Consider the following 70787-nt stretch of genomic DNA (forward strand, 5'->3'; position numbering starts at 1 on the left):
TCCAGTTTCATAACCTCGCCCCTCCATATTTGCCTGATCTCCTCCGTACGTGCTCGCACTCTCGTACGCTCTTCTTCAGCCTCCCGTCTGTCTGCTCCACCTGCTCGCCTGACAGGACTCAGAGCCTTTGGTTGTTCTGCCCCGAGACTTTGGATGCTCTGACACCAGATCTCCGGGCTACAAACTCTGTCTCTACTTTTAAATCTTCAAACCCATCTTTTCAGGATTGCGTACCCTTCATCGTGACTCCATCTTTATCTTTTTTTTTTTTTACCTTGTTTAGCTTTTATACTTGTTCTTTATTTTTCAATTACCTTTATGTTTTTATTTTGTTGTACTAATGTAAGGTGACCTTGATGATCTTTAATGGTGCCTAAAAATAAAATGTCCATCCATCCATCCATCCATCTTCTCCCACTTATCCGGGCTGGGTCGCGGGGGCAGCAGCCGAAGCAGAGAAGCCCAGACCTCCCTCTTCTCAGCCACCTCCTCCAGCTTGTCGAGGGAACACCAAGGCGTTCCCGTAGCAATGGGCCAAACACCCCATACTCCTGGAGCACCGTACTATAATAAAATGTATTATTATTATTACTTCCTGTGTGTCATCCTTTAGATTCCTTTCAGCCACGTTCCCCGGGTGTGTCCTCTCTGCCCTGATTCCCTCCTGCGTCCTTATTGTCTGAGTCTCCCTCTGGTCTTTGTCACATCCTCATCACACCTTTCCCATGTGTGTGCACTGTTTGTTTGTTTAGCAACCACTAGGTTCTCGACTCTAGTTTAGTCCGAGTTTTCTGTTACTTTTGCATTTTGTTCTCTAAGCTCCAACAATAAACCTGTCTGAGTGAAGTTCCTCTCTCCGTGGCCTCTGAAAGCTGCCAACCACACAATGACACATGACAAATAATGTGGTTTATTTTATGCTTTGAATCACAGTTTGTACGCAGACAGGAGAAAACTTATTTTAAAAAGAGAAATTTTTGATGTTTACAGAATTTATAAAACATAAAGTACAGGTTTTATTATACAAGCAGAACGTCACATGACTGTGTTAACACTCTGCCATCTGTTAGACCATCCCCACACATACTTCATATGTTCAACACTCAAAATCAAAACCTTTCTGCCAGCAACCGCACGTGGAAGACTCGTCCTGCTACAGTGAGCAGAGGGACACTGAAGAACCATGTGACACTAACCAGAACCCAGGGTACAGGGGTTTGCTGAAGGTGGTGTGGAAGGTGTAGAGATGGATCGGTGAGCCGGAAGAAATTCTGTAGAAGGTCAGAGTACCAGCGGGCCAATCCACATACACCGCTACTCTGTGAGAGGCGGAGGAGGAGGAGGGGATGGCTGTTTCTCTGTTATTGTGCCAAACCGAGAAACTTTCATCTTCAGCACACCTCAGACTCCAGGAGTGATCGTTCCCTCCAAACCTGCAGTCATAACTGTTTCCTCTCCTTCTGACGCTCCTGTAACTCACTGCTATAAAAACAAATCCTTTCCACTCGACCTCCCAGTAACAGCGACCAGTCAGCCCAGTGGTACATAGCAGCTGAAGCCAGACGTCAAACCTCTCTGGATGAACAGAAAAAGGCTGCTTCTCTGTCACTGCCGTCACCTGCCTGTTGTTGTCTGACAGTTTGAGTTTCCTGTTTGCTGTGTTTGCATCCAGTGCAAGTTCACAGAAATCTGAGAGTGGAAGAAAAACGAAGCATCATTAACACCAGACTGACAGTGATGTTTAAATAAATACAATCTAAAAAGTTACTATTGGGATATAAAGGGACCAACACTGGTGTGGTCATTTAATCATTTTCTTTTTATTTCTGTTGTTGAAGTTAGAAAAGCATCACTGGTTGTGAGAAATAAAATAAAAACCCCCAGAAAGAATGAAAACTGTGGAGGTTTAATTGAAAGTTAGCTACAAACAATAGTTAAGTACTGTGGTTGTACGTGAAGTCAGATCTAGACTTGTAGTCTAAACCAGGACCAAGACAGACCGAGTCAAGATAAGACCGAGACGGTTCATCCCAAAGCAGCATCTGGCTGCAGTATTTAAACTGCAGCCAGATGCTGCTTCGTTTACGGGTCTCGGGCATATTTATGTGTTTTTGCGATGCACAGCCCTCCTCACACTTGTCTACTCACTCACTGAGAGGACAGACATACAGGGAGTGCAGAATTATTAGACAAGTATTTTTGAGGAATAATTTTATTATTGAACAACAACCATGTTCTCAATGAACCCAAAAAACTCATTAATATCAAAGCTGAATGTTTGTGGAAGTAGTTTTTAGTTTGTTTTTAGTTTGAGCTATTTTAGGGGGATATCTGTGTGTGCAGGTGACTATTACTGTGCATAATTATTAGGCAACTTAACAAAAAACAAATATATACCCATTTCAATTATTTATTTTTACCAGTGAAACCAATATAACATCTCCACATTCACAAATATACATTTCTGACATTCAAAAACAAACAAAAACAAATCAGCGACCAATATAGCCACCTTTCTTTGCAAGGACACTCAAAAGCCTGCCATCCATGGATTCTGTCAGTGTTTTGATCTGTTCACCATCAACATTGCGTGCAGCAGCAACCACAGCCTCCCAGACACTGTTCAGAGAGGTGTACTGTTTTCCCTCCTTGTAAATCTCACATTTGATGATGGACCACAGGTTCTCAATGGGGTTCAGATCAGGTGAACAAGGAGGCCATGTCATTAGTTTTTCTTCTTTTATACCCTTTCTTGCAGCCACGCTGTGGAGTACTTGGACGCGTGTGATGGAGCATTGTCCTGCATGAAAATCATGTTTTTCTTGAAGGATGCAGACTTCTTCCTGTACCACTGCTTGAAGAAGGTGTCTTCCAGAAACTGGCAGTAGGACTGGGAGTTGAGCTTGACTCCATCCTCAACCCGAAAAGGCCCCACAAGCTCATCTTTGATGATACCAGCCCAAACCAGTACTCCACCTCCACCTTGCTGGCGTCTGAGTCGGACTGGAGCTCTCTGCCCTTTACCAATCCAGCCACGGGCCCATCCATCTGGCCCATCAAGACTCACTCTCATTTCATCAGTCCATAAAACCTTAGAAAAACCAGTCTTGAGATATTTCTTGGCCCAGTCTTGACGTTTCAGCTTGTGTGTCTTGTTCAGTGGTGGTCGTCTTTCAGCCTTTCTTACCTTGGCCATGTCTCTGAGTATTGCACACCTTGTGCTTTTGGGCACTCCAGTGATGTTGCAGCTCTGAAATATGGCCAAACTGGTGGCAAGTGGCATCTTGGCAGCTGCACGCTTGACTTTTCTCAGTTCATGGGCAGTTATTTTGCGCCTTGGTTTTTCCACACGCTTCTTGCGACCCTGTTGACTATTTTGAATGAAACGCTTGATTGTTCGATGATCACGCTTCAGAAGCTTTCGAAACATATCGTTATCGTTCTATCACCCAGCTCTAGCTCGAAGTGAGCCTTTAATCAGGGCTGATACAAAATAACAAACCATAAACTATGGGAATGACAAAACTAAGAACCTAACTGAGAGAAACTAAGGGCTATGAACGAAGACCATGAACGAAGACCAGGACTGAACTATGACGAAGTACTGTGGACAGACTATGAACACGACATGAAAAACTGAACAAGATCTTGGTGCTGGCACATGAAGGTGCAGGGAAACATGACTGGAGAAAGTGACTATGAACATGTCCGATACAGACTCTTGCAGGCTAGAATCATGACGTGCAGCTAGAGTAACAGGGTGCATGAACAGACGGCGCGACACAGACTGAACGAAACACAGAGACTAAATACCCACAAGGATGATTAGGGGAAGAGGCCACACATGGGAGCACAGCTGACACACATAAACCTAATGACAGGACAGGGGAAGTGAAACTAAATACAATAAACAAAGAACGCTGGACTCTTTCAAAATAAAACAGGAAACATGGAGATTAAACATGACATGAACTTAACATAACCACACAGACATGAAACATGACAGGTAGACACACGAACCAGGGAGACTGAGTACAGGGGGAGATGACAGAAAACAACTAAGTAATAAAGGAATAAACAGCAACCTAGAAATTAACTAGATCAAAAATGAATACAAAAATACATAAAACTCAAACACTGGGTCACACGACCCAGTACCGTGACACTGGCAATGATGGCACCGTTTGTGTTCCTATTTTCCTATTTTAGTTAGAAGACTGAAATGCCATGTTGCAATACGGTACTGCTACGGTAGCCAACGTTTCAAATGCAGGTTTGACAGGCTTGTGAGTGTACACTTTATCCAAAACCTAGTGAGGGTTTACTTATGCTTGCCAGTGGGTGGCTGTAGCTCAGGAGGTAGAGCAGGTCACCTACTGATTCAGACGGTTAGTGGTTCGATCCCTGGCTCCTCCAGGCCGCATGTCAGCAGTATGTCTGCAGCTGGCCTTGTGCTGGCCCATGTGTGGGCCACCTCTGGCAAACCAGATCTGGGCCACCAAAGGGCCATCATTCTTTGCCGTATGTGGGCCATGTGTAAGCACATTGTGTGGGCCAGATCCGGGCCATTACTATTTTGCTATGTGGGTAGTGTTTTATACCTGACCCTGGCTCTCTTCCCACAGATGTCTCTAAAGTAGTCTGTCCAATTCTAGAAATTGTTTGAGTGATCTTGGGAGGCACTGAAAATAATAAAGCATGTGTGGGAGAATGTTCATTCTGACAGACTCTATCCGAGAACTCAAAGTCAAAAAGGGGATGCCACCATTGAACATCTGACTTTATGTTGAACCGCAAACATTTTAGAACCCCGCAGGGTAACCCCCAAACATTTAATAGACTCATTATCCCACTTCCAATTATAGTTCATTCTTAGTTCTTTTGATGGGTTAAAGTAAACTTTAGTTTATGTAAAATATTAATTTTATACCGAGAATATTAGTCATATTCTTCTAACATGGTCATCAACTTTGGGAGTATTTGGGTAGGTTGTGCTAAAGCTAACAGAAGATCATCTGCAAATGAGGCCATTTTCTGCTCTCCTTTAGTAGATGTTACTCCTTTATATCCATTGGTGAGGAGTGGTGGAGCGCAGCATCCTTGTAGTGTTCCTCTGTGTAGGTAGAATGAGTCTGTCAGATCCACACTGATCTTGGTTTGTCATATAGTGCTGCCAGTGTGCTGATACTGGATGAGTTCATGCAGAAAAGACTTACAGAATCGAATGCTTTCTCTGCAGCTACACTTATTAGCAGAGTCATTTCACAATGTGTGGTGTTCTCCTAATACTATCCTGAGTTTGTTTGATAAAACCTGTGTAGTTGTTGTGTAATAGGTCGGTTCAATGGTAACTTTATTGTCCCCAATAAGAAACTGATTTGCAGTCTGTCCATACACACAAAAAACAAAAACAAACAAACAAAAAAGAAGCCCAGAAACAACAGCCCAAATTTTATCGTCAACAAAGTGCAATGGCAACAACACCATTATGTCTGGTAATACTGATTCCAATCTCAATTTGTAGCCAGTATTTAACATACTTGCAGGTCAGTAATTTCCACAGTCCAATTGATCTTTTCCCTCTTTGGGGATAGTAGAAGTGATCGCCTCTCTTTACCGAGTCTCTGTGGGCTCAAAACACGCTGCGCCAAAAATTTATCCAAGGAGTCCAAGGATCATGTCCCCCGACACAAACAGAGTAACATAGTGTACGCTGTTAAGTGCAGGAGGATTGCCAGGATTTATACATCGGGGAAACCAAACAACCTCTGGCTGAGAGGATGGCACAACACAGAAGAGCCACCTCGTCAGGCCAGGACTCTGCAGTATATTCACACCTACAGGCCAGTGGACACTCTTTCAGTGATGAGGATGTAACATCCTGGACAGGGAGGAACGCTGGTTTGAGGGCGGAGTCAAGGAGGCCATTTACGTGAAAAGGGAAAGACCATCTCTGAATCCATTCCCCAACTCTCTATGAATGGTACTCATGGTTATTGATCAGTGGTTGTTGATCAATGCTCATAATAATTTGCATATTAACAGTGTTGGGGAGTAACGTAATACATGCACCAGCGTTACGTATTTAAAATACAAAATATGAGTAACTGTATTCCGTTACAGTTACCGTTTAAAAAGGTGATATTCAGAATACAGTTACTTTGCTGAAATTAAGGGATTACACAGCGTTATTTTCCTGTTTCATATGTTCGGCTATATGCTCTCTATTTTTGGTTTCCACGCCCCAAACAAAACACACATTAAGAGGCTCTAATGTCTGTGTCTCAATCTCGCGGCCCATGTCACCTCTACTTGCGGCCGCATAATGACGTGAAGAAATATTTTAAAAAATTATTTAATATGAAGGCAATAGGCAGAGAGAGGCATAGCCCTAAAGCATGGAGCCTGATGGGCAGTGTAGTTCGTGCTGCAGGGAGAATGGACTGTCATACCCGTGATGTGTCTGTGAGTGAGGGAGGGAGAAAAAGGAAAAGTATGAGCTGTCACGGGGCAGAAACGGGAGCTGGAAGCATGTAAATATAATAATAACCACTGCAGCCAAACAGAGAGCCTGACGAGCCCAGCTGTGAGTAAGCTATTAAGACTCGACTGTACGCTGTGTTCCTGTTTTCCTCTGAAACAATAAGTCCCGTTGCAGCAGTCTTTCAACGCCTCTCTCTGTCTCTCGCTAGCAAAGTTGACCCAGACAACAAAGTAAAGCTAGTTTTCAGCTACGTACCCGACGTATCAGTCAGAGGTCCCTTTACTACAGTTCGGAGCCGCGGACCTGTTTTATATACGCGTCGAATAGTTTTCTATATGAGCTCGCTGCAAAAAGTGCAGCTTTACCTAATGTCCACCTACTGTTACTCATTTATATTAAGATTTAAACATCTGGTTGGTGTTGGTGTGGAGAGTAACCTTCAGTAATAGTAATAAATCACACAGCAATCGTTCATTCATGTAGTTGTAAAAAGCATGATAATATAATAGGTAATCCAAAGTATTCAGAATACATATGTAATTTGTAATCTGTAGTGGAATACATTTTAAAGGTAACCTTCCCAACACTGCATATTAATGATCATAAACTGACTCCCAGCCCATTGTTCCTTCAGTGGGCTGGTTTCAGTCATTATGCAAATGTACTGTATATAAGGTTGGTTAAACCTGCAGTCAGCTGAGACTGAAGAAGTCATTTGGATGATTGACGCAGCGTTTCTCCCACTGAAAACGTCCAGATGAACAGAATCAACCTTTGGGATTTACTTAGCTGGATGACTTAGCACGCATCCTTGTGCTACCACTGTGTTGTCACAAGTGACAGATACTATGACATGAGCAGCTGATGTCACATGTTCACATGTTTACCGCTGAGTTTTTCACCAATGTATTGAGAGACATTTAGCAGAAATGTGACTAGTTTGTAATGATGCAGAATAAAAACATGCTTACACTTTTTCAGACCAGGTTTCAGCCTTTGCGCTCCACTATGCTCCAGGCTGAAGGAAGAAATAAAGCCAGAATGAGCCTTCAGAAGCTTCCTCATTATCGAGGATCTTGTTGCGAGAGAGCATGTGAGTTCAACAGTAGAGTCCATACCTGAGACTGTCCAGTCTCCACTGTGGATCCTTTAGTCCAGCAGTCAGTAGCTTTACCCCTAGGTCTCCTGGATGGTTGTAGCTCAGGTCCAGCTCTCTCAAGCGTGAGGGGTTGGATTTCAGAGCTGAGGCCAAACAGATACAGCCTTCCTCTGAGATCTGACAGCCTGACAGCCTTGACACAACCGCAAATAAAGAATGACATATTATTGAAGTTATATATATTGCTCTTCTCGCAATCGTTCGTCTACTGCGCGTCGTAGCCGATTCAAAAGAACAAGGCAAAACACTTTCCCGGGTACCGACAGCAACGTGATACCCTGCCAGTTGTTACAGTCACCCAAATCACCTTTCTTTGAAAGTTTGATGATGACGCCTTTTGTCCAATCATCGGGTACATATGATGTTGACCAGCAGGCGTTTAGGAGTCTTGTAAGGGCGGCTTCCAACTGGGGTCCGCCATGCTTTGGATGAGTGACAGACCATAAAAATTATTTTCAAATTACTCTGTATGTGGTCTGACCAAAACAGAAATCAGTTTAATAATCATCAAACTTCCAAAGAAAGGTGATTTGGGTGACTGTAACAACTGGCAGGGCATCGCGTTGCTGTCGGTACCCGGGAAAGTGTTTTGCCTCGTTCTTTTGAATCAGCTACGATGCGCAGTAAACGAACGATTGCGAGAAGAGCAGGCTGGCTGTCGGAGTGGCTGATCATGCGTCGAGCAAATCTTCACCCTCCGCATGATCATTGAACAAACATTGGAATACCAAAGGAAGATTTCTATTAATTTCATTGACTTCGAGAAGGCTTTTGACAGCGTCCACCGGCCGACTCTATGGTAAATGGCCTGTATTTATATAGCGCTTTTCTAGTCCCTAAGGAAAAAGTGCTTTACACAACCAGTCATCCACCCATTCACACACACATTCACACACTGGTGATGGCAGCTACATTGTAGCCACAGCCACCCTGGGGCGCACTGACAGAGGCGAGGCTGCTGGACACTGGCGCCACCGGGCCCTCTGACCACCACCAGTAGGCAACGGGTGAAGTGTCTTGCCCAAGGACACAACAGCCGAGACTGTCCAAGCCAGGGCTCAAACCGGCAACCTTCCGATTACAAGGCGAACTCCCAACTCTTGATCCACGATCGCTATGGGCTATCCTACACCAGTATGGAGTCCCTCAGCAGTTTGTAGATGCCTTTCATTGTCTTTACTCCAACTCCCGTTGGTGCATCCGGATTTTAAACTATCATTCATACGCATTCATACTCCGATAGATGCATCTGAGAGCAAGTTGGGGTTAGTATCTTGCCCAAGGATACTTGGCATACAAACTAGGGGAGCCAGGGATCAAACCACCAACCTTCCAATGAGCAGCTGACCTGCTCTACCTCCTGAGCTACACCCACCCCCTGTCTTGTGTGCTCTTGTGTGCAGCAACATCTGCTTTCTGTGCGAGATGGTCATCACAATGGAGGGGGGCGGGAATGTTTGAATTTGGTACCTCCTTTTCCAACTGTCCACAATCACTCGCTGCCACGGGCAGACTGAGAGCCGCTGCCTGGGCTACGCCAGACAGCAATAGAAGCAGCCTCAGCGCTGATCTCTCCATCCAAACAATGCAGAGAGTCAACTGCTTTTATCATACATTCGATATATAATAGTTTGGACAGAAATCGTGATGTGAAGAAACAGTCTTTGCCGAAACAAAATTAAACTTCGACAGACGTTAAAACTTTACCTGAGAATTTTCAGTGCACAGCGTGGACTTTCCAATCCAGACGATAGCAGCATCACTCCTAAATCCTTCAGGTCATTGTTACTCAGGTCCAGCTCTGTCAGACTGGAGACCTGTGAGCTTAGTACCGAAGACAGAGCTTCACAGGTTCTTTCTGACAAATTGCAGCTGCTCAGCCTTGAAATGAGTTAACAAAACATTTGTAACATTTTGGGGTATAAAAAAAGACCTCCAAAGAGGTTTTACTTTTTCAGATACAAGAATGGTTGATTGCAGGATCAAACAGTTTAATAACACCACTTTAAATTTCCATAGGAATTTTAGATTCCATTATCTAAAGTTAATAATCTGACCAAAATATTTAAAACTGTCTATAAACAAAGTTGCAAACCAGTAGTTAATTTTGCTGGTGGTTTAATGTGTTGATTTGTTTTCACAATTATCAAATCACTGGTTTTGTTTAGTTTAGTGTTTAGTGAACAATCATGGTGTTTTAAGACATTTTCTAATTCTTGTTATCTATGTACTTACAGAGCTGTTTTTGAGGCTTTGACCACTAGCAAAAGCCTCAGAAGAGCCTCCTCTGAAGCAGAGTACTTCTTCAGGTCAAAAACATGCAGATCTTCTTCTGATGACAGTAAGATGAAGACCAAAGCTGACCACTGAGCTGGAGAAAGTTCATATGTGGAGAGGCTTCCTGAACTTAAATACTGTTGGATCTCCTCTATTAAAGAACGATCATTTAGTTCATTCAGACAGTGGAGAAGATTAATGTTTCTCTCTGGAGACAGATTCTCACTGAGCTTCTCCTTGATGTATTGGATTGTTTTCTGGTTGGTTTTTGACCGACAGTCTGTTTTTTTCAGTAGGCTCTGTAGTTTATCCTGATTGGTCTGCAGTGAAAGACCCAAGAGGAAGCGAAGGAACAAGTCCAGGTGTCCGTTTGAACTCTGTAAGGCCCTGTCAATCGAAATTTTGTTGATCTTCTTTGAAGATATTTTACTGAAAAGCAGTCGAAGAATTTTCAGAGACAGTGGTGGTGAAAGCATCACATTTTTGTTGCTATTTATAAGCGACATCCTCACATAAAGAGCAGCCAGAAACTCCTGAACGCTCAAATGGACGAAGCTGAACATCTTGTCTTTCCCTTTCCTTCCTCGATCTTCTTTGAAGATCTCTGTGAACACTCCTGAGCACACCGAGGCTTCGCTGAAATCAATGCCACTCTCTCTCAGATCCTTCTCATAGAAGATCAGGTTGCCCTTTTCCAGCTGCTCAAAGGCCAGTTTTGCTAATGACTTAATGTATTGAATGCTCTTCTCTGGGCCATACTTTTCTTTTGTCCGATCAATCTGAAACATCAGGAACTCTGCGTACATCTCAGTCAGAGTCTTGGGCAGCTCTCCTCCCTCTCTGGTTTTCAACACATCCTCCAGAACTGTTGCAGTGATCCAGCAGAAGACTGGGATGTGGCACATGATGTGGAGGCTTCGTGATGTCACAATATGGGAGATGAGTTTGTCAGCCTCCTCCTTACCTTTGAATCTCTTCCTGAAGTACTCCTCTTTCTGTTGGTCGGTGAACCCCCTGACCTCTGTTGTACTGCTGATAAACTCTCGAGGGATCTGATTGGCCGCTGCAGGCCGTGTGGTTACCCAGATGCGAGCAGAGCGTAGCAGTTTCCCATTGATGAGTTTCCTCAGCAGGACATCTGTTTTAGCTGCCTTTGTTACATCGACAGAGCGAATGTCTTCAGAATGAAGGTCGAGATGAAGGCGGCTCTCATCCAGCCCATCAAACACAAACAGAAGTTTGAATTTACTCTTGTCATAGTTGGTGATTCCTGATGACTGAACATCTGTAAAGATGTAATTAAGAGCCTCCTGTGGGATGCCTACAGTTTCTGGGATGCATTCATGAATGAGCTCTGCCAAACTGAACTTTTCTCCCTTCAGAGGATTCAGCTGACGGAAGGTGAAGGGGAAAATCAGATGCACATCTTGATTGGACCTTTGTTCAGCCCAGTCCAAAACAAACTTGTGAACAAGGAAAGTTTTTCCAATTCCTGCGATTCCATTGGTCATCACTGTTTTGATGGGTCTGTAGTCTCCTGAAGGATGTTTGAACATGTCTGTGGGTCTAATAGGTTTCTCTGGCTCTGCTGGCTTCCATACTTTCTCAATCTGCCGGACCTCATGCTGTGTGTTGATATGTACATCATATCCAGCTGTGATGTACAGCTCTGTGTAGATATCAGTTAGATGCAATTTATCTTCTGTCCACCCTTCTTGTGCGCACATGAACTTGTCCTGGAAGTTTGATTGAAGCATCTGCTTGTAAAACATGATGGGGCGAGGCTCTGGTACTGGAACCACCACATCTGTATCAAACAAGTAACAAATTATAAACCTGTGTCTACAAATACCCATGTTAATGTTAGAAACACATGGATTTCAGGGTGAAATATTGTCTCAAGATAATGCTTCATGCATTTCTTCAGGAAACATTATAACTTTCATAATTGGAAGTTAATGTTTGACTGAAGACACTCACAGAAATACATTTATAACTGCCTTAGAAGCTCTACTTTAGCCATAATGACTCAATAAAAATAAATTCCACTCTGAATATATAGATAAAAAGTTATTCAAGCAGGTTCATGGTTTATTTTTAAAAGTGTGAGCAGGCTAGACAGTCCCCTAGTCTTCAGAACCAGCTTGAAAGGATGACTGCGAAAAGCTGCTGACAGTGTTGTGTCCCTGATAATGCATTGCGTCAAATGGAGACCAACGACCATTGATCAGTGGTTTTTGATCAGTGGTTGTTGATCAGTGGTTGTTGATAAATGGTCATGAGAATTTGCATAATCATGTTGAAGGAACTGACCTCACCGCCCATTGTTCCTTCAGTGGGCTGGTTTCCGTCATTATGCAAATGTGGTGTATATAAGAAACCTGCAGTCAGCTGAGACTGAAGAAGTCACTTGGATGAGTGACGAAACATTTCTCCCACTGAAAACGCTACGTCCAGATTAACAGAATCCACCTTTGGAGATGTGGTTTTGGTGGTTTCATTGAGCAATAACCTTCAGCTTGTACTGGGGTGGTTTCTGAGTGTGAAACATCTCAAATGAGAATCATCACCCTCAGGTCAGAGGCCATGGTTCTCAACCAGGAAGGTGGTATCTGTAAGGCCAGATATCACTGAGTGATCCGCCATGTGTTAGCATCTAGCACCATTGCTGTTATGTGCTGGATTGTCTCAGGGGCACCTTTACACAGCCTGCACCTGGGGTCTTGCCTGGTGTGATAGACCCCAGCCTCTATGGCTCTTGTGCTCAGAGCTTGTTCAGTCCAGCTTTGTCCAGCTGCTGGTAGGATTTCTGGATGTCAGCCACCTCTTTTATCTGCCGGTGGTACATACCATTCAGGGGCCTGTCCTTCCATGATGGTTCCTCCTCTTTTTTGGGTTTCTGCTGCCTGAGGTATTAACTGATCGCATGGTCGGTTGGGGCCATCTTCCTGATGTAATCATGGATGTTTGTTGTCTCATCCTGGACTGTGTTACTGACACTTACAAGTCCCCGGCCTCCTTCCTTCCACTTAGCGTACAGCCTCAGGGTGCTGGACTTGGGGTGAAACCCCCCATGCATGGTCCGGAGCTTCATCGTCTGTATGTAAGTGGCTTCTATCTCCTCCTGTGGTCAACTTTTTATCCCAGCAGGGGGGAGGGCGTAGGTGTTGATAGCCCGGATCTTGTTGTTACCGTTCAGCTGAGTCCTCAGGAGTTGCCTGACCCTCTGCAGGTACTTGGTGGTTGCAGCTTTCCGAGCAGCATACGCCACACCCATACGCCATGGAGTTTCTGTTGACAGCTATTAGGGTCATAGGCCTTCTTGTAACCAGTCCAGGCAGTGCTACTAGTAGCTGGTGTTTGGCACCTCTGGTATTCTTGCCAATCCCCTTCTGTGCCCCACTCATGTATTGAGCTATATGTCTGTTCACCTTAGCCGCTATGATGCCTGACAGGATCTTCCATGTGGTACTGACAGTGTTGGGGAGTAATGGAATACATGTACCGGCGTTACGTATTTAAAACACAAAATATAAGTAACTGTATTCTGTTACAGTTACCATTTAAAAAGGTGGTGTCACGGTAGCCGCTGACCGTGTGGAGAGTGTTTGGAGGACCGAGGTGCGGACACAGACACAGGAGGCAAAACTTTTGCTAAACTCAAAGTGAGCCTTTATTAGGGGCTGATACAGAAGGCAAAATAACAAACAATAAACTACGGCAATGACAAAACTAAGAACCTAAACTGGGAGAAACGAAAGGCTATGAACGAGGGCCATGAACGAAGACTAGGACTGAGGACTGAACTATAACGAAGTACTATGAACTGACTATGAACACAACATGAAAAACTATGAACAAGATCTCAGTGCTGGCACATGAAGGTGCAGGAAAACATGACTGGAGTAAGTGACTATGAACATGTCCGATACCGAATCTTGCAGGCTAGAATCATGACGTGCAGCTAGAATAACAGGGTGGGTGAATCAGACGGCACGACGACGAACACAGGAAGACTGAGGACTTAAATACACACATGAGGTGATCAGGGGAAGTGGAGACACATGAGGCCACAGCTGACTAGAATGAAACATGATGACAACACAGGGGAGAGTAAAACTAAATGCAATGAACAAAGAACACCAGACTCTTTCAAAATAAAACGGGAAACACGGAGACATAGATAAGACACAAACTTGACAAGAGCCACACAGACATGACAGGTAGGTGCATGAACCAGTGAGACTGAGTACAGGGGGAGATGGCAAAAGAAATTTAAGAAACAAAGGACTAAACCGCAAGCTTCCTGTCTGACAGACACCAGGTGGTCAGACTGGGCAGCATCACCTCATCCCCCATCACACTGAACACTGGTGCTTCACAGGGGTGTGTACTGAGCCCTCTCCTCTACACCTACGACTGCACAGCCACTAACGGCTCCAACATCATTGTGAAGTTTGCGGACGACACTACAGTGGTGGGTCTTATCACCAACGGTGATGAGACGGCTTACAGGGAGGAGGTCAGCGCCCTGACCCACTGGTGTCAAGACAACCATCTCACCCTCAACGTCGCAAAGACAAAGGAGTTGATAGTGGACTTCCGGAGGTGCAGAGAAGTACACACCCCCATCACCATCAACGGCGCTGCTGTGGAGAGAGTGAGCAGCTTCCGGTTCCTTGGAGTACATCTGGCTGAGGATCTTACGTGGTCAGTACACACAAACAAAACAGTGAAGAAGGCGCAGCAGCGCCTCTTCTTTCTCAGGAGACTGAAAAGATTCGGCATGAGCCCCCGCATCCTCAGGACCTTCTATCACTGTGCCATTGAGAGCATCCTCACTGGATGCATCACCACCTGGTATGGCAACAGCACCGCCTACAACTGCAAAGCTCTCCAGCGAGTAGTGCGGTGCTCTGAACGGATAATTGGAGGTGAGCTTCCCTCCCTCCAAGACATCTACAGGAAGCGGTGCCTGAGGAAAGCGGGGAGGATCATCAAGGACTCCAGTCACCCCAGCCATAAACTGTTCAGACTGCTTCCATCAGGAAGGAGGTTCTGCAGCATCCGGTCCCGTACCAGCAGACTGAGAGACAGCTTCTTCCACCAGGCCATCAGACTGCTGAACACGTCATAGACACCTCCGCTTCACTACTGGAACTTCAACATTATGCACTCCATACTGTACAGTAATGCCACTGTTTTGCACATGTCTCACTCTGTATATTTTTATATATTTTATTATTATTATTATTATTATTTTATTTTATTTTTTTACTATTTAATTTGTAAAAATGTGTATACACACACACACACACACACACACACGTAGGAAAATATTTAGTATACACATCCAGAAATGCATACACTATTATATATTGTACATATATTTATTAGTTTTAGGTCGGCCATTCTTGTATTTTGCTCGTTTGTGTTGTTGTGTTTGCACATCTCTGTTGCTTGTGTGTCTCGCACACAAGAATTTCACTCGCATGTGCTGTGCCAGTGTGCCTGCACATGTGATGTGACAATAAAAGTGATTTGATTTGATTTGATTTGACCTGGAAATTAACTAGATGAGCCAAACTGAAACCTCTGTCCAGTGAATACAAAATGATACATTAAAAACCCACAAACTGGGTCACACAACCCAGTACCGTGACAGGTGGTATTCAGAATACAGTTACTTTGTTGAAATAGAGGAATTACACGACGGTCATTTCCTGTTTCATATGTTCGGCTATGCCCTCTGTATTTCTGGTAATTCCACGCTGGTGGAAACCTACCCCAAAAAAAACGCATTAAGAGGCACTAATGCCGGGGTCTCAATCCCGCGGCCCTTGTCACCTCTACTTGCAGCCCGCATAATGACGTGAAGAAATATTTTCTAAAATTATTATTCAAAAAATTATAGTGTTACAGGCATCGCCCTAAAGGGGCTATATGCTCGGAATAGTTTTCTATACAAGATCACTGCAAAAAGTGCAGCCTTACCTAATGTCCACCTACTGTTACTCATTTATATTAAGATTCAAACATCTGGTTGGTGTTGGTGTGGAGAGTAACCTTCAGTAATAGTAATAAATCACAGCAATGGGACATTCATGTAGTTGTAGAAAGCATGATAATATATTAAGTAATCCAAAGTATTCAGAATACTCATTGAGTAACGTAACAAAATACGTTACAAAACGCTACATTTTGGGGCATGTAATCTGTAATCTGTAGTGGAATACATTTTAAAAGTAACCTTCCCAACACTGCTAAGAAGTATGTGGCAGGGAGGTGGTCTCTGGCCTGCTGCAGTGGATGGGTGGTGCAGTGAGCTCTCGGGCACATAGGGGACAGGTGTGTGTGCTGAGACTAATGACTCTCTCATTATATATAGTGACGGCAGAGACTGATGGAAAAGTGTGTGCAGCGGAGGAACTCCTGGCTCGAGTTGTGCCTTAACCTGAACGAACTGGTGAACAAAAATAAAGAAACCCAAAACACGTCAGTACACTGTGTGGGTCCGATCATTGCTACAAAGTACAACAAGCTGCCCATGCCTCAAGCCTTAGAAACTGCCAAGCAAAGACTCACGGTCTTGCCCAACACCTTGAAGAGGTATGCAAGAGAGACAGAAGCTAGGAGGAAAAAACAACTGAACCATCCAAGGTGTACGCTCAGTGGTAAGGCAGCAATATGAGAAGAGTACCACCAAGGCTGTAGCCATACTGGAAGAGCATACAGAAGAAGCATGCAACACATGACAACAATGTTCAGTGGCTAGGGAATCTAAGACCACAGCAGCCTCCCAGGATCCAGTCACCAGCTCTTCTTTCTAGGATGTCTCGCACTGTGATGGACAGCACCTTTTAAAATCCTTGGTCTGTCACTGAGTTTCAGTTCCTGCTTTAATTTTTCTTGTGTTTAGTTCCCTCAGCATTCACCTGTCTCACCTTTCACAGTTCTGTCTCTGAATTCAGGTTTAAGTTCATTTGAATGGAAAACTGCATGTGCTGCTGTATCCTGAGAGCTGGTTTCCACCTGTGTTTTACTTCATTCCTCACCTGTATCCACTCCTCTGAGCAGTTATCTGTGTATAAATGCTCTGCTCCATAAATCAACTCACATTCTGCATACATACGTTCAGCATAATCTAACAGTTTAGTGAAAACCTGATATGATGACAGCGCTAACTCACAGAAAGAGCTGAGACAGCAGAGCACAAAAAGGTCTACAGCAGATGTTCGACTCTCTTCTGTCTGCTGGTTAGGAAGAACAGCAAAGGTGAAAACTTTGAGGTGAAATGTGAACCAGCTGAGATGATAGCAGACAAACACACCTTTGTAAGCAGCAGCAGCTGCCTCCCCAAAGCCTTCGCTGATCCTGCTGCAGACAGAGAGATTTCAATCCGTCCACTCTTCAGGAAAGAGCTGAAAAAAGAGGAAAGATCATCACATCTTTTTCACAACCAAACAGGAAGTGCATCATTTCCTTGTGTGAACACAGCTGATTCACGACACGTAGCACATGCTGTCTGAGCAGCTTTCACACAAAAAATAGGTGAACTGACCCTTTAAACCTCCAAGAGTTAACCAGCTGTAGTTAAAAGATGGACGCAGCCTGTCCCCTGCTGTCACTTGATGCGAGGTACCTTGGACAGGCTGCAGACCACACAGAGTGGACAGGTGAAGGTGGGGGCGAACATAGAAGATACTGAGATGAAGTGAAAAACCTGTGGTTTGGCTCAAAAAGTTTCCAGCAGCTTCACAAGAAACAGGAAATTATAAAAACATTAACATCCTTTCACAGTGCCGCACAAAATGCTGTTTTACTGCTCGGTCCTTAACTCCGACGACGGGGTTCCTGCTACATCGTATCGACTCTGATCTGATCTAATCAAACTAGATAGACATCAGCTAAAACGCTGAGTTGCAGTACAGACATTTTCACCAGTCATCCAGCATTTATTACCATACTAGGGCTCTAGAGTGCGACCAAATTTTTCAGTGGTGCGACTAAAAAAAATATTTGGTTGCACCTGTGCGACCAAATGTTCGGGTAGCAAAAAAAATAAAAAATCGGCAACCTTCCTTGTGGTCAGCAACAGACACACATTATGCCCCTATCGTGGACTAAACCAATCAGAGATAGTAAGGGGCGGGACCTCTCTGATTGGCCGTGGTCCAGTTGAAAGTGCAGGTGGAAGTGGGAGGTGAGTAGCTTGAATAAAGCGATATCGATTCATTAAATCCTGACTTTTAAATATTACTGTGTTTTGCCAGAAACGCCAGATTCTCAGATTAAAGCTCACAAAACCATTTCAACAACAACCAAACAGCAGATGAGAGCAGGTACACGGACTCCACACAAAGACGTAAACACAGACCGACGCATCAGAATCAGCTTCGTCTTTCTCGGCTTTCTCACCCGCCGGCCCGCAGACGGACACGCTGTCGGAGCTCAGCGATCCTGATGCGTCCGGTCCGCGCTGTGATTACGTCTTTTTGCGCTGATTCTGAGCTGCAGGTTTTGTCTCTCCAACCAAAAGCAAACTGCGCTTCACATTTGATCAATGTCGTCATGGATTTTGCTGTTTTGCTTCCACGACTATTAAAATCACACTCCATGCACAGCTAGCTCTCTCTCTCTCTCTCTGTACTTCAAGAACAGTTTCCGTCTCCAATCTCTGTTTTCTGTATTATTCATTGGCTTATTACCCACCAGTCTACCGTTGTTCACAGCGCTGTGGCTGCTGTCTTTTTCTTTTTCACTTAAATGACCTCAGACAAGAAAGCCTGTTTTTTCTGTTGTTCAATACTGAAGAAATTTAAACTTGATATGCAGAACATTGTAGAATATTTTTAAGGTTATCTGCTATAAAAAGCCAGACCAGGAAAATCTCCTTCATGTTTTTCTGTTTTATTCTCAGTTACTTTCACACAAAGGCATCTGCTGTGATGTTCACAATTCTGATGAAGTCAGTGCTGATAAATGATCAGAATTATAATATTTCTGACTGTCTAAGGCTAAGTTGAATCGAATCGGGACTTTGAAAACCGGAATCGAATGGATGATAGAAATCGGGGTTCAAGGTTCAAGGGTTCAAGGTTCAAGGTTCTTTATTTGTCACATGCATAGTTATACAAGTATAACACACAGTGAAATGTAGCCTGACACGCTCCTCGACATGTGCAAAAATTGGGGGGGGGGGGGGGGGGGGTGTACATATATATATGTATATATATATTAGGGGTGCAACGATACACAAAATTCACGGTTCGGTTCGGTTCGATACTTTGGTGTCACGGTTCGATATTTTTTCGATACAGAAAAAATGTTCATGCATTTTTAATTTGTCATTTATTAAAATTATAAATATATATTTTAACTCAAAAGTACAGTTTTTAAATTTAACCCTAACCCTTGTGCGTGTTTTTTATTTTGACAGCGAATGCGCACCTGCGGACCACTTATGTGCAGCCCTGGTTATTTAGCTCGTCACATTGCAGCCACAGAAATTCTTTTGTCCATGAAACCATAAAGCTGCACTTTCTTTTTGCCTTATAGTCTGATTTGTCATAACTTCTCCTGCTGCTTTTACACGCTCACTCACATAAGCTCAGCGATTCTCTGTGCGATCAACCTCTCACATGTTTAAGCTGCGGGAGATTTCACTTGTCATGTTTGCATAGTAAGCTAACGATTAATAAGACGATGTCAGAGGAATTGGTGCAGAAATTATCATCACTCACAGATCAGTGCTGTCGCTCTCTATACACAGTTCGCACGATTGCAAAGTGAAAGCAAAAAAACAAGCGCAAATTCAAACGCGACTTCAATATGTCACATATTGACAGTGGCTCACCGATGCCAATGACATAATTACCCAGCTACATTTCTGAAAGAATGCAAAAGCATTGACATATTTTTCCTACAATAGCCCGACGGGCAGGGAAGAGATAGATTTTGGTAGCCCGACTGAAAAAATCGCTAGCTCCAGGACGTCGGGCTAGCGATATTGCGAGCCCTGTATCTGATTGAGGAATCACTCATCTTTGGAAAAGAGAGTTTATTACAGAGAAATGTCTCTTTCCAAAATAAAAGCTATACTATCCGCTTCTTCTGGGCTATATTCTCAGCAGCATAAGGAGAATCATGTGCTAACAGCTGTCTAAATGACTTGGCTAACGTTAGTAGCATGCTTGTTGTTTTTGTCTTTGCACTAGGATGATGTCGGCGTAAATGTGCAGTCATATTCGTTGTGTTCCCACTAGTGCTTTCAGGTTAATCTCGTTGAAATGACCTTAACCACAACACGGCAAATCTCCGTTAACGAGCTACCGCCGATCGCCCCGTGCATGGGGCTAGACGGCCAACACGTTAACGAGCTAACTGCGCTAACACACTAGCTCCCACCCATGTAATTGAGCATTGCATGGCAAACATACTGTTTTACTTTAGTCCATGACTCGCTTACCTTCAGGGTCATACGTCACATGAAAACCAAAATAATTCCAAACGCCAGATCTGAATGAGGGTGGGCGAGGTCCATGTTGCAAGGAGAGCTTAACTTCTGTCTCGCTAGCTTGCCCTGCGCTCTTCCTTCTGACGATGCTGTCTGTGTTGAGCGCTCAGTGAATCTGCGTTCGACTACTCCGCCTAGGCTCGACAGTGCAGCCTAGGTGGAGTAGTCGAACGCAGATTCACTGAGCGCTCAACACAGACAGCATCGTCAGAAGGAAAGTTGATAAAATAAATTACAAATTTTGTATTGTTCGATACATATGCGTACCGAACCGAAAGCACTGTATCGAACGGTTCAATATCGATACGAATATCGTTGCACCCCTAATATATATATATATATATATATATACATACACATACATATAGTATATACACTGGGTGAATGTGCAGTAGTAGCAGCAAGCAGGTGAATTCTGTACATTAATATGAATAGACATCTGACTATTTTACAGGATAGACAATATAAACATATTTAAAATTAAAGGAATTGAAATGTACATTGTGCCTTGGTTTAGTGTCTGGAAGAGTCCTGACTCAGTCAATTATAGATGATGTGAGAGGGCGGGTGTGTGTGTTTAGGGCACGGATGGCTTGGGGATAGAAGCTCCTCTTGAGTCTCTCTGTCCTTGCCCGGAAGATGCGGAACCTTCTACCAGATTGCAGAAGTTGGAACAGTTTGTTGCCAGGATGGGACGGGTCCTTCAGTATCTGCTCTAGTCCGGCATCTCCTGGTGTAGGTGTCCTGAAGCGGGGGGAGAGCAATCCTGCAGCAGCGTTCTGCTGTACGGATCACTCTCTGGAGAGCTTTTTGGTCCTTCACACAGCTGTTCCCGAACCACGATGTCATGTTCTGTGTGAGGATGCTCTCCACAGCGCCTGTATAGAAAATCCTGAGGATCTTTGGCGAGACCCTGAACTTCCTCAGTTGTCGTAGGTGATACAGGCGCTGCCTAGCCTTTTTGGTCTGGACCTGAATGTGGGCAGCCCATGTCAGGTCTGAGGAGATGTGGACACCGAGATACTTGAAGGACTGCACCCTCTCCACTGGAGCTCCATTGATGATGATGGGCTTGTAGTCTCTGTGCTGACCCCTTCTGAAGTCCACCACCAGCTCCTTGGTCTTGCTGACGTTCAGCTGGAGGTGGTTGTCCTGGCACCACGATGCCAGATTCTTCACTTCATCCATGTAGGCCGCCTCATCGTTGTTGGAGATGGCACCCAACACCACTGTGTCGTCAGCAAACTTCACAATGGTGTTGGAGCCATGGGTGGCCACACAGTCTGAAGTGTAGAGGGAGTAGAGCAGTGGTGAGAGGACACATCCCTGAGGTGCTCCTGTGTTGATGGTGATGCTGTTGGAGAAGCACCTGCCCACCCTCACCACCTGAGTTCTGCCAGTGAGGAAGTCCAACACCCATGCACACAGACGGCTGTTAAGTCCCAGATCCCTCAGCTTTGTGAACAGTCTGCAGGGCACTATTGTGTTAAACGCTGAACTGTAATCAACAAACAGCATTCGCACATAGTTACCCTGTTTCTTGTCCACGTGGCTGAGAGTGGTGTGTAGGACGTGGGCGATGGCATCCTCTGTGGATCTGTTGGATCTGTAGGCGAACTGCAGCGGATCTGTGGTGTCTGGGATGGAGGGGGAGATGATGTTCTTCAGCGGCCTCTCAAACACCTTCATTACTACCGAGGTCAGTGCAACTGGCCGGTAATCGTTCAGGGATGAGGGTTTGCTGTTCTTGGGCACAGGGATGATGGTGGATCTTTTGAAGCATGTGGGGACCACAGACTTCGCCACGGACTCGCTGAAGATGTAAGTGAACACACCTGCTAGCTGGTCAGCACAGCAGCGCAGCAGACGGCCGGTGATGCCGTCTGGCCCCGCCGCTTTCCTTGTGTTCACTCTCCTCAGTGCCGCTCGGACGTCACGCTCCGCGATGCTGGTCACCGGTCTCTCGCTGATGACGTCACTGTCCTCGGTAGTCAGGCGGTAGATAGCATTAGCCGCCTGGCTAACCTCGAAACGGGCGTAGAACCGATTCAGCTCGTTGGTGAATGCAGAGTCGGCGTTGATCGGCGCAGTGTCCCTGGCTTTGTAGTCCGTAATGGTGCGTAGTCCGTGCCACATACTCCGTGTGTCGCCCTGGTGGAAGCGGGACTCCACACGTTCCCGGTACCGGCGTTTGGCATCTCTCACCGCGCGCCGCACGCCGTATGAGGCCGCTTTGTAGGCGCTCATATCGCCAGTGGCGAGACCCGCGTTGTAGGAGGCGGTCCTGGCGTTTACTGCAGTGCGGATCGATCTGTCCATCCACGGTTTCTGGTTTGGGAATGTGGTGACTCTCGCAGTGGGGATAATCTCCTCCGCTAGCATATTGACGAAGCACACTGCTACTTCCGTAAACTCGTTGATGTCGACTGCGCATGCTCTGAACATGTCCCAGTCTACGTCGTTGAGTGCGTCCTGTAGCGTAGCTTCTGATTGGGCAGTCCACCGTTTTACCTCCCTCTTGGTCACGTCTTCCCTCCGTATGCTTTGTTTATACTGGGGGATGAGGAATCAGTGATGATACCCAGCCCTAGTGAGCAGCCTAGGCACGACAGAAGTGGATGTAGCTGTAATAGGAAAAGAACTATTGCTAACTTTTCTGTTAAGGCCTGATCCTTCTGAAATTCATAGCCAGTGCTCTGACACGGTGTCATCAATCTTTGAATGCTGAAAAAGCACAGTGTATCCAGAAAAACACATTATATTATATCAATTATTATAAAATTTGTGTGCGCCTAACTTTTGTGCCGGTACGCCTAACTTTTTAAAGTTAGGCGTACCAGTACGCCCATGGCAAAAAGTTAGTCTAGAGCCCTGCATACAAGAGATATTTATTTTTAGAGTCATAAATATCTGTAGAGTCCGACTTCAGTGAGCGCTCGCCTGGATTTTCCTGTTGGATTATTCCAGCACCCTGTTAACACTAATGAGACCTGCTGTGGGCAGACTGGTTTCCACAGCACTGTCAGCATCAGTGATCTCAGACCACAACCAGCAGCTTAACGTGCTGCAGACACAGTTTTGATCCAAGTATGAAAGACAGTCGTGTTTAAATGATGTGAGTTTGTCCTGTTATTTCAGAGCCTCTGAAAATTGAGACCGTGCACTAAAAACGTCTGTGATTACTAAACAGTTAAAGTCTGCACTTCGGTCACACCTGCATTTCAGGTCCATCCATGTTCATCATGTTCACTGCTAAAAACAAATGATGGAGCTCAGTGTTGAGGAAGCGAAGGGAGTCACATCACAACGTAGAAACTCGTCCTGGCTGAACACGGTACAGCAGGAGGTCGGGCGTAGTCTCATTTTAATGATCTGAGTCCAAAACTCAGCCTTTCCTCGTGTATCCTCCACCAGTATCTCCCTCAGTGTGTCTGTGTTATGAACACCTTGAGCGCTCAAGAGTTGGGAGTTCGCCTTGTAATCATAAGGTTGCGGGTTCGAGCCCCGGCTTGAACAGTCTCGGTCGTTGTGTCCTTGGGCAAGACACTTCACCTGTTGCCTACTGGTGGTGGTCAGAGGGCCCGGTGGCGCCAGTGTCCGGCAGCCTCGCCTCTGTCAGTGCGCCCCAAGGTGGCTGTGGCTACAATGTAGCTGCCATCACCAGTGTGTGAATGTGTGGATGACTGGATATGTAAAGCGCTATACAAATGCAGGCCATTTACCATTTTCTCTTTAGCTTTTTTATCCTGCTTGAAACGCTTTGTGTCTTTTTTGGCTTCATTTGGAGTTTCTTGGATTTTGTTAATTTGCCAGTCCTTCCTCTCTGCACCACACACCTATAACAAAGCTCAAAATTTGCTCACAAATATGTTACATTTGGAACATCTTGTAACATTCTTTACAAATCAAATCGCTCTTTTATGAAAACTGGTTTAATGATGGTATTCTTCTTGTAAGTCAACTATTCAATAACACAGGCTCATTGTATAATTACTCAGCGTTCCTTACAGGTGTAACATCCCAGTATCCCCACACCTGTCCATGCCCCGCCCTGTCCTGACAGAGTCTCCTTAAAGCTTCCTTCAAAAACAGAAGAGCGATACAGAAACATTTGCCTTTACTCGGGTTTTATGGAAACATATCGTTAGTTTCATCTCTGACAGCATCTGATCAGAATCTGTACTTTTGTACCAAAACGTGTTATTTGGTTTTACTGACTTTAGTGAGAAAGACTCTCGTGCTTTTCCCTCATCGATCAAACTCCACATCTGTAAATGTAAGCTGTCCACTCTCAGGACAGAAACAGAAAGTTTGTTCCTGTCTCAACAAGAAAGCTGTGAAAACATGAATATTTGTGATATTTTAATGTCTTTGAGTTTGATTCCATAAAAAGTGACAAAAACATTAGTGTTTGCTGTGCGTGGGAAGAAAACTTCTTTTTACAGCGAAAAAACCCCTAAACTTCCAACAAGCACCGAGTAGCTACGTAATGTGACATTCACAGAGAAACTCGCGGATTCTTCCACTGACTGCTGCGGCACACCTGCACCAGGGTAAACCTCCGCCTGCCCCACTCCTGCTTTACAGGTGAAAATAGAGCAACAGGACCGCTGAGTCTTTGACTTTATTTATTTTCTGCTGTGTTTTACTTGCATCTATTTGAAAGACTGAGTGTAAACACAAAAAATATTTTATTTTATGTGCTGGAATGTGCAGAAAATAGGTTTAAATGTTAAACTAATTTCTTCCAGTCAGAGAATGTTGCATATAATTAAATGTTTGCTTGATGCATAAAGTTAAAAGATTAAAACTAATAAAACAAGTTTTAAAAAGAGACTTTTCCATCTGATTACATTTTGTATGATGATTATGCAGAAAAAGTAGAATTGGGCTGAAAGATCTATCGCTTTATCACCTGTTCAGGCTGTAAATCGTGTTTTTAAAAAGTAACTAAGTAATTAATTACTTTTGAAAAGAAGTAATCAGTAATTAGTTACTGATTACTTTTTTCAAGTAACTTGAACAACACATCCTGGAGTTAAGGGAAACGAAGCAGCAGATAGGGGAGCAAAGGAAGCAAAAAGAGACTTTCAGTGGATTGTCAGTGTTAGCAGGACGGAGAGTAGAAGACGGCACAAAGTGAAAGAAAGGCGGCAAAGGCAGTGCGCCGTGGTTTTACAACATCCAGAGGAAAGGAGGAGAAATGAGAAGCACAGGAAGAGCAGAGAGCAGACCGTTATATCGGAAAACACCGAACAGGAAAGCGTGACTGCAACAGAGAAAAGAAACGACCAGAAATCTGATGCTGGAAGCTGGTCAGATATGAAAGTGAACTGGAGCAAGTGATCAGAGCATGCTTTTAACACAGACGCGTTTGTTTGGTTTGAATTTATTTGATTTTGTTGTTGACACACTCCGGTAACGCACCACTTTGCTCTTTGACAACCGCCAATAAACTATACTGTGACGTAGCGGCAGGTCACGTGCTGTGCGGGTCAGCTGACTGCCTTCTTCCGGGTCTTCTGATCGGTGTTTGCTGTGGTGTCTCCGCTGTGATCCAGGTAAACTCGCTTTTTCTGGCTGTTATCGATCACCGATCGCTCCGATGGCTTCCGTGTGCGGACAGAGCCGCCCGTTAAAGCGCAGTCACAGCGGAAAAGGCGCACTTTGTGCCGCAGTCAGTCGCACCGAAGCCGGTCTGGTTTGAAGCGGACAGATCCGGTAATGCCGTGAATTCATCAGCGGAGGAGAAAAAACGAACTCACGTTTAATGTGAGGGGCTCTCGGAAGTACAGGTGACAGGTGGGGTGGACATGTGCGAGGACAGAGACAGGTGGTGGTTAGAATCCCGGGCTCCACCATCCACGGGTGGAGACGAGCGGTACCGAAGGTTTGAAGAAGGTTGGAGACGGTGTAGTCGAGCTGAGGACGCTCCGATGGACACGAGTCCATAGAGGGACAGACGGCTACAGCCACCTGTCATCAAACACACGCCACGCCCCCAGTAATGCAAACTTTAAGCTTGCGATTTAAACAGCTTCGTCAGGTGCAGGTGCCCCACAGGAAATCACCTACAGAGACCAAAGTCTGTGGGGATGACAGTGCTGCCCCTGCTGGACGCCAGAGGAACTGCAGGTCTCAGCTGCTGGTTATAAAAGTTTTTTTAAAAAGCGTAGGCGGGTTTGTCAGAAAGGGACCAGATGCAGGCGTGGACCGTCATCGTGGACCGTCATCGTGGACCGTCATCGTGGACCGTCATCGCGTTCCTGCGTCGGTTTTTCGCCCTGTCAGATGATTTGTGCTGTTTCCTGTTGTTGCAGAGTCAGAACGCCATGAACGCCTCCGACAGCGATGAAGACATCTACAACGAAAGGTCGGCCTTGGTCCGGTCCGAGTCTCCCGCGCTCCCCTCCTACATACCGGACTCAGACCTCACGCCCCCCAATGGCACTCCAACCAAAAGGTTAAAGGTCAGTTTCCGTTCACTGAGTCTCTCCAGTGTTTCATTCCCACGTGTCCCGCTGCGCTGACGCCATGTGTTGCCCTCTGTTGGTGCAGGCGGGGATAAGCAGGAGGCCGGGGGCGGCCGCTGCAGACGGCGGCGGGTCAGATCCGGAGGTGGAAGCTGAGGAAGAAGAGCCGCTTAAGTATGGCGCCAAGCACGTCATCATGCTCTTCATCCCCGTCACCCTATGCATGGTCGTCGTGGTTGCCACCATCAAGTCTGTGAGCTTCTACATGGAGAAGACGGACCAGCAGCTGTAGGTCCTCGCTCCTGCCGCCACACGCCGCCACCTCCTCCCCTGTCAGCTAACTGTGATGTTTTTCTCCGCAGGATCTACACGCCGTTCACGGAGAACACCTCCTCCGTTGGCCGCCGCCTCCTCAACTCCGTCCTGAACACCATCATCATGATCAGCGTCATCGTGGTCATGACCATCTTCCTGGTCGTCCTGTACAAGTATCGCTGCTACAAGGTGAGCTCCTCCTCCTCCTCATATTCACCCGCCTCTCCTGTTGCTCACGTAGATGAAGGAGACGTCCGAGGTTTCTGCTGAGTGCAGGCGTGCTGTGATGTCACATGTGATGTCATGCAGCCTGTTTTTAGTGGGAACGGAAAGCCGACCCCCCCCAGAAAACTCCTCCTCCCCCCACTGCTGGTGAAACGTTTGTAACGCACTTTGAAAGAACGTTCATCCCGCTGACGTCCATATCAGGAAATGATGCGCGCCGTAAAACACTTGATGATGTAGTGAGCTCGCCGAGCGTTGCTGCTTGTCGTGTTACTGATTGACCCACCATCGCTTACTCCGTCTGCATGCTAGACTAGCGTTGCATTCGAGTACAGGAAGTGACACTTTGATGTGTTTGTTCAGTTCATCCACGGCTGGCTCATCCTGTCCTCCCTCATGCTGCTCTTCTGGTTCAGCTTCATGTACCTGGGGTGAGTCCTGTGATTGGATACTGCCGCCACAGCGTGATGCAGAACGTTTGTCACGGAGCGTCTCAACGCTCGTGTTGCTTTTTCCGATTTCCAGGGAGGTGTTTAGGACGTACAACCTGGCGATGGACTACCCGACGGTGGGCGTGATCATCTGGAACTTCGGGGCGGTGGGGATGATCTGCATCCACTGGAAGGGCCCGCTCCAGCTGCAGCAGGCCTACCTGATCCTCATCAGCGCCCTCATGGCCCTCGTCTTCATCAAATACCTGCCCGAGTGGTCGGCCTGGGTCATCCTGGGTGCCATCTCCGTCTACGGTGAGTGGAGGCTTCAGACCTGGGGGCGGGGGTCGTGGAGAGCTCCCTGGCGGCTCCAAGCGGCGGTGCTGCTCTGTTTTCCCATCATGCTTTGCTCAGGTTGTTTGTGCTGTTGCAGACCTGGTGGCCGTCCTCAGTCCTAAAGGTCCTCTCAGGATGTTGGTGGAAACGGCTCAGGAGCGTAACGAGCCCATCTTCCCCGCCCTCATCTACTCCTGTGAGTGCTTCCAGCAGCTGTTCTCGATCAATAACAGCTCTGCAGTTTATCTAATGTTTGTGATTGTTTCCTCCTCCGATCGTTATAAGAGGAATCTGAAGGTTTCAGGAACATGCGACTAAAGGTCAAACTTTCGAGGTCTTCTTCTGCTGACCTCCCGTCTGCAGCTCTGAGGTCTCGGAGCGCCCAGAGGAAGCGCCTCAGAGACGAGCTCGAAGGGAAACTCAGAAACAGAAAGTTGGTTTTTGGGAAGCACTTCCTGGAACCTTTCGATCTTTGCTAATAAGAAACTCGTAAATCAGCTGTTTAGACGTTCCCGTCGTGAAGCGCAAGTTCATGAGGGCTTCCTGGCCGTGACGCTGCCGTCACACGATAACTTCCGCTATAATGAAACCAGATTCAGACTCTGACGTTGAGCCGCTGCAGCGCTCTTACGTCCTGAGGCGATCACGATCCTCGGGTCGAATCTAAAACCGCAGCCCGATGACATCACCTTTCATTTTGTTCTGTGTTCAGCCGCCATGGTGTGGACGGTGGGGATGGCGAGCCCCAATGAGACTCAGCGCTCTGAACCAGGTCAGGTATCGCGCCCATAACATCTCCACATTTGTGTGTTCGTCCACAAAGCTAATACTGCTGCTCGGACGCCATTTTGTTTTTCAGATGAGGAGGTGGAGCAAAGCGACGGAAGGGCGGAGCCTCCCAGCAGACACTCCAGGTTGCTTCCAGAGGACGAGATGGAGGAGGACAGTGAGTCCGCCGTCGCTCAGGTGTCCGAGGTTAATGGCGTCTGCAATTCTCTGACGCGTCTCTGTTGTGTGTGCAGGAGGCGTGAAGCTAGGCCTCGGCGATTTCATCTTCTACAGCGTTCTGGTTGGAAAAGCCGCGGCGACCGGGGGCGACTGGAACACGACGCTCGCCTGCTTCGTTGCCATTCTTATCGTAAGTTTTACGTTTGACTCCCTGATATCTACGCCACAACAAACTCAGCGTCTACAGTCACACCAACCCGGATCAGGTGTACCAAGAATCTGACGTCGCCCGTCCACGATGCCAGGCGTGGGCTCGGGCTGGCGCAGGAATTACAGCTTCGTGGCCACAAAGAGGACACGTTAAAATATCCTTTGTGCGCAGACGTTAGATTCAACTTCAGAGTCTTAACTTTGATTTAGTAAGAGAAACGTCACAAGTGACGCAACAAAACTTTGGCATGTTCTGTGTTTTGGACAGACTTGCATTTAAACGCATTTACAGTAGGAAGCCGAGGTCGGGGGAGGCGGGGCTGTGAGGAGGGTCAGGTGACAGGATACACCTGAGTTGGGTCAGAGTAACAGCACACACCGACCGTAACCATATTTACTGAGACAGTTTTTTAGATGAAACCACGCCGACCACAGCCGCAGACAGGACAGAAAACAGGTAACCAGGGCGATGGGCGGGCGAGGGGCGCACACAACCCAGGACCTGAATGCACTGGTTCTCACTTACAACCAGTTCAATCAGTCGAGACTGATCCTTCGAGATCACAGCATTGAAGGATCTCGATGTCTCTAAAAAAGATCAATCCCGCGCTGACACAACGGCGCTCAGCCACCACGGTGGCGTGTCCCGGCCCCGCCTCACAGCTCTGAGTTACAGCCTGTCTGCCCTCTGTCATCACACCATCCTCGATCACACGTAGGTGAGTTTAATGAAACATGAAAAGTAAAACGTTTCCACCTGAGATCAACAGGAGCCGACGTCAAACATGTAAAACTAATCGTATGAGCTGCGCAGGCCCTCGTCAGGCACGCAGGACTCCCTCACTTAAACCTGCACCTGTGCTCACCTGTGTCTCTGTCTTACCTGTGCCTCTGTCTCACCTGTGCCTCTGTCTCACCTGTGTCTCAGGGTCTGTGCCTCACTCTGCTGCTGCTGGCCATCTTTAAGAAGGCTCTGCCGGCGCTGCCCATCTCCATCACCTTCGGCCTCATCTTCTACTTCTCCACGGACTTCCTGGTTCAGCCCTTCATGGACAACCTGGCCGCTCACCAGTTTTACATCTGAGACAAAGCTCCGCCCACCTCACCCCCCTCTTCGTTATCTCGCTGGACTGCTGCCTTTTGTTGATGCAACGCACAAAGATTGTTTCCTGCGCTCGTCCTCAGACCACAGGAACTGATGTAAGAGTGTGTGGAAGGTGGGCGTGGCTGTTACCTGGTTGTTTCTGCTCAGGTTGTTTCTACGTCACCTGCTGACTGATATTTAAACCCTGTCTGTAGTCTCTGTCGTGTTGCTGAAGCCGTGATGGTGATGTCACCACCACTTTCTGTGATTGGCTGACGTTCCCGTCATTCTTCACTTAATTTAAGCTCATCGCTCTAACTTCAGGAAACAGGTGGGATGTCTGATTGGTTCATGTGACCTAATGAAACTTACCTGAGGGACGAGCTCACTTTGAGTGAAGCGCTTCAGGGCCATGACCTGAAACCCTGAGAGGCCGAATCTAAAAAGTGAAGTGGGAGGAGTCTGAAGCAGCTGCTGAGCGCTGTGATTGGGTATTTCCTGCTGACACGCTTTTATCCAGAAGGATGTTTGTTATTCTTATTATTTTGTTATTTCATCTTTAATTAAGCAGGTAAACCTAAAGGAGACACGAGGTCTCGTTTTCAAGAGCGACAAAACTGGGAATGAAACAAAAGACGGGATTTAAATTTTGATCGAGAAGGGAAAAAAGGTTAAAAAATAAAAGTGCAAACTGGGTTTCCTGTCTTTGTATTTGAGTCGTTGGGGCTGCGTACGTCAGCAATGCTGCCTCACTGAAACATTTATAAACATTATAAACCTGAACATAGAACGAATTCATCATTAACAGCTGCAGCAGCGCTCGCAGCGTCACAGATGCCTGCAGCTTCAGTGTCAGAGGTCACACGTGGGTCTATTCTGACCTTTCATACAGGCAGGGATAGCTCAGTAGGTAGAGTGGTGGCCCCATGATCGGAAGGTCGGGGGTTCGACTCCACTGAACGGCTACCCTGAGGTACCCCTGAGCAAGGTACCGTCCCTACACGCAGCTGGAAACAGTAACGCTGACATAATTAGGCTGCTGTTAATGAAGCTGGAACTCTTCTGCTCGTTTCTAGCTCCGTGTTTTGATTCTCCCACAGCAGCTTTGCATGATTCCCAGTTCGTAATCATCCTTCTTTACCTGACACCGCACCTCAGTGCAGCCAGCCTGTCTGAAACGAGCCGTTTCAGGTGTTTACGCTGGCTCTTTTCTGATTGGCTGCTCTCGTAAACAAGTGCGTTGGGTTTCTCCCCTCTCAGTGACATCATCCAGATCCAGAGTGTAAAAAAACAGAGACACTGGGTGTTCAGAGCAGCCTGAGCTGAACAAGCTCATGGTTACTGTGAACGTCTTGTTAGGAGCCGATGGCGTGCACAAAGTGTTCTCACAGTTTCCCACTTGCTGTGCAGACAGGAAGCATACAGCTGGATGATTGTGCGTTTGTGGCAGCACTGCTCAGATTTTCAAACTGAAAACAAAATTTTCTCTTTTTTAACTGACTAATTATAACTTTAACATATTTATTTTAGCCGTTTTCTTTTTAATGTGTTTTCTGAACGCAAACAGAAACACTGAATTTTGGGCCTGGCGGGACGCCGTACAGAGACAGAGCAGGTGCTTTCTGGATGATTCCATGTTTAATAATCTGCTGTAGCTTCAACACTACCTGGGCGGGTCTTAAATGTTCCAGTTCTTTGTTTTTGTGCAATAAAGTTTATTATAATCTGGTTTGTTAGCCTTGTTTGGCTCCTGATTTTGGTTTCCTGTCGTGTATTCAGTGTTATCATTCTTACAATAAAAATTATTTTTCTTGTCAAACTGATTTCGTCTTTTAAAGCTTCCATTTAGTTCCAGATTATTTGTCTGGAAACTGCATTAAACAAATGTTCGCACCCATTTCCCCCTCAAACATCCAGAACATTCATATTTAAATCTCAGAACAGTTAAATCTCATATTTGAAAATAATTCTGTTTTTAAACGTACAAATTAAAGTTACAAATTCTTGAAAGCATTTTCCTCAAACTGCTGTGATCTTACGTCCCCTCCTCGCTCTTCATGAGGTTTTTATTCATCTTTTTTACCCCATTTAACAAATTTTTCTCTAAGTTTGAAAGAACTTTTCACTAGTAGCACAGAGCAAAATCAGCCTTTCAGAATAAAAGCCCAGAGGACAGTATGTTTTTCACATCCTTTATTTTTAATTAAAAAAAGAAAACAAACAGAAACGGGCTTCGACCAATGAGGCTCTTCAATTTCTCTCCTCAAACTGGGATTTGTTCTTCAGCAGGAACGCAGCCAGGTACTCGATGGGGTTCGGCGGTCTGAAAGAGGAAACAAACCTTCAGCGGAGGCATTTTAGGCAGAGTGAGACCAGAAAGTTCAACACATGAATTTTAACGAGTAAATATTTCCTGAATGAGACGACAGGACGAGCTCGCGCAGACTGCAGGTCACAGCGGCGCACGGAAGCACTTCTGGGAGTCTGAGTGGAAAACACATGGACGAGGTTCAACACGGCAAACACGTCGACCACGCTGCCGCCGCCGATCAGAGCGCCATTAAACAAGAAGCACCGAAGCTGTCGCCCAGCACGGAATTACAAACTATCCCTACTGCTGAGGATCTGCTTCCGTAGTTATGCTGCAATAGGTGTAGGCTGCTGGGGATTCCCATGATGCACTGGGTGTTTCTTCTTCACTCACAATGTGTTAATAAACCTCTCCTGCTCTTGTTTGGGAGGACATGGTTTGAAATTTCAGAATCCAGCGAGGCGTTTGTTTCTTCTACACCGGAGCGCTGATCCAGGAAGCAACTCCAAACTTTGCTCCGCACTTCCTGAGCTCTTGAAACACTTATAGCCCCGCCCATCTGTACTCGTGCAGCAGGCTAATAGTACGTCAGTCTGTATGAATAAATGTTATTAACACAGCAGCTCACTCCGGTTCTGCTGCAGGTAGACATGTCCATGTTTCTGATTGGTCGCAAGCTGCCAACTCTGTTTGTGTGTGTGTGTACCTGTCCTTGGCGAGCACCGACAGCCCCTGCAGCAGGATCGGGACCACCGTCTGGTCCAGGTACGCCCGGGTCGGCAGCGCCTGCAGGTCCACTTTCTGCTTCGACATCTTCTCTGCGCTCGCCTTCTCGTTCTCCACCGTCCTCTGAGGAGCAGCAGAAAAGCATGCTGGGAGTTTGCGGCAGGCTTCACATCAAGCACAGGGCTGTGTGTGTCTGTGTGTGTTTTACCTGGATGTTGTCTGTCAGGCCATACTCTGCGTGTGGGTTTTCAGAAACCTGTAGGAGGATTTTAAACACTTTGATCAGAGAAACAGGTCACACGTGTGTGTTTGTGTGTGTGTGTGTTACTCACAGGTGTGTGTCCCTCCATGGACTGCTCCACCTCTGTGTGATCTGAAACACAAAGAAGAGCTGCTGAAAACTGTGCGTGCAGCTGCTGCACAGAGACACCATGAGCACCCCAACGATTCATTTATCAGTCCTGCTTGTATTTGATTCATAGGTGGTCAAATTCAATTAACACGTGACTGGTTTAACCATTTCAGCTCCACACAAATGGTTTCCCCTCTGTGCTGCCAGATAGACGAGCCTAAAGTGGCTGATTTTTCCATTAAGTTTGGCACAAACTAACTCACATCTATAACTGTATCGATGCTGACCCCGGCGGATTGATAAAAAAGCTCAGGAATAACAAACAGGTGCAAAAATACACCCGTTTAAATACAGAGAAGTGAAGAGTCGCAGAAATGGACATTTTCTGAATGGAGTTTGGCGTAGATGAACTTTAAACGGAACATCTTCAAGTCTGTTTGCGGAATTAACGCCGTCGAAGGAAAATCTCTGAACGTCTTTGTTTCCAGGAGGAAGCCAGTGGAGCAAAGAGCGGCTCAGCTCGTTTCTCCCGGGCTGTCTCCGTTATCGGCACCGAGCCTGCGCCGCGCTGCAGGCGGGCTAGCTTAGCCCCGCATTAACGCTTCTTTTCTGCCAAATTAACTTCTCCTGAAGCGGAAACCGACCTGCTGAGATTCAAAGCGACCATTAAACAACGAAATCAACCGGAATCACGGAGCAAAGAACCCGAATTACAACGAAAAACGCCATCAATGGCTAACAATCAACCTACCGTCCGCCATGTTTGTTGTGGATCCGGCGTACCAATGCTTCCGGTCTCCTCAGCGGCACTTCAAAATAAAATACCCTTTATTTATTCATAATTTGACACAATAAATTATACTGTTGGTTTTCTGTATCATTTATATAATTTCGTATATACAAAGAGCATAGAAGTAACTCAGGAAGAACGGTTGTCATAAAAAGAGAGCACAGACAAAATAAAACAAGGTTAATTTAATCATCTGAAGTAATTTGTAAAGCAGACACCGCTTCTGCTGTAACGAATATTATTTTCATCATGTCAAGAATATTTTCCCATAAAATATCTAAACACAGCAAACTCAGCAAACTGCGGCTACGTTCACTCTGCAGGTCTTGATGCTCAATTCCGATTTTTTGATCAAATCCGATTTTTTTGTCTGCTCGTTCACACTACAAATAAAATGCGACAGCAAACGCGCTGTAGTGTGAACGCTCAAAGCGGCCGCGTGCGCAAAAGAAGACGTCACACACAACGCGCTCTGTTTAGACCCAGAGCCAGTAGAGGTTTTAGATACGGGCGACACGGGCGGTTGCCCGGTGCGGCATCACGGGCCTCGCCAAAAAATAAATAAATGCTCGTACTCATGCTGCCCCGACATCAGCCAGCGCATTTTGGGGATGTCACAGGCACCGATCGGTTTTCTGTCGCCCCTTTGCTGGGAGTAAGGGCGCCCTCCGTTTGCGAGCTGCGCCTGCTGCTGGCGGCGCAGAGAGGAGAGGGCGGGGCGGCGGGGAGTCTCTGACCGGCTGGAGCAGCGTCTAATAACCAACTCACAAAATAAAACAACATAAAAACAAACCAACAAACACGAAAACACCAGACATCATGATACAGAGCCCTCGGTGCGCCTGCGCGCTGCTGAAGTCAAAGTAAACTTTATTGTCATCTCCGCTACAGACAGTCCAGCATATAGAGAGACGAGACGACGAGGCTGCAGTTACAGCAGTGCAAGTAAACAAACAGTATGTATAAGAAGAGTAAGAAAATAAATCTACACTTTAGGACTCGGGGGTAAAGGATCAATAACAATTTATAATTTACAGTTTGATGATTTAAAGTCTCACACAACCCGTCGAAAGGGGCGGGGCCTGCTGCTTCCAAATAGAGCACATTTCATTCATAATGTTGTAAATCCAAGCCCATCATGTATTCATGATTTGAATCCTGGGTTGTGTGAAATCCCAGAAATCAACCTTAGACAAAGTGAATCTGTGAACTGTGTGTTAGGTTATGTTGTGGTGATCCTCGGGTTGCGGGACTTGTGTTCATACTGGAGGGCAAAATGAAAACCAAGATGGACAAAAACAGTTCAAAGCCATCAGGAGGAGAAACGAGCAAAAGATGCAGGTAAGCAGATGTGTCACTGAATAATGGCAGGTCATGCTGAAACAATCAGAGTCAGAATACTTTATTAATCCCTGAGGAAATAATGTGGGTTACAGTTGCTCCAAGAAGAAATGGTAAAAATAGCAACAGTAACAGACTAATCTTTGAAAAATATAACATTTCTTATCACCTCTATGCCGATGATATACAGATTTATTTTCAATTAGATGATGACGACATTGCTCCTTCGTTGCACTGCTTCCTCGAGTGCATGAGAGAAGTCAGAGAATGGCTTTCAGACAACTCCCTTATCCTGAACGAAAAGAAAATGGAGATTGTGGTGTTTGGCAACCATATCCCTAGGGGCCTACCAGCTGATACCTTTGGTTCCTTTGCCACTTCTTTCTCTGACTCAGTTAGTGACCTAGGGGTTCTGCTGGACAGCTCTTTCAAATTTAACAAACAAGTGTCTTCAGTAATCAAATCTAGCTTCTACCAACTGCGCCTTATTGCCAAGGCTAAGCACTATGTCCCTCATAAAGATCTTGAAAAGCTCATTCATGCTTTTGTGACTTCTCGATTGGATTACTGTAACTCCCTCTACTTTGGTCTTCACTCCGCTCTCCTTCACAGACTTCAGCTTGTCCAGGATGCTGCGGCTCGCCTCCTGACTGGCACTAGAAAGCATGCCTCTATCACCTCAGTTCTTATTGAGTTGCATTGGCTACCCATAAAATATCGCATTGAATTTAAAATATTGTTGCTCACCTTTAAAATTATAAATAATTCAGCCCCTCGTTATCTTGTCAATCTTCTTAGTCTATATGTCCCTGGGCGAGCCCTCAGGTCTTCAGCCCAATCACTCCTGGCTCAGCCTAGATCTAGACTTAAATCGAGGGGTGACCGTGCTTTTGCCCTGGTTGCACCGAATCTGTGGAACAACCTTCCCATCGCTATCCGTGCGTCAGACTCCGTTTTATCTTTTAAATCCTGTTTAAAAACTCATTTATTCTACATAGCTTTTCCATCTAGTTAGCGTCCCTGTTTTATATTTGGTTCCATTTCTTATTTATGTACTTTATCTTTTAGCTATATCTGTTCTTAGTAACTTTGTTCTTATATTCCCTTTTATTGTTGTATAATTAGTGCTCTTAACCTGATGACACATGTGGTACTTTGTTAATAGTCTTTTATTTATTGTCTTAATTTTCCTTTTTATCGTAAAGCACTTTGGTGTACCACTGGTCTTTTAAATGTGCTATACAAATAAAGTTGTATTGTAAACTCTGAACAATACATTATGTTACAGATGTTAATATTAATTAGTCAGTGTCAATTGTTGATTCGTCCTGTTCTCATTGTATGAAGAATTATGATGGCTGTTTGCATACAATGCACTCTCTCTCTCTTCATATGTGTGTGTGTTTCTCTGGTGAATTCTGACAACAGCTTTATGTTAATGTACAATCCTTAATATGTTTTATGTGTGTGTGTGTGTGTGTGTGTGTGTGTGTGTGTGTGTGTGTGTGTGTGTGTGTTGGGGGGGGGGGGGGGGGGGGTTTCAGTCTTCCAGAGGGAGTGTTCGCCCGGGGCGCCAAACAGGCTAGGACCACCACTGCCCAGAGCAAACAATATTGTTTGACTGATGGCCGTTAATATAAAGACTTCGGACTTTACGTTTCCCAATTTTTGCTTTAAGTTATTTTGTTATTTACATAATAATGTAAATAACCTGTGGGCTCAAAATGTGGTCATAAATATTTTGTACTTGTAAATCAGTTTTGTGTGTGTAAAAAGAATTTGTGTGTGGACTTAGCAAAAAAAACCCTGCAAGTTACAAGTACGAATTTTGACCCTATTTTTCTTCCTATCATCTGATTGGTCAATGTCATGTCAATCACAAATGTAACAATCCAATCAGAGAACAGATGGGTTTGGCTGTCGAGGGGCGCTTTTTTGAACTGCAGGTCCTTGAAGGGAATAAATGCCCTTTTACATGCCAGCCCAGCGTTTTCCTTCATCACCACGAAGGAAAACAGTCTGTGGTCGTCCGAGTTTGGTGATTTTTATGTCACAGGTCTACGTGTTTAATACAGGGACTTCCACAGCCTTTTCAACAGCGCTGCGGACCGCGGGGGGCGGGCAGTGTTTTGGAAATGATAGTCTTCATTACAAAGCTTTCTGGTTATGAATTAGCATACATGTTTTTATTCAACATTTGAAGAAACAGCAAAAAAAACAGAACAGAACACACAAATTCTTTTTGCACATACAAAACTGATTTACAAGTACAAAATATTTATGACCACATTTTGAGCGCATAGGAGTAGTCGAACGCAGATCCACTGAGCGCTCCACACAGACAGCATCGTCAGAAGGAAAGTTGATCAAATAAATTACAAGGGTTCAAGGTTCAAGGTTCTTTATTTGTCACATGCATAGTTATACAAGTATAACACACAGTGAAATGTAGCCTGACAAATGTTGTATTGTTCGATACATATGCGTATCGAAAGCACTGTATCGAACGGTTCAATATCGATACGAATATCGTTGCACCCCTACTAAATATGAAATTAATTTTTTTGTGTTTTTAATAATACAAAATCATAATGTCCTGTTAGTACGGCATGCTGGCCTCAGAGCAAACCAGGCTGACCCACGCACACTCGGACCTCCATCATAACACAAATGACGATATCCAGAACACCGCCTTCCAGCCTGCACGCGCTGCTACATCAGAACTAAAAAACAGGCCGTGTGGAGCCAGCAGGTGAAAGAATCCGAACAGCGTCAAATTTAAATCTTCATTCACGTCTTTGGGTCGAGGCTCGTCTCTGTGCATGATGCACGCGCCAGCACAGGAGGACGCGCTCTGAAGTCAAACGCTCATTAGAGGAAGCTACGTCATCAAGGGGAACACTAGGACAACGTCAGGAGTAAAAACCATGCAGGTGATGATTAAACAAATGCATAAACTTTGGATGAAGAGTGAAGCTGGTAAAGAACTTCATCAGAGGATCAGAGGAGCAGATTTCAATCTCCGGAGTCGGCCGAGCTCGGTGCTCCTCACAGGATGAAGGGAATGATGGCTTTCCTGGAGCGAGGGTAGTCCTCGAACCTCTGCTGGTAGTTTCTGCAGAAAGCACAGTTTCATTTCAGAGGAGAGAACTTCTCATGATGGTGTTTGGGTTTAACAGCCAGAAACACAAAGTGAAGCCTTTAAATGGAAACTGTGCAGCATTTTTATCAGCGTTGTGTGAAACATGCTGACGCTGTGCTCTACAGCACACGCCTCAGTACCTTTACGAAGCCCCCCGTGCAGGACTGACCTGGCACTCAAGTATTTCTGGACCCCAAAGACTTTTTAACGAGAGCCAAAGAAACTCAGGGACTTTGTTTCTGAGCACTTCGCTTAGCCGGACACTCGGAATGGTCAGAAATGTGTTTCCTGTTGGAGGACCAGCTGTCTTAATGATCACACTCTCCCAGTCGCATCAGCAGCGGCAAAGCCTCGTCAGAGGCTCGTTACCTGTGGTGCATGCAGGCTCGGGGCCCGATGGAGCAGATGGTGAAGAAGGTGAAGGCGAAGGCTGGCAAAGACCAGACAGCTACAGCGTATCCACACCACTCCACGATCTCCCCGAAGAAGTTTGCCCCAGACACAAACTCGAACATGCCCCCTGAAACACAGAGACAGCAGCGGCTTAACGAGAGGCAGCAGCCTCTAACGGCGAGGAGGTCTGCTCACGAGGAGGACGCGACGTACCATGGGGGACTCTGTAGATAACCTCTCCAGGTTTCCTCAGCCCACGCAGGATGTAGTCACTGTGGATGTTGATGATCATACCGAGTGCAAACACAACAATACCTTCAGACACAGACAGAGTTCATCAGGTGCGCCTGTACAGCTTCACAAAACAGGTAAAATCACCTGGTCTAAAGCCCCACCCACACATCACTTTGTAGCTGACAGCTTGGCACTTTGGGCTTGGTTTCCTGGGTGACCAGGGCCCTATTTCAGGAAGCCGGTTTAGAAAACTCAGAGTGAAAAACGATACTCAGGGTTGAGTAACCCCGAACTGTCCAACTCGGAATATTCGGTTTCAGAAAGGCTGATAACAATTAATTCAGTCAACGCGGAGTTGCTTTAACCCCAAGTGAAGCGCGCGCACGAGGATACATAAAGCCCTGATTAGTGGAGCACAGATTAAGCGAGTCACCATGGAGACGGAGGGAAAGAAGGCGCGGTCAATGTATTTTACAGCGCTTGAGGCTGAAATTCTGATGGCAGCATATGCCGATAACACGCAAATTTTGCAGAAAAAAAGTAACACAGCCTCAGCTGCAAAAGAAAGGGAGCATGCATGGCAAAACATAGCCGACAGAGTCAATGCGTGAGTGTTAATATAAACATTGATCGAGGGATTTCCACCCATTTAACACGTTATTTTATCATATGTTATTTTATTATATTTTATTTCATACATTTTATTTTGTGATGTGATGTGAGCGCAGGTGCAACCCAACAGGCCCCAAACGTTCCTGGCAGCAAGTAAAAATGAAATATAAAAATATAGTCCAAACAGGTAAGGTGTAATTGTATTATGAGCCACAGTGCTTGGTCTGTTTGTCCGATGTAAATCAATTGCAGTTAGAGGCTACATTAATTTTCTTTCTGTAAGCACTTATTGAAATTATCTGAGCACATTACAAGTACATATTTGCTTACTCTGTATGCTCAAATGTGACCCGTTATAGCCAACAGAAAAAAAGCGGAGGCCCGAAAAACAGGTGGGGGTCCTCCACCACCACCACTCACAGAGGCTGAGCAGTTGGCTTCCACATTTGTGATAATGTTGGCAGCATCACATATGATCTTCACAGTGCAGAGAACACAAATTAGCATCCATTACTATAATGAAATAATTTGTTAGTTTGAAATGCTACAGGGAGCTATGTACCTGCACATTAATGCTGTGGAAAGACTTCCTGTTCACATAGTCTCCTTCATTTACTGAAGGAGCAATGATTGGAATGTGAGTGCCATCTATACAGCCAATCACGCCTGGGAACCCTGAAAATAAATGTAAAATTTAAGTAGTAGTCCAAGTATCACCACATCATGAATTAAGTTTTGGTCATCCTGATACCTGCAATTTTGTGGCATCCCTCTTTGATGAATCTTGTGGGTCTGTGACCGGGGAACACCACACACGAGTACAGGAGACGTTTCAGTGCAACTGTAACATTCCTGACTGCCCGACAGACGGTAGCCTTGGAAACGTGCTCAGCGTCACCAATATTATACAGAAAGCTCCCGTTTGCAAGAAACCGAAGTGCAATACAAATAATATGTACAGAACTGAGAGGATGTCCGCGATGTGTCACATGAGCAATATTAGGCCTGAGGATGTTATTCAAATAAATTATAGATTGTGCTGAGAAACGGTAACGTTCACACAGGAAATCATCAGGAAATGATAAAATGTCCAAACGCGCTCTGATCACTCTCTCCCGGCGGAGAGCTCTGCGGAGAATTTGGGCTTCAACATCTACTGGCTCTTCAAGGAAGGAGCACGCCATGTCTGACACTTCCTACAGTCAGGTTTCCGACAAAGAGGCGGAGACAGTCAGGGTTAGTTGAAGTAAACCTGCTAGGGGGCAGGTTAGCTTCACGGAGTGTGTCGTCATAGTAACTCACTCAGAATTAATCTAAACTCGCTTTGTGAAACTGAAAACCCAGAGTTTTCGTTAACTCGGGGTATACTTACTCAGAGCTTGCACTAAACCGGCTTCCTGAAACAGGGCCCTGGTAGCCTTTCGCTGAGGTTTACCTGCATAAACTTACATGTTCATACGAGCTGCTGTCTTCTTTGAGGCCTGGTGTACGTCACCCGATTCCTTTTTTCTTACGTTGAATCGTGTTGATGGCCCAACAACCAATAAGATTATTATTAGTGTCAGAGTTCTGTTCCCATGTGTAAGATTAGCCGAACTAAACTTATAAAGACGTGATTATGAGTGGGCTAAATTTAGCTTGTCTGCCAACGGTCCAGGACCCTGAATCCAGACTGCAGACTGTAATGCAGGTTCTGTGTGTGGTCTCCATGAAGCCGCAGAGCATCATGGAGACCACACACAGAACCAGAACACAGAACCAGAACACAGAACCAACCAGCCAGATGCTGAAGCCGAGTTGGCTTTCCTGTCGTAGTTTTATCCCAGTGTGGAAAACAGAAGACTTTTAAAGGTAAAAGTCAGCAGATGTTTGAATCAGCAATCATATACGTGGTGACCCTGACATGACCTCTCTGTGTGGAGGCGTGGTGGTGGAGGACTTCACTGCATCTTCCTCCTACGACTGCTGCCTTCTTGATGTAATGATAACGGATGATGGTGATTGGTCAGTGTGGTCTGGATTAAAGACCAAAGTCACTACGGGACGTCCAGCTACGACTCCCATCATGCCCTTCACTGACCCACACCAATCAAAGCCTCGCTGTTAAACATTCCTCTTTAAGGAAAAACCCACCAAGGACTGTGGGTAATGTAGTTTTTACAGCCTCGAAACGAAATCTTCAGGACAATGGTGGCGAGGCCTCATGGTGACTGGTGGGTGTAGCTGTGACTCACCTGCAGTGAGGCGGGCGCGGGTCAGCCAGGTGTCCTCAAAGCGAGCGCAGTGTAGCAGGAAGTGGCCCTGCAGGAAACCGTTGAGCGAGCAGAAGATTACGGCGTAGACTATGATGATCAGCGGGATGGGTCGTCCTCTGGTCAGGAAGGCGTAGATTATGCTCCTGAGGGACAAACTCATGTTACCTTCTGTTTGAACTTCACCCCCCTTCAAAGTAAAAGTCTCCAGTGATCTGCAACGACCCCCCTTCCAGTTTGACATGGAGCTCCCACACACAACAACCTTAAGTGTCAGTGGGTTAGAAAACCCTCCTTCAGCATCTGTTTGTGTCCCAGATAGAGGAAACTCCGCCCACGGACAGGTCTGTGTGCTTACCTCAGGACTGTCTCCCTGATGTTTTTAAATAAACTCTAAAAAATGAAACAGATGCATTTTCCAAGAAGTGTTCAAACATCCACCCAGAATTCCCGGTTTCTCCACTCGTCATGCCATGATGACATAATTCAATGGCATTTTGTCAGAATCACTGAGGTGCACGCCTCAGTTATTAGTTATCAGCGAATGATTATCACTTTCAGAGTTACTGTTGTGATGTCACTACAGCTGTTAGCAGAGCTGCTCTGTGCAGCGTTATGGCATAATAATTTTAAGGGAGAATAAAAAGTCGACACACATATCTCATTCCTGACGGAGGACTCTACCACTACACTTCTCCAGTCCATTCACAGAGTCGTTGCATGGCAAGACATGGATAGGAAGTGGGCGGAGCCTTTTACCGTCATTTTATTACGACGCAAAGTACAAACACCTGTGGACACACAATCCAACACCCCCACTTGTACACAGGTTGGGGAAAAACAATCCTCCGAAAAAAACATCTTATATTCCAAACACAAATACAGAGAATTTGTCTAACTTAGACTTTGAAACTGGTTTCGTCATCATATCTGCTACCATTGACTCAGTTGGACAGTAATCAATGAGCACTTTCCTTTCATGTACAGCTGACCTTATAAAATGATATTTCACATCAATGTGTTTACATCTTTGTCTGTTCACTGGATTTTTTGACAAAGCGATTGTTCCCTGATTGTCCTCCAATATCATAGGTGTTTCATACTCAAACTCATCAAGATCTTGAATCAAATAAGTCAAATACATACATTCCTGAATTGTTCCTGCTAATGCCATGTATTCGGCTTCACAAGTTGATAGTGCTGTAGTTGTCTGCTTTTTGGTTTTCCATGATATCAAAGGACCATTTTCATTTAGGCTTACACAATAACCTGTCATACTGCGTCTATCAGAAACATCGGATGCCCAATCTGCATCACTGTATGCTTGTAGACCTAGTTTTCCACTTGAACGTTTCCTAAAACACAGTTCTTTTCCTCGACTACCTTTTAGATACCTCAGAACATGTTTCACTGCTGTCCAATCATCAACAGTTGGCGCATTGAAATGTTGTGACAGTTTGCTGACAACATAGCTTAAATCAGGTCGCGTACAATAGCTCAGATAAATAAGACATCCTACCGCTTCACGATATCTCCTCACATCTGGTAATGTCTCGAATTTATAGAATAGAATAGAATAGAATTCAACTTTATTGTCATTGCACATGTCACAGGTACAGGGCAACGAAATGCAGTTTGCATCCATCCAGAAGTGCTTTAGTGATATAGATATATTACAATATATATTAGCAATAATATAGATATGTGAGTATATTACAGAAATGGGTCTATTATGGTATGTTATAATGTACACGGTATGAAGTATGTTGTGAATATTCTATAACTATAAGTATGTACAGGCTGTAGTGAGTACAAGCTATGTACAGGATATGAACAGGATATAAATATGAAAAACTATACAGAATATGAAATAAATAACTTTACAGAATCTGGGATATACAGCTATACAGAAATGGGAACTATGCAGGTTGTAAACAGTTGTAGGATTAAAGATTATCGAATGTACAGAATGATTATTTACACAGAGCTATACAGTAGTGCAATTAAGATAAGTGAGGGTGTAGATAGTTTCTACAGAGGCTATATAAAGTGCTAGTGGTTGTGAGTGGTGGTTCAGAATGAGTCCATTTCTGTTCACAGGGTGTTAACCTTGGCTTACAGTTTTGCATGTTAAATCTCTTTAAAATGTTCTCAATATATATTTTCTGTGACATTTTGACACATTCTTTTTCTTGAATAAAATCTATTCCTAGAAAATGGTTAAGTTTCCCCAGATCTTTCATTTGGAATTTAGAAGAGAGCATTTCTTTCACGCCTGAAAGCACATTTTCATTGTTAGCTGCAATGAGTAAATCATCCACCCACACTATGATGATTACTTTTTCACTTTCAGTTTCTTTTGAATACACACAATGATCAGCAATATTTTGTCTAAATCCACAACTGCTTAAATAGTCATGTAAGGTTTGGTTCCAGTTACGACCCGATTGCTTCAGCCCATAAAGTGATTTCTTTAGTCTGTACACCAGTTTATTAGTCTCACTTGATTCTGTCTCAAAACCTTCTGGTTGTTGTATATATATTTCTTCATTTATTGGTGCGTGTAGATAGGCGGTTTTTACATCCATCTGGTGAACCAACATATCATCCTGAACCACTTTCTGCATCAAAACTCTCACACTCGATAAGTTAGCAGTCGGTGAAAAAGTCTCCTCATAATCAACTCCTTTTGTTTGACTAAAACCTTTAGCCACAAATCGAGCTTTATATCTGTCTGATCCGTCTGAGTTCTTTTTAACGGCATAAACCCATTTACCCCCCACTGCTTTCTTACCCTCTGGTAAAGTGGTTAAAGTAAATGTGTCATTCTCCTTAAGGGATTGGATTTCTTCATTCATCGCTTTTTCCCATTCTTTTGACTCACTTGACACAATAGCTTCGCTAAATGATGTGGGTATTTCACACAACAATCTGTAGCAATAATCAACACTGGTTTGCATCTGTTCATTTTCACACTCTTTCACATCCGTGATATAATCACTCAAATAATCAGGTCTCTTTCTGATTCTGGATGGATAACGTGTAGCTCCAGCATCTACTTTATCATCAGTTTTAACCTCGGACTCAGTTTGACTGCTTTCACTACCATCTGGAATATCCTCATCCTTAGTCTGTTTGGGTTCACCATCTTTTCTGGATTCATAAACCTCATCTTCATACATCTGATCACTCTGTGTTTGTTGATCCATTGTCGCGGGATTTAGTATTTTTATCAATCTGTGCTTTTCAACTTTCCCGGTTTTTGGGAAATAGATCAAATATGCTGGACTATTTTTGTCATATCCCAAGAAAACACCTTTGTCGCATCTTGGATCCAGCTTTCCCCTATTTTGTTTATAAGCATAGCACAATGATCCGAATTTTTTCATTCTAGAAAGATCAGGTCTTTTTCCAGTTAACATCTTATACGCTGTCTGACCTGTGCGTTTGTTAAAACATCGGTTCCGAATCACTCCCGCGGTTTGTACTGCATATGGCCATAAAGACTTTGGCAATTCGCTCTCAACTAACATGCATCTCGCCATGTCAAAAAGTGTACGCCAGTTCCTCTCTGCTGTTCCGTTTTGATGAGGCGAATATGGCGCCGAAGTTTCCTGCCTAATGCCGTGTCTACTTAATAAATCTCTGAACTGTCTGCTTGTAAATTCAGTTCCATTATCAGAACGAATGCACTTGATTTTCCCATATGACGCCACCTCTGCAATGAATCTTTCAGTTGCTTGAGTTGTATCACTTTTGTGTTTCAGATTATATACAAATGTTGCACCTGAATAATCATCAACAAACGACAAAACATACTTAAACCCTTCTTTAGAGTTTGGCGTAATCGGACCAGCCAAATCCGTATGTACCAACTCTAATGCTGCCCTGGCCTTTTCATCTGGTTCTCGGTTCCTAGTTTGGATAAACTTCCCTTGTATACAGGCTTCACATTGCATGTTTTTGTTGATTTTACCCTTAATTTCCATTCCATCAACGACATTTTGCAGATTTTGAACATCCTCATAATTACAGTGTCCTAGAATTTCATGCCACGTTTGCATATCAAAACATCCATTACATTTCTCTTCAAACTCTTGCACAGTGTTTATAAAGAACAGTCTCTCGTGTTCATATATAGGGAATTTTGTTCCATCAACATGTTTAAGAAAACTGTCCCCGTGTTTGAAAACCACAGTGGCTCCGTTACTAGTAGCTGCTTTTACTGACAAAATGTCCTGTGGAAACGATGGAATGTAGAGTGCTTGTTTCAATGTGACCTTGTGACTGCGTCCTTTACTGTCAATCATACTTATCTCAGCATCTCCTCGCCGCTTTGCAGCTCCTCTGCTCCGCCTTCCGTCAGCCAACTCTACACAATGAGCCTCGGGTCGAAATGTGTCATCAAAAGTCTTAAAACTCTCGATCTTCGTAAAGATATGTGACGTCGCTCCCGTATCCACCAGTAGCTGGTTATTCAGCATCTCTTGGCCGCCGTCCGGGACCCTCTGGGGTTCGGAGCCCGTCCTGAACGCGTAGTCCTTCTCCACAACCCCTCTCGCTTCATCCCGTCTTAGCTTCCTTCTACAGGTCACATCTTTGTGTGTACTACTCCGGCAAAAACTGCACCATACTCTGGATCGGCACGTTCTTGCAGTGTGTCCCTTTAGTCCACATTTAAAACACACAATCTCATTATTCTTTGATCTTCGGTCATCTGCTGGCCATGAAGTAGAATCCTGGTCTAATTGCACTTTTGTCCTCATTACGTTGTCATCAGTTACAGCCGCACGCATTCTCTCGGTTTCTTCATAACTTCTGAGTTTTACTTTAAACTCTGAAAATGTGATTTTTGCTTCGCTCTGTGTAACGTGCACAATCAGGGGTTTAAACGTCTCTGGTAGACCTTTCATTATCATTGCGATCAGAAGTCCATCAGTTAATGACTCACTTTTTAACGCTGTGATAATTGCTTCTGCTCGGATAATATAGTCCGTCACACTTTCATTCTTTTCATTTGTGAGAGAAGTAAGTTCGGTGTACAGACTTATGATCCTTGGCTTGCCCACTCCTGCATAATGACCTCTCAAAATTTTTAGGGCTTTCCGTCCGTCATCAACTGCATCTCTCATAACTAACGATAAACTTTTGTCATCCAGAAATTGTATCAACTCTGCATATGCTTCTGCATTTTTGTCATCATCTTCACCATCGGCTTCTTCATCACCCTCAGCCTTTAAGATGACATCTTTCAAACCTTGTAGTCTGAGATGACCAAGGAACTTCGTTTCCCATATCTCATATTTCCTTTCATCTCCATCAAATTGCAAACGGGAATATCGACTGCCCGACTCTGCCGCGCGTCTGCTCATGATGCACAAAAACGCTTACTCACTCAATCGTGCCAAACTTTTAACACCTGCCGGTAACTTGCGGTTTCAGGAAACGCTGCCCTTCCTTTGGCAGTTACAGGATCTCTTTACTGCTGCTCTGGGCCCATAACCTGTTAGCAGAGCTGCTCTGTGCAGCGTTATGGCATAATAATTTTAAGGGAGAATAAAAAGTCGACACACATATCTCATTCCTGACGGAGGACTCTACCACTACACTTCTCCAGTCCATTCACAGAGTCGTTGCATGGTAAGACATGGATAGGAAGTGGGCGGAGCCTTTTACCGTCATTTTATTACGACGCAAAGTACAAACACCTGTGGACACACAATCCAACAACAGCAATGATCTTTTCCAGACGCGAGGTTAGCCGTGTCAGCAGGTCTCCTGCCTTCAACACTTATTCCTCCTGATTCAGTTCAATTCGATTTGATTACTGCCAATTGATAACAACAGTGGCCTCGAGGCGCTCTATATTGTAAGGTAAAGAATAACAAAGAATCAGGCTCAGGGAGGGGCGGGGCCATCTGCTGCGACCGGTTGGGGTGAGAGAAGGGAGACAGGATAAAGACATGCTGTGGAAGAGAGACAAAGATTAATAACAGATGTGATTCAATGCAGAGAGGTCTGTTAACACATAGTGAGTGAAGCAGAAACACCCAGTGCATCATGGGAATCCCCCAGCAGCCTAAACCTGTTGCTGCATAACCAGTTTTTCAGCATCACTCTGAAACAGGATATTTGTCATTTTTATCCTGGGAGAAGAAAGTCCTACATTATGGTTTCATGTGTGCACTGAAGGCCATATCCTGGTCAGAAACAGGTCTGAGGTCTAGCAGGACAAGCACAGAGATGAGTCCACTGTCAGAGGCCATAAGAAGATCATTTGTAACCTTCACTAAAGCTGTTTCTGTGCTGTGATGAGCTCTGAAACCTGACTGAAACTCTTCAAATAAACCTCTGCAGATGATCTGTTAGCTGTTTGACAACTGCTCTTTCAAGGATGTTTGATATAAAGGAAGGTTGGAGATTGGCCTATAATTAGCTAAGACTGCTGGGTCTAGAGATGCTTTTTGAGTAAAGGTTTAACTAGTAGATAATGAGCCCAGTAATACAGACTGTGGTGGTTATAGCAGGCTCCATTTACATGCCTCCGCTTCCAACAACTGTGGACTGTGAAATCACAGCAGTGACTCCTGAACCGGTCACCAAACTATGGGATGAATTTAACTGTCACAGGTGGACTTCCAGCTGGAAGAAGCGAGATGGCAGCAGAAGAACCAACTTACACTTAAATAAATCAGCCCACTTTAACTCTAGTTCGTACAAGTAGTTTAGTGCAGTAGTGCAATAGTAAACTTAATAAATTGGGCTTTGAAAATGCCTAAAGTGAAGACAAGGAAGACGCAAGCTGAGCTGTTTAACGAGGAAGATGACACTAGCCAAACCTCAGCTAGCATCGAAGCACCGGAGGATGAAGAGTTGCTAACCAGACACGGCCCGGGGGACCATGAGGTCCTGAAACAAAGAAGGCAGTACTCCGAGGCAAACAAAGTGTTAAAGGATAAGAAAATTCACTTCCAAGCTCCTTTCCAGCTAAACTCAGACTTTTCTATGATGGAATGATGTTGTACGGATCCATGGTGGAAGCGAGCTATCCGGTCGTAAAGTCTGACGTCACTAGCCGTGTCTGGGCCTAAACTCCGCTGCAGGTCCATATATCAAACGATCACTATGGCATTACTGAGAGTTGAAAAACTGTCTAAAGTCTTTCATCTTTAATAAAATGATCAGCGTTCTGCTCTACCAGGTGTAACAATTGAGTTTAACATCCAGGCATAAACGGAATTTATGAGATTTAACGGAGTTAGAAGTTAGCAGGGAGTTAGCTCGCTAGCTTCTATCTAAATACAATATAGCATGTCCTGACTGCGGGGTTTTGGAAACAAATTAAAACGTACAGCTCTGTTATCACTTCCAGCATAAATGAAGACAGAAACTAAACAGCAGTGACGTTTGTAGGGTTACTGAAGTTGGGCTAGCTGGTATATAATGATGTGCTACGTGACCGCTAGCGACACAGCTATGTTAGCATAATATAAACAAGCTAACTTTTTTTCCACTCGATAAAAGTTAACGTGAGTGTTCTCGGTGGTCAGGAACAAATGTAATCGCATGGCAGGATGCTGTAAAAGAACCAAACTTCAGCCAGGAGAACAACTGAGATAATCCATCCACAATACGAGGTTAGTCATTCATATACTGCTGCATGGGCTGGGCTGTAGTTACATCCTAAGGTTTTAAAAACTGAGCTTAAATAAATGATTAGCGGTAATAAAAGCTGAGGGAGGTCAACAGTGATCACTGACTGTTTTAGGAGCTTTTTGAGATCAAATAGAAGAAAATACAAAACATTAAACATGTTAACAACACAAAAGCCATATTAAACGCAGACTACTTTAGACCCGGAAGTAGGATTCGTCGCGTCATCACTGAACAACCGGATAAAGATGTGCATCCTCCACGCGATCAGGCAAAAGTGGAATTTAACTATCGTCTGGATGTCTCCGTGTGTCTGGAAGCGGCTCACTGAGCATTCGTGAACATTTTAAGTTTTGTATGCAAAGTTTTAAACCCAGTATTTTAAAGTGTATGCTTCTCTGAGCTCGTCTGTTCATTGTTCTAAAAAATATAACGTTTTGAAATAAGATTGTTCTTTGTGTTAAACACTATAAAAACAAAACGAACTTCGTGGATAGCACGGCTGGGTGTAACGATCCCTCCAATGATAAAGCACTTTGGAGAACATGTTTACAATAACTATTGAGACAATCCTGAACTCGATCCAACTGAAAGTCAAATGTTTCCCAACATGCTGGCACAGACTGCAGGGTGTGCCTGTCAGCAGCTCTGTTATAAGTAAGTGCACATGATATATTCACTGTCACTGGTAACAAAGAGTTTGTGTGGCTGAATGCAGCCCTGCAATGAGAGCGTGCTCTGCCTGACAGCCTGCTCCAACAATAATGGAAACCTTTCTGTGATCACCTCAGAGATTTCTTCTGTTTGTCCGGTTTAGGGTGACGTTACAGCCAGGAGGCTCTATTAAAGGTTCCAGGAGAGAACAGCGCAGTAGCGCAGGTGTTTAACTGAGGTTAGGGTTTAATGGAAACTCATTATTTATGCTGGTGACAGTTTTGATCATAGTTTATAATATGGGAAATGGTAACATGGCTCAATCGCCCATCCATCCACTCATTTTCTTCCACTTATGGAAGCCCCCATGGCCGGGTTATGGGAACAGCAGCCTAAGTAAGGATGCCCAAACCCCCCTCTCCAGTTTATCCAGGGGAACCCTGAGGCGTTCCAAGGCCACCCCGGGGCCTCCTTCGGATACGCTGAAACACCCAGGAGGCATCCTTGTCAGATGCCCAAACCACCTCAACTGACACCTTTAGATGTGGAGGAGTAGTGGCTCTGAGCTCCTCTCGGATCGCCGAGCTCCTCAGCCTCTCTCTAAGGGAGAGGCCATCCACCTTGTGGAGAAAGCTCATTTCTGCAGCTTGTGCCGTTTGTGATCAAGCTCATGATGAAGGTGAAGGTCTGTAGTTGTTGTCACCTTCGAGGAAGAGTAGTTCAGCTCTTTACCTTCTCGAGCTACTCCAGGGTGCATGGGAATTTGCCCCACCAGTCTACATGTGTTTTGAGGACTTGAAGAAGGCATTCAATCGTGTCCCTTGGAGTGTCTTGTGGGAGGTTCTTCAGGAGGTGCTTTAAAGCTCTCAGTTTACCAGTCGGTCTACGCCCCTACCCTCACCTATGGTCACGAGCTGTGGGTAGTGACCGAAAGAATAAGATCGTGGATCAGGCAAAATGAGCATCCTCCGAAGGGTGGCTGGCATCTCCCTTAGAGACAAGGTGAGAACTTTAGCCATCCGGGAGGGGCTCAGAGTAGAGCTGCTGCTCCTCCCATCAAAAGGAGCCAGCTGAGGTGGTTTGAGCGTGTCCAACTGGGAGGAGGCTCCAGGGCAGACCCAGGCCATGCTGGAGAGATTATCTCTCGGCTGGCCTGCTGTAAAGGCTGGAGGAGGTGGCCGGGAGAGGGAGGGCTGGGCTTTCTGCGTGTTTTAAATTGATGACTTTGTTTTGTCGCTGTTGTTGGGCTCTCTCTGCTATCCTTTTCTTTTGATTTACTTGTAGTTTTGTTTTAGTTAGTCCACCCAGACGTGCGCCACCGTGAACGAGTGGGAGGGAGTCTTGTGAGGGTGGACTAACTTCTTTATTTATTTGTTTTTATGTTTGTTTGTTTATTTGTTTGTGCCACATCCCTCTACAAAACGTACAGTTATTTCTTTTGGATATCTCATTTTATATCTTCAACTATAAATACATAAAATATACATAAAATTCATTGACATGGAATTTTATTGTTGACGCTCCATATACTAATACCACATAAATGTGTTCTTATAACTGCAGGAGGACAGGAAGCTATGTGGGCATATCGCCTGTATCGTCTGCCAAGACTGCCCTCATTACTAAGAAGAAGAAAGCAGAAACAGATTTTAAGAAGGTGAGTTTTCCTTCCATGACGGCGCCGCTGCCGTGCACGCGCTCCTGGGAGCGGTGGCGTTAGTGACGTTAGTGCGTCGCGTCCATACCATGTAGTACTGTTATATGAATCGTAAGACCATACAGTAATGTTTGTAATAATGTGTGTACATTATGTCACAATAATTTCCTACTTGCACACTTGCACCTACTTAAATACTACTAGTGCTTTAATTTGATTATTTTTAAAGTCATGTGTTTTCTGTGTCAGTCTTTTAATTTGACACAAGGGGAGATGACAGGATGATCTTCACAGGTGGGCAGACTTGAGCAGGTGTCGTACTGGATCCTAGAACAAGAAACATCCAAAGAAGAGCTGTGAACGTCCTTCAAGACACCTGGAGATCTGTTCCTGCAGATGCTCACAGAGCTGCTCAGACTGAGCTGGAGGACAGAGTTCACACGGCCGTCCTTCAGCCGCGTCTGTCATCCAGGGAAGTGTGCTTATTTATTTTTTATATTGCATGTTTTGGTTATACCTTGTGGAGTGTTTTATTTATACTGCATGTTTTGGTTGCATCTGTCAATTTGGGCAGGAGGATACAGCGCCAGCAACCAGGGACGCGGAGCGAGCGGTCCGACTGCTGCAGCAACAGGAGGCCAGATTACGCACTGCGGGAGATTAGAGGCGGCGGACGGGCCGGTGCCGATATATTGGTGGTCACAAAGAAGCGGCGGGCAGAGTTAAGAGCTGTGCCCACCCGGGGTAAGTCTTTTGACTTGTCCCCTTTTAATGAATGAAAGCTGCCTAAAAGAGTAGTGACTGCCGCTACCTCCCTTTCTTTAGCACACCGGGGCGCAGAACGCGGGGAGGAAGGCGAGGACGCCGCCGGGTTTCCCTCCTGCACCGCTTCACGGGATTTTTAATTCTTAGTGACTCTTAGTACGGCGTGTTTACACCGAACGCGATGGACGCGAATAGAGCGTCAGGTTTACATGTAAAGTCAATGGAAAGGCGCGATGACGCGCGATTGCGGGTCCCGTGAAAATTCGGAAGCAGATTTGCGTCGCGAAAACGCCAAAACGCGTGAAACGCGCGTGAGTGTAGGCGCGTTTGACGCACGAATAAAACCACGCGCGTCAGTTTTTGTGTTGCATTTTGTGCATACGCGGGTTACGCGTCTACCGCTCGAGTTGGAAAAATCTGAACTCCAGCGTCAAATTGCGCCGCGACAACCAATCAGGAGCCTGGTGACGTGGCTGTTACCTAGGTCAAAGGGGCAGATCCAGCCAAAGCCTTTCATACTTCAATGGAGGGAAGGCTAATCAATGCGGTAGCAAACAACTCGGAGCTGTACGACACCAGCTGCTTTCAGTACCGAGACAGGAATAAAAAGGACCGAGCTTGGAGGAAGATATGTGAAGAGATCGGGCAACCTGGTAAGTTCATTCATTTCTCTTTTGAAAGTTTTCACTGACCCGGGAAGCCGCACAAAAGCTAGCAAGCCACCGCTATTTTCCCACTGACGTACAAATACCGTTCTGCTTTTATGCATGTTGTCATTTAGGAATATATTTTATTGTTTATTAATAAACAGCACACAGTGGTCCCGCTGTTCATCCGTCACTGCTTCGCTTTTTCGCTGATTTTTTATTGCACAGTACAGCATTGCATTCTGCAGCCTGATTGACAAATCTCCTGCGCTTGCCAAATTTATCACGTTTGGTTTTGATAACCATCGCGTCCAATAGAAAAAACAGCACAAAAACACCCATAACTATGAGCCTCATTCGGAAATAGACACCTGCACCGTGAGGGAAAAAGGCGCACGAAAGTGGCAGGCAGATGAAGACAAACTGCGGCATATTAATACTTTTACGTTTTGCAATCTACAAAGGTTTGCACTTTGAGAATCAATTGTGAGAACTGTGATCAATGTTCATGTGTGTGTGTGGAAAAAAAGTGTATAAAGTGCGTGGCCAGGGGCTAGTTATTCTGAGAACCCCTGCAATAAATGAGGGACCACTGTCTACTCTACGATTATTATATCCAACCTGTTAACATTTAATACTGTATTGATAGAACCAACTGATTCTGCAGCAGAGCATCCCCAGTCCCTGAGCTCCTGCTGCTGCACCCACAGATATGTACAGCAAGCACTGATACCTTTTTAGTCGGTGGGATTCCCTTGTGATCACCTTTACTAAATATCTACAACCAATCTGATTATATCCTGTTTTTGGTTTGTTTTTTTTCTCAATGTTGAAATTAAAATCTAGTAGCAGCCTTCTCATGTCTTTGTGTTTTGTGCTGTTTTACAGGCCCACAGGGGAGGACGGCTCCGAGGCAGATGAGGGACGGGTCCCAGGACGGTCCATCGGCGGTGGAGCTGGCCACCCTGGTGTCCCTGAAGAGTCCACACCAGTCTCCAATGGAGCATTTCCTCCTCAGCCTTGTTCCTGCTCTGGAGAGCAGCTGGTCCTTTTTATTCCTGTCTCTCTGTAAATTCTTATATTTTACATATTTATGTTTAATGTTTTTCTGTTTGAGACTTTTAATATTATTTCAAATAAATTTTTATAATGACTAATGTCTCAGTTCTACTACACAGCAAATGTTGGCACACGACTTGACACATGTAGAATTTATTTCATATTATACTAATGACAAAATATACTGATACAGTGGGATGCAGAAGTTTGGGCAACCTTGTTAATAGACATTATTTTCCCGTATAAATCGTTGTTACAATAAAAAATGTCAGTTAAATATCATACAGGAGACACACACAGTGATATTTGAGAAGTGAAAAGAAGTTTACTGGATTTACAGAAAGTGTGCAATAATTGTTTAAACAAAATCAAGCAGGTGCATCAATTTGGGCACCACAAAAAAGAAATGAAATGAATATTTAGTGTATATCAATGTGTGTGTCTGCTATATGATATATGGGGTGCCTTTGTCTGGACGTGCTTCCCATCCAGAGCTGCACAGCACAGAGGAAAGTTCCAGCGCTCCTGGAATCCCTCTGTGATGGAGCGCCAGTCTCCAGGTGAAGGCACAGCCATGAAGTCATCCACTAGACAGTCCCAGATGGACGTCGCTGCCTGGGGGGTGATCTGACTCTGTAACTGAATGCTTGGTCCTGAAGGAGTCCCCGGTGACAAGGAACCTGGACAGAATTGTTCAAAATCAGTATTATGTAAATGGCCTGCATTTGTATAGCGCTTTTCTAGTCCCTAAGGACCCCAAAGCGCTTCACACTACATCCAGTCATCCATCCACACATTCACACACTGGTGATGGCAGCTACATTGTAGCCACAGCCACCCTGGGGCGCACTGACAGAGGCGAGGCTGCCGGACACTGGCGCCACCGGGCCCTCTGACCACCACCAGTAGGCAAACACGGGTTAGTATCTTGCCCAAGGATATTTGGCATGCAGCCAGGAGGCAGCCTGGGATCGAACCACCGACCTTCTGATTAGTGGCTGACCTGCTCTGCCACCTGAGCTACAGCGACCCCTGAGCTACACAAAATACATTATTCAAATTCCAAAATACTTTTGTGATGTCAGATTTAATCACAAAACTTAAATCTTACATAAAACATTTTGTAATTATAAGGATAATTACAAAATGTATATTAGATCATATCTAAAACAGTTGTGTTTTGTTTTAACTTTAACATATCATAATTTGATTGGTAGCAACTTTCACAACTACAGTGTGCCAATCACTCATAATTCCTAAACATGTCAATCAGGTAGGAATGAAGTGAGACATTAATAGAAATAAAGAGTTGTGTGTTGACATGTAGCCCTTTCCTTCCTTAAATCATTAATATTTTTGAAAAATTAATCTGTGAAAAGACAGCTTATCAAGATAGAACCATGTAACTAGAGATGAACCAAACTGTTCAGTTTTATCTAACTCTGTCTTAATAAAGGCTGGTGACCCCTGCTATAGAGTCTGACAGCTGCAGGGATTATATACAAACATTCAACTATCCCAGAATTAAACCAGGGCCCTGTGCTTCGTACCTCGCTTACTACATCCAAGATCAAATGAAACATCCAAGACCAAATCATCGCGCTAACTCTGAGCTCGCTATTCCGGTTTCCCGAACACACCTGTTGTTGACGATTAGTACAGCTGGATGAAGTAATGTGAGATCACTGGGTGGCCCAACAGGGGCTACGCATCGATAGTAGAAACATTGATCGGCAACCCTTTGATTGGTCGGCGAAAATGTCGAAGGAGCGCGCTCGGTATTTTCCGGCAGCAGAGCAAGAACTCTTGAGTGAGGGATTTCAGGAGTTTCAGAGTTTAATTAAAACACAAGGGAACACTGCAAAGGCTGCAAAAGCAAGGAGAGAGGGCTGGCAGGAAGTTGCTGACAAATTAAACTCGTAAGTAATTTAATAATAACAATAATAATGGAGTGGATTTATATAGCGCTTTCCAAGGCACCCAAAGCGCTTTACAATGCCACTATTCATTCACTCCCACATTCACACACTGGTGGAGGCAGCTACGGTTGTAGCCACAGCTGCCCTGGGGCAGACTGACAGAAGCCAGGCTGCCATATCGCGCCATCGGCCCCTCTGGCCAACACCAGTAGGCGGTAGGGTAGATTTATCATATCACACCATATTATCCAATATTATATTACATTATATTATATTATAATATGTTATATTATATCCCCTTTCACATTAGAGCCACAACAGGACCCACTAGAACATGGGAACAAGTAAAAGTGAAATATAAGAATATTCTACAGAATGGTAATATTGATCACTTATATTGCTTTGAGTCTCTTGGAAAGAGACCCTGAAATAATCTGTTTGTTTATAACAGCAACCAAGAAAAGGGCAGAGCAAACAAAGACAGGTGGTGGTCCTGCACCCCCTCGTCAACAAGTTGGTTAAGTGAATAATACCCTCACGGGAAAATCGATATCTCTCTATGAGCACACTGTCGCGCTGAGCTAAAGGATCCTGTCTGTCCCGCAATATACGCTGAATTCTGGAAACTCTCCTTATCAATCTTGCACCTTCTGCAATGGGCTGCTCGCGTATACGGACAGGACATGGCTGCGACAGGCTTCCCAAATCCACCTTCGCTTTTATAGCCGTGGTCTCTCATCTTGATTACACGAAGTAATTTACAATTACTACTCTGAAATATGAATTACATCTGTAATAATCACATACATGTAATAGAATGTTAATAGTACATTTCCCTTTTTTAGGAAATGACCTGTATGTATCTGTGTGAAATCAATAAATGGATCAGGTGCTGCATTATCTTTAGTTACATTGATGTTATTTATTTATGGTGAAACAGTGGTGGAATATCGCTGTTGCTTTTGTATAAATGAAGCGGACATACCTGCGTGGCCGCGATCTAATCCTGTTTACATAAAGTAAACCTGCTCCCGAGCAGGTTTACGCTTACGGCTCTGTTGCTATGACAGCAAGTCCCGGATGGGCTTCGGGGAACCGACTGATCCAGGATCACGCGAAATCGTCAACAATCTCATCCAGCTAACTCACTTAGCGCGGTACGAAGAACGGGCCCCAGGTCTAAATAAAAAGGAGTGAGTATCACTACAAAGGTTAACTCAGTGGTCCTAATGCTACAGTTTGATATCAGCAAACACCGAGCGCATACATTGATGTGACACCACAGCCATGCTATCATCGCAAACACTGATAACAGCATAAATCGAATTAAATCGGGACTTGATGAGACCTTCTGAGTATCACTAGAAATATTATAAAGAGTCGTCTCTGTACCACAGTTTGCTTTCAGCAAACACCGACAGCATTCACTGTTAGCATAGCACATCCATGTTAGCAGTGTATAAATGGATGGTTTAGCATATTTTTAGCACAGGTATCAATAAAGGACTACCGTATTAAACACTTTTACTAACCTCAGGCAGACAGACAGGCGCTCTGCAGGTGGGATTGAGCGCCTGTAGTTGGTGTCTAGGCGGGCGATTCTGGGACCGACGCGGGACAGCAGGTCCTCAAACTGGCCGACGGTGATAGCGCTGGAATCGGCCGTCATCCAGGCGCAGCTCCTGGAGCAAGTGGTGAAACTCACCAAAATGCTCACGCCTCTGGAGGACCTGATGGACCCAGGTACGGCGAGGACGTCTTTTACGCCGCTGCTCTGCTCTCCACAGTACATAGAGAAGGGAGACTCTCTCTTCAAGCGCTAGCTCGACAGCTGCCATCTTGCAAAGATACCGGTCTGGCACAACTTCCTCCCACATTTCCGGTTCACGCGCGTCAAAATATGGATTTGTCTTGGACACGCGTTGAGACGCGAATGTGCATGCGTCAAATTAGGGGCGTTTGGTTCGCGTCCATCGCGTTTGGTGTGAACACACCGTTATACCGTGGCGGACGCCACTGGACTTTTAATGTTGTGTTTTAATGATTTTTATTGTGTTGTCCCCTGGCCAGTGTTATTTTAATTCATTTTACATTTTTAACTATTTAAATATGATAAATTATATTTTAATTATACAGGTTTTAATTCGTGTGCTTTCCCTTGGCGGCTCCACTGCTCTGTCCGTTTGGAGGAAGGTTTCCCTCCTTTAAAAAACACTGTGGAAATAAAATCACCTTCACTCCGTTACACCTCTCAAACATGCGTGGATCTGCACTTCCACAGTTTTAGGTGGAGCAGCTCAAAGTAAGTAAGTAAAGTTTATTTATATAGCACCTTTCACAGACATGTGTCACAAAATGCTTTACATGGTAAAAACACAACACAGTCATAAATACATCATGAAAAGCCTGGTCTAATAAAAAGCTTTTTGAAATAAAAATGTCTTCAGCTGCTTTTCGGAGGTCTCCACTGAGTCCAAACACCGTGGAAATAGGGGAAGTGCATTCCACAGTCTGGGTGCAACCGCTTGGAAAGATCGGTCCCCTCGAGTTTTAAAACAAGTGATGCGGGACGACTAAAACGTTAAACAAAGGAACACTCTGTTCATAAGTGCTCTGACTTGGCTCTACGAACGAGTCATTACTCCTGTAACGACACTACGGTTTAGACACTAGCGCCTCGACACTATGAATAACAAGAAGTTTATATCGTGAGTGTTTCTCAGCTGCACGCGAGCATGAGACCGTACCTGTGGAAGTAGTGCAGCATGAAGGTGCCGATCAGCAGCCTCCTCCCGGTCCCGGTCTCCGCGGAGAGCAGCAACAGCAGCAGCGGCACAAGGAGAGCCGGCACCTCCTGCAAGAACCAGCCGAGCCTGGCCGGGCAGCAGCGCGCCTTCGTGGGCGCGTAGCGGCCGTACCGTGCGCAGTTTTGCATCTGCCGCAGAAGGTAAGCGCCCCCACCCACCACCAGACCCCAGCTCAGGTAAGACACGACGGCCTCGCGGCACTCCATCACACCCAACAGCAGCCGAGAGGAGGGGGAAGGAGGAAATGGGGGAGGAGGAGAAGGAGGAGGGTGCTACACGTGACCTACTGGCGTCCCGCGTTCCTGCTCAGCCGGTCTCAAAAGAAAAGAGAAACAGAGGGGCGTGGTGTCTGTGTTTGCACCTTTATTTTTCTGAGTGTGGCATCCTCTTTACCTCCAATTTGACTTTGTGTAGGAGGAGAAATGTTCTGTTTTGTTTGCATTCACTGAGTCCAGGAGGTGCTGTCCAGAGAGTCCTCCCTCTGAGCTGCAGTCTGGGTTTCCTGGAGCTGCTCTCCATCTGGCAATATTTAAGAATCAGCGCTCAGCAAGTTAACTCAGAACAGCTGTTAAGGTTCATAACCTCAGCTCTGTGCGATGTTTTCCATGTGGTTAGGGGTTATGTAGCCATGTTAAAGTTTGTTCCATTTGTTGTAGCCACGTGTTTCATATTGGGTTGTTCTAGCGATGTAACAGCGTGCAGGAGTTTAACTCCGTTAAATGTCATAAATTCTGTTTTCATGGATGCCTGGATGTTAAACTCAATTGTTACACCTGGTAGAGCAGAACGCTGATCATTTTATTAAAGATGAAAGACTTTAGACAGTTTTTAACTCTCAGTAATGCCATAGTGATCGTTTGATATATGGACCTGCAGCGGAGTTTAGACCCAGACACGGCTAGTGACGTCAAATTTACAAATTTGTCCTGGGACAAAGTGTAAATGTTGTCCCAGGGACATCGTGTAAATGTTGTCCAAGGGACATCGTGTAAATGTTGTCCCAGGGACATCGTGTGATAGCTTGTTAATAATGGAATGAAAATTATTGATTGTTATTAACTTGTGAAAAAGAAGTGTAACAAATCCACATGTTATGTTCTTACACCCTTACAGAAACTGTGACTCCTTCACAATGTCAGGTAAATGTCAACTCAAGTTGAATAATCAACCAATCAAGCCTTTTTAGCCTTTTTACATGCAATGTTACACGTACAACTGTCCCTGGGACATCATGTTAAAGTTGCCAGAGACATACCATATGAAAGTTTAGCTTCTTTTAGCCCCTGTTTGTTTTATATTATATATATATATATATATTTTTAATATTATATTTAATATTTACATTGTATTGCAAAAAACCCCAAAACAAGTTAAAATGAATTAATTATTATTGACTAATTAAACCTTCGTTATTTTTCCACCAGAAATGGACGATAAAATTAGAAGAAGTGTTCTGAATGACGAAAAAAAAGAACTGGAAAAGATACACAACTTTGTGTGCATGTGTCACAATGCCAGGAGGACCCATTCAGTGTTGTGTTAGAAAAATTGAACTCATTAACCCTTCATGGACATTATAAATGTTTAAATGTTGCCTCAGGTAAAGACAGGAAAAGAGACTATTACAAATTCAACTGCATCAGAGCTGGGAAAAAAGTCGAAACAGCTACAGAGCAGTGGGCTGTAAGGCCTATGTTTCATTTAAAGTACTCAAATGTTGGAAAGACCACACAGTCATCGTGCAGCGTACATATGATAAGCATGATGGGCATGATCCTTCGGACCCAAAAGACGCACATTTCAACAATATTTCCAGTGATTTGAGGAGGAAGATTGAGGAACTGCTTTCCCTTGGAACTAAGCCAGCCATCATACTAACCGAATGTCATAAATGGGCCAAAGAACATGGACACAGAGATCTTCCCAACAGAGAGCATTTTGTCACACCACGTGACATTGACAGTGTTAGAACCTGCATGATGAGGAAGAAGCACTTTAACTGTGGAGACAGTCAATGTGTACATACCTTACTTAATGGAAAACATCAAGAACATGTTCTCTTCTATCAACCATACACATCTGACCAAGAACTAATGATTGTTTTGCAGACACCTGTAATGAAATCAAACATGGAGAACTATGCAAAACAGTTAGTATTTGTTGACACCACGCACTGCGTTAACCAGTATTCATTTCCCTTATTCACACTTGTTGTAAGAGATGATCATGGGCATGGAGTCCCTGTGGCCTATGCTATTGTCAGCAACGAAAGTCAGAAAACCCTGGAAACTGTTCTTGGAATAGTTTGTGAGCATTTCCCAACTTCCCCGAGGTAAATAATACATTGACAGCTATTAATTTTGAAATAATTCCTTTTCAAAAAAGTTATAACATGCCAGAATCTAATGCTATAGCTGCAGCATGGGCTGCAAAAAACTTTCCTTTCCAGTTGTTAAAGTTATTCCTATAGGCTGTATGCAGTATTTTATACATCTACTTGTGAGTTGAAATGTTTAATTTGGCATTGAAGTGGTGCTTTGAGATAGCAAAAACATTTTCATACTGTTTAATCTCATTTAGTGTTTTCTTTTTTTCTGTAGAGCATTTATGGTTGACAAAGACTTTGCGGAAATAAATGCTTTGCAGAAGGTTTTTCCAGAGTCAGCTATCCTTCTATGCTGGTACCATGTCTTGCAGGTAAACCACATTGTTTTCTTTTCACATTGTCTAAGATGCACCTGAAACACATTTTTACAACAGGGTCCTGTTGTTATGATTTGCCTCATTGTGATATTCACCTACTCAGGTTAATGAATATAAAGGGATAAAATGTTGAGTGACTTTGTCCATTCATTTAAGACCACAGTGCACTCATCTTCTGGTGGCTGCTTCCCAAAGCTCTTTTTGACATTTAAAAATATGTTTGCCTGGTTGATTTCTGTAATGCACAGGTCCTCTTGTCCAGTGAGTGACAAAGTTATTTTTGGATGTCAGCTTTCTTTTATGCTTTTTGTACAGCTGCTCCTCTGTCTCTCTCTCCAGATGAACTTTTTTTCTCTTACATTCACAGGCTGTTAATCGATGGCTTTCAAAATCAGAGTCCGGGGTCCATGGGCTTTCTAACACCCAAAAGAGAAATGAAATCATTTCTTTCTTTTGTAAGCTGAAAGCTTGCACTGTCACGGTCGGACGGCCCTTTCCGGACGACCCTGCTTGTGTTTATGTTTTCTGTATGTGTGTTTGCTTCTCCCTCCCTGGCCCTCGGGGTTGTTTACGGAAGTGCGCGCCGTGGGAGAGGTGTGTCCTGGTGACTGTCGTCATTGGGAGTCCCTCTTCGCTGTTGCCGGCCCACTTGCAGCTGATTACCTGACCAGTGGTTCGTAATCATTCCTCCAGGCTAGAAAGGGGTATTTAACCTGGACTCGCGGCGACAGTCGACGTGGGATTATTACTCCGAACTGGTATAGTCTGTGCGAGCAGTGTGAGTGTGTTATTCGGCTAGCGTGTGGCTAACGCTGGATTTTCCTTCTTCCTCCAGGAGGGGCGAGCGGAGAAGCGAGTTGGGGAGCACACACACTAAGGGAGTTACTACACGGAACGCACTGGGAGCAAGGGACGAGCACGATTGGAAAATTGCACTTTTGAATGGATTGTTGGTGTTTCTACTCTGGTCGAAAGAATCCACGCTTCGTACTGATGTCCACAATTCTTTTATTCCTCTCACAATCATAGAGCACCGTGAAAACTAGAAACAAGTAAAATAATATCGATAGCACATATGATATTCATCTCAGCCACTTATTTCCTTTCACAAGGTGCACAAGTGTTAAACAAATAACAGCATAATGATTTTTTTACCGTGTACGCCTTGTAAAACCAGCAGTAGAAAAGTTGTATATTCCGAAAAGTCCGCCGTGTTACCGTTCTGTCTTGTCTCTCCCGCGCACAACTTCCGGTTCCCGCAACTCACAGGAAGTGACTACTTCACAATAATATTTTAACAGAAACATTTCTTATAAGCAGGATATATCACTGGATTCATAGATTACCTTTCCTACTGCAAATGTACACAAGCATGAGAAGCAAATAAAGAAAACAAATAGAAAACAATAACGATCTCAGATTCACTTTGGTGTTGTCATGGCAACCCACACAAACATTTCAGCGTCAGCTACACTCCCACCAATTACCTTTGATTATTACAATTGAGAACGTAAATACACTTGCATTTCTCATTATATCAATGGTAATTCCCAAGCACCATGTTGTTGTTTTAAACATTCTTGCATTGACATAAACAATATTCTTTTCTCAACAAATGAATTCAACAATATGAACAGTAGATTTTACATCTCCATAACATGTGCATGAAGTACAGCATAATGACAACTTCTATTTTAGAAGGGAAATCTAATCAATGAATGACATTTTTCCCATTTAGCTGTTTTTCACCAGGACCACTAATTTCTGAATGGGTCTCTGAATGATTGAGGGTTGGACGAGGCGTTCGCCTCCCTTTCCTAACTTCCGATCACCAGTCTGGATTGTCACCTTCCGTACAAGTCCATCATCATCCTCATGTGCTTCCACAACCCTAGCAAGTTTCCATTCATTGCGAGGAACATCTTCCTCTTTGAGAATCACAATGTCACCCACCTCCACATTACGTCTTGGTGTATGCCATCGCTGTCTCAGAGCAATATTGGCCAGGTATTCCTTTCTCCATCTGTGCCAAAATTGCTCAGTCAAATACTGTACCCTTCTCCACCGTTTCTTAGCATACAGGTCCTCCTTGACGAATTTACCTGGAGGTGGAAGTGGGACTGAGGATTTCATGGTGATCAAGTGGTTTGGTGTGAGTGGCTCCAAGCTTTTGGGGTCATTGATGTTATCAACAGTGAGTGGGCGGTTATTCACGATGCACATAGCTTCATAAAGGAATGTCCTCAATGAAGCATCATCCAACCTTCCCACACTGCAGGCAAGGACTGTGCTCAGTACGCTTCTCACTGTCCGGATTTGACGCTCCCATGCGCCTCCAGCATGACTAGAGTGGGGCGTATTCATCTGGAAGTCGCACTGATTTTCTGCTAGGTATGCAGTCACTCTTTCCTTATCAAGTTCTTTCAGAGCCTTTGCCATCTCGTTTCTTGCCCCCATAAAGTTAGTTCCCTGATCGGACCTAATGTGCCTAACAGCTCCACGAAGGGCAATGAAGCAGCGCAAGGCATTGATGAATGCGTCAGTCGTCAAATCCTCCAACATCTCTATATGCACTGCCCTTGAGCAAAAACATGTGAAGAGGAGGCCGTACCGTTTTTGATCTTTGCGACCTTGTTTGGTGTGAAAAGGACCAAAGCAGTCCATACCACAATAAGTGAATGGTGGTGTGGGATCAACACGGTCACTAGGTAGATCTGCCATCCGTTGCTCCTCTGGTGGCGCGCGGGCTCTCCTGCACTGTACGCACTGCCTGATGTATTGGGCTACAGCCTTACTTCCACCAGTGATCCAGTAACCATTGGCTCTCAGGGCATTGAGGGTTTGTCCTCTGCCTTGGTGTTGTATCTTGGTATGATGGTGTGCAATGATGAGGTTTGTAACAGCACCATCTTTAGGAAGGATCACTGGGTGTCTTAACTCAAGAGGCACAGATGCCTTCCTCAGTCTTCCTCCTACTCTCATTATGCCATCTTGGAGAAATGGGTCAAGCTGAAAGAGTTGGTGGTTGCAAGGCAGCCTTCCTAGTTTCTGGCTGAGTGTGTTTAACTCCTCTTGAAAGGCATCTTGTTGTGCAAGCTTGACGAGAGTCTGTGCAGCTTGCTTTCTCTCTTCCACGCTTAAAGGCTCAGCGGTCCTGATCCTCTTTGCCAGCCGCTGGATACGAGCAATGACGTTGACAGCTGTAGTCCATCTTGAGAACCGCAGCAGATGCTTCTGGATGTCAAACTGCCTTGCTACATCAACCTTCAACACCTGAGTAGTCCTCACCTCTGGGTCTCCCACCAGCAAATCTGAAGTAGCCTGTTTTGTGGCTATCTCTCTTTCCCATAGAAAGCTGGGACCAGAGAACCAATTTGACTTGATGAGGTCAGCTACTTTGAGGCCTCTCGAGGCATGATCAGCAGGGTTTTCTCCTGTGTCAACATAGTACCATTTCCGTGCATCGGTGGTTTCTCGAATTCTCTGCACGCGGTTTGCCACGAACACATGGAACCTTCTTGCTTCATTATTGATGTAACCAAGCACGACCTTTGAGTCTGTCCAAAAATATTCGTCATCAACCTTGAGTTCTAGCTTCTCTCTTAACATGCTGCTCACAGATGCCGAGGTTACTGCTGCAGTTAACTCAAGTCTCGGTATGGTAACTATTTTGGTTGGTGCAACCCTCGCCTTGCCCATGACCAAGGAGCAGCATACCCTTTCTCTGCTTACCACTCTGATGTAAGAGCACTGGCCATACCCTTGACTGCTTGCATCAGAGAAATGATGAAGCTCGACTCTTTGAATCTCGCCAAGGCTGTCAGGTATGAAGCATCTTTGAATTTCAATTCTTTCCAGGTTCTCCAGATCCTTCATCCAAGTCTCCCACCTTAACTTCAAGCCTTTGGGTAGTGGCTCATCCCACCCTGTGCCTCTCTGACACATCTCCTGCAGCACTCTTTTCCCTTCAAGAATGACTGGGGCTAGAAACCCCAAAGGGTCATACAAGGAGGCCACAATTGAGAGAATCCCTCGGCGCGTTGCTGGTTTCTCCTCAAGTGACACCTTGAAGGAGAAGCTATCATTTTCAACATTCCACCTTATACCTAGCACTCTTTGAACTGGTAAATCCTCGTGATTAAGATCAACATTCTTTACCTCCGTAGCACGCTCTGCAACATCGACAGAGTCAAGGACCTCTCGGCTGTTGGAGAGAAATTTGTGAAGGTGCAGCTTTCCTTTGGCACACACGGCTTGGGCTTCTTTGACCAGTTCAATTGCCTTACCCACCGACTCTACACTTATGAGACCATCGTCGACATAGAAATGTTTCTGGATGAAGTTAGCTGCGGAGGGGTACTCTTTCTCACATTGGCTGGCAAGGTGCTTCATGCCATAATTGGCGCAGCCAGGGGATGATGATGCTCCAAACAGGTGAACCTTCATGCGGTACTCTCTGGGTTCAGAGTTTGTGTCTCCATTTTCCCACCAGAGAAACCGCAGGTAGTCTCTATCATCCTCGCTCACATGAAACCTGTGGAACATTTTCTCCACATCACACATGACTGCGATGGGATGTTTACGGAAGCGGCACAGCATGGCTGTTAGGCTATTTGTGAGGTCAGGTCCTGTTAGCAGATGGTCGTTTAAGGAGGTGCCTTCATACCTTGCAGAGCAGTCGAAAACCACTCTGATTTTTCCTGGTTTTCTGGGGTGGTAAACTCCTTGGTGTGGGATATACCAGACTTTCCCCAGCTCTGCTTGGTTTTCCACTTTCTCTGCATCTCCATCCTTGAAGACACCTTCCATAAATCTCACGTAGTCTATTTTGAATTTGGGATCTCTGTCCAGCTTCCTCTTTAGATGCTTCAGCCGTACTAACGCCAGCCCTTTGTTGTCTGGGAGATGTGGACGTGCTTTGAAAGGGAGAGGCATCTCCAGGTGACCATCCTTATTTTGTTGGATTCTGTCTTTCAAGATCTGCAGGAAGCAAATATCTTCTTGAGATATGCTTCTGTCACCAGGTTTTGTGTCTGCAAAATCAGACTCCAGGGCCTTGATGACAGCAAATGGTGTTATGGGTGGCACCTCTCTGACAGACACTCGATGACAAAAACCAGTCACATCTTTAGCCTGCACACGCTGTGGTGCGCTTCCCACAATGCTCCAACCAAGATCCGTCTCAATAGCATAAGGCTCATAGTCACCCCCAGTGACGACCCTTCTTGGAATTAACGCTCTGGAGCAGTCGTATCCAATCAACAATCCAACACCACAGTCCATCAACGGGGGTATCTCCTGGGCCATGCTTACAAGGTGTTTCCATTTGTTGGCTGTCTGGCAAGTGGGAATATGTGTGCGGTCAAGGGGAATGAAGTCCCTTGTGTAGGCTGGAGGCAAACTGATGGAAACATTAGAGGAAAATCCTCTAACTTTGAGTTTGCATACTCTTTGACTCTTCACGACTGAGTCTCTCCCCATCATGGTGGAAAGTTTAAGTTTCACTGGTTCCATTGTTGCTTGTAGCTTTTCGCACACCTCCTGATCAACAAATGTGTGACTGCTTTGAGTGTCCAATAGTGCATACACTAGGGTTTCAGTGTCCGGAGCACTAAGTGTTGAGATCCACACTGGGACTATCATTGATGTACTCCCACCTTCACCTCCACTCACACAACATGATAATGACAACATACTTTCTTCAACTGCGCCTTGTGTTGATGCTGCTGTAGAACGATCTTCATGCAATGGCGTTGGGTGACTCTTTCTGCATATGCCACACATGGCCCTGTTCCTACAGTCTTTAGAATTGTGACCCTTTCTTAGACATGCAAAACACAACTTATTTTCAAGTATGCATTTTTTCTTATCCTCTACAGACATGTCCATAAGCCTCTTGCATTTATGTATGGAATGGTTCTCACTACAGCAAATACACTGGCCATTATTGGAATTTTGTGTTGGTGTGGTCCATTTCTTTGGTTTCCCTGCATCTCCCAACTTGATTTCACCAGGGTCAGATTTGGCGGTGGAGCTTGATGGAATCGGGGGTTTCACATTTGTGGCAAACGTGTTTGCTTTTGAACGCTTCATCTCTCTTGCTGGTGCCTCTGCAGAGTGCCTTAAGGCATGTAAGGATGACACTGGATTGCATGCGATGCGTGACTCCTTAGAGATAAAGGAAGCAAACTCATGAAAGCTTGGATAGTCGTTGCCCCGATCTAGCTGCTCTGTGACATAACGGTTCCATCTAGATGTCACCCAATCAGGAAGCTTGACTAGTATTTTCTGATTCTCCTCACAGTCGTTAAGAACCTGTAAGCCCTTTACGTGAGGCATGGCATTACTACATGTTTGGAGGAAATCACTGAAATCTCTTAACTTGAGATATTCCTTTCCACCAATCTTCGGCCACCCATTTAGCTTATCTCTGAAAGCCCGCTGCACTACAAAGGAATGGCCATATCTAGCATTTAACCTATCCCATGCTTGTTGATAGGCTTCTTCATCTTTTCTGTAGAAGCTGCCTTCAAGAGAGGATTTTGCCTCACCTGCTATGTACTTTTGCAGGTAGAATAGCCTGTCTGCAGGGTCAGAGCATCGTCTCTCTATGAGGGCTTTGAAGCTTATGCTCCATTCTGTAAACTTCAGAGGATCGCCCGAGAATACAGAAGGTTCTGGAGTTGGCAAGCGAGTAAGAGCTAATGACTCTTGTAGCGATTGGACCAATGATGTCTCTTTTTGCACAACCTGCCGTTCTTGATCTGGGATGTGGTGAGCGAAGGGGTGTGCATCACTCACTTTGCTGAATGGAGGACTGCGTGTCCCATCCCTTCCCTCTTCTTCAGTGTAGACATTTAGCTTTGCCTGAATTACATCAATGTCCCTCTGATTTTCAAGTTTTCTCAACTGCTGACGTTGAGCTTCGATGGCAGCTTCCATATCAATTTCGGCTTTCTTTGCAGCCAGCTGAGCAGCCACTTCCGCTCTCATAGCTGGAATGCTAGGTGACTCTGAGAGATGGTTAGAATTGTGACAGCTGGGTGCAGTAACTCTGGAGGCTGTGGATCCATATATGGACCTAGCATATTCATTATCAAGTAGCATGCGTAACCTTGATCTTTCCGCCACCGTGTCAAACTCACCTTCATCTTCAGTCAGACGTACTCTCATCAGCTGCAGCAAGTCGGCCGTCACGGCTGAGCATGCATCGATCTTTCTTCGAAATTCTTGACTTGGTGAGGTTTGGAGTCGAATTCTGTCATACTGTTCCTTTAATTCAGACTCAAGCTTCTCAGCCTCATCCATCATATCATACATGTCACTCTCAGAGCATACTTGCTTTAACTTTGTGCGAATGTCTCTTACGTTGCTTTTCCATTTCTCGTATGTTGCTTTGAACCTCTTCTCCTTTTGAGTTAACTCTTGATCTTTCAGTTCCTGCATTTTTGGCGTTAATCGCCTTTCACGAGAGGATTTTCTTGCTTTTGTCTCAGATTTCTCAGACACTACACTTTTTTCCTCCTCCAAATCCCCTGCATCTTGTACTTCTGACATAACATCAGGGTGACTATGACCATCTTTAGACATTTTCAGACTTTAAAGGGGGTATCTTATGAAGAGGACAAGATAACTAAGGTAATTACAAGAATGGATGTAATAGGCGGAGAATTATTAAAATTAACACAAAGGAACCTTAGCTTAGATTCTTACGTATGACAGCAAATAAATTTTCAGTTTCAGCCTTCATGAAGCTTGCAAGCAACAGGTAAGAAAACAACAATAATTTCCAGAACTTCAACAGATTGTCCTTTTTTTTTTTTTTTTTTTTTTTTTGTTTGTTTGTTTGTTTGTTTGCTTGTTTGTTTGTTTGTTTGTTTTTACACAATCCGAAATTTGAACACTATTAATTCCTTGTCCATTACAGCAAATTTGTAGCTCATGTTCTATCCATCAACTCATGAGGCATAATAACTGCGCAATATAGCCTGAGGACTCACGCTTTAGCCTGAAACCGCTTCTTGGAGTGTCCGCTGAATCTGCAGCTCCTGATTGGTTGTCACAAAATGCAAAGCAACGTGTCCACTGAAGCCTGTAGCTCGCTGCAGGATGAGAAGCAACCGAGACCTGTAGCTTGCTGCAGGATGAGAAGAGCTTTGCACACCGAAGCCTGTAGCTTGCTGCAGGAGGGGAAGCGCGTTTGCAAACCGAGACCTGTAGCTTGCTGCAGGATGAGAAGAGCTTTGCACACCGAAGCCTCCAGATGGATTGGGACACGTTTTCACTGTTTCTACTCTGGTCGAAAGAATCCA

At 44.9% G+C, this 70787-nt stretch overlaps 4 protein-coding genes across 5 annotated transcripts; 1 reads left to right on the top strand and 3 right to left on the bottom strand.

Moving 5' to 3' along the window:
• Positions 1 to 925: 925 nt before the first annotated feature.
• On the bottom strand, positions 926 to 17519 carry LOC113023496 (NACHT, LRR and PYD domains-containing protein 3-like). 2 transcript variants are annotated; one of them, XM_026169539.1, is made up of 7 exons: positions 17482 to 17519; positions 17251 to 17341; positions 9879 to 11727; positions 9351 to 9524; positions 7603 to 7776; positions 7456 to 7502; positions 926 to 1689 (listed from the first exon to the last, which is right to left on the bottom strand). In XM_026169539.1, exons 3-7 carry the CDS (start codon positions 11690 to 11692, stop codon positions 1154 to 1156), a joined length of 2745 nt encoding a protein of 914 aa, XP_026025324.1. In that variant the 5' UTR covers positions 11693 to 11727; positions 17251 to 17341; positions 17482 to 17519; the 3' UTR covers positions 926 to 1153. The 2 variants fall into 2 exon arrangements, with proteins under 2 accessions (XP_026025324.1, XP_026025323.1); XM_026169538.1 differs by lacking the exons at positions 17251 to 17341; positions 17482 to 17519 and having other exon boundaries at positions 9879 to 11886.
• A 7995-nt stretch (positions 17520 to 25514) lies between these two features.
• psen2 (presenilin 2) lies at positions 25515 to 31215 on the top strand. Its single transcript, XM_026169583.1, has 11 exons — positions 25515 to 25997; positions 26757 to 26906; positions 26995 to 27197; positions 27272 to 27413; positions 27813 to 27880; positions 27975 to 28195; positions 28314 to 28412; positions 28929 to 28988; positions 29076 to 29162; positions 29239 to 29354; positions 30303 to 31215. The coding sequence occupies exons 2-11, from the start codon at positions 26769 to 26771 to the stop codon at positions 30456 to 30458; spliced, it is 1290 nt and encodes a 429-aa protein (XP_026025368.1). The 5' UTR covers positions 25515 to 25997; positions 26757 to 26768; the 3' UTR covers positions 30459 to 31215.
• Positions 31216 to 32636: 1421 nt separating this feature from the next.
• Positions 32637 to 34656, bottom strand: dpy30 (dpy-30 histone methyltransferase complex regulatory subunit). Its single transcript, XM_026169615.1, has 5 exons — positions 34599 to 34656; positions 33828 to 33868; positions 33704 to 33751; positions 33476 to 33618; positions 32637 to 32781 (listed from the first exon to the last, which is right to left on the bottom strand). Exons 1-5 carry the CDS (start codon positions 34606 to 34608, stop codon positions 32709 to 32711), a joined length of 315 nt encoding a protein of 104 aa, XP_026025400.1. The 5' UTR covers positions 34609 to 34656; the 3' UTR covers positions 32637 to 32708.
• Positions 34657 to 38505: 3849 nt separating this feature from the next.
• srd5a2a (steroid-5-alpha-reductase, alpha polypeptide 2a) lies at positions 38506 to 60312 on the bottom strand. Its single transcript, XM_026169598.1, has 5 exons — positions 59713 to 60312; positions 42594 to 42757; positions 39727 to 39828; positions 39490 to 39640; positions 38506 to 39093 (listed from the first exon to the last, which is right to left on the bottom strand). Exons 1-5 carry the CDS (start codon positions 59976 to 59978, stop codon positions 39027 to 39029), a joined length of 750 nt encoding a protein of 249 aa, XP_026025383.1. The 5' UTR covers positions 59979 to 60312; the 3' UTR covers positions 38506 to 39026.
• Positions 60313 to 70787: the final 10475 nt, after the last annotated feature.

The sequence above is a fragment of the Astatotilapia calliptera genome, chromosome 6, assembly GCF_900246225.1.
Source record: "Astatotilapia calliptera chromosome 6, fAstCal1.2, whole genome shotgun sequence".
NCBI classification, from domain to species: Eukaryota; Metazoa; Chordata; class Actinopteri; order Cichliformes; family Cichlidae; genus Astatotilapia; species Astatotilapia calliptera.

Excerpts from the sequence above, each read along its gene's own strand:
- LOC113023496 (XM_026169538.1), bottom strand. The coding sequence starts at position 11,776 with ATGGGTATTTGTAGACACAGGTTTATAATTTGTTACTTGTTTGATACA. Across the intron at positions 7,503-7,602 it reads TGGAGACTGGACAGTCTCAG|CCTGGAGCATAGTGGAGCGC; the intron begins GTATGGACTCTA and ends TTCTTCCTTCAG. Across the intron at positions 1,690-7,455 it reads GAAACCTGGTCTGAAAAAGT|ATTTCTGTGAACTTGCACTG; the intron begins GTAAGCATGTTT and ends TTCCACTCTCAG.
- psen2 (XM_026169583.1), top strand. The coding sequence starts at position 26,769 with ATGAACGCCTCCGACAGCGATGAAGACATCTACAACGAAAGGTCGGCC. Across the intron at positions 28,413-28,928 it reads CCCCGCCCTCATCTACTCCT|CCGCCATGGTGTGGACGGTG; the intron begins GTGAGTGCTTCC and ends TTCTGTGTTCAG. Across the intron at positions 28,989-29,075 it reads GACTCAGCGCTCTGAACCAG|ATGAGGAGGTGGAGCAAAGC; the intron begins GTCAGGTATCGC and ends TTTGTTTTTCAG.
- dpy30 (XM_026169615.1), bottom strand. Across the intron at positions 33,752-33,827 it reads CCATGGAGGGACACACACCT|GTTTCTGAAAACCCACACGC; the intron begins GTGAGTAACACA and ends ATCCTCCTACAG. Across the intron at positions 33,619-33,703 it reads GCCTGACAGACAACATCCAG|AGGACGGTGGAGAACGAGAA; the intron begins GTAAAACACACA and ends GCTGCTCCTCAG.
- srd5a2a (XM_026169598.1), bottom strand. The coding sequence starts at position 59,978 with ATGGAGTGCCGCGAGGCCGTCGTGTCTTACCTGAGCTGGGGTCTGGTG. Across the intron at positions 39,641-39,726 it reads TATCTACAGAGTCCCCCATG|GGGGCATGTTCGAGTTTGTG; the intron begins GTACGTCGCGTC and ends TCTGTGTTTCAG. Across the intron at positions 39,094-39,489 it reads CGAGCCTGCATGCACCACAG|AAACTACCAGCAGAGGTTCG; the intron begins GTAACGAGCCTC and ends TGCTTTCTGCAG.